This window comes from Hemicordylus capensis, chromosome 6 (assembly GCF_027244095.1).
Source record: "Hemicordylus capensis ecotype Gifberg chromosome 6, rHemCap1.1.pri, whole genome shotgun sequence".
Taxonomy (NCBI): domain Eukaryota; kingdom Metazoa; phylum Chordata; class Lepidosauria; order Squamata; family Cordylidae; genus Hemicordylus; species Hemicordylus capensis.
In genome coordinates this window covers 121,058,176-121,130,264 of record NC_069662.1, presented here as the reverse complement: position 1 = coordinate 121,130,264, position 72,089 = coordinate 121,058,176, and the positions used below count along the sequence as shown (strand labels likewise).

The following is a 72,089-nucleotide window of genomic DNA, read 5'->3' as shown; positions in this document are numbered from 1 at the left end:
TCAGGAAACAGGAGAGTTCATGGAACAGAAACTGTATGCCAAGTGTCATCTTCATCATCCCTTGATTTAATGTTCTCTGCGTCACCAAGCAACACAATACAAATAAAGGGTAAGCTGAAGAATGCCTCCACCCAAAATGGGAGAACTGTTGATTCAAGGTTATTATTATATCTTAACAATAACTGTTGGTGGAATTATTTCCACTAATTTGCTTGAAGACTGTTGCTTTGCAAATCAAGAACTAAAGTATGGAGTTCCACAAGGCTTCATTCATACTGTCTCCAATGTTCTTTAGCTTTTACATGAAACTGCTGAGGGAGATAACCAGAAGGTTTGGTGAAGAGGGGTGTTATCAATATTCTGATGACACCGAGATCTATTTCTCCATATCATCCTCATCAGGAAATGGCATAACTTCTCTAAATGCCTTCCTGGAGGTGGTAATGGGCTGGATGAGGGATAACAAACTGAAGTTGAATCCAAATAAGACAGATGTACTGACTGTGGTGGGTTGGAAGGCAAGAGATGGTTGAGATCTGCCTGTTCTGGATGGGGTTGTGTTTTATAGCTGCTTCCTTCATACACACAAGGAAATCTTATGCAGATTTAACTAAAGGTTTGTTCAGCAACAACTCAATTTTTCCTCTTCTCTGTTCCCTCCCCATTCCTTTCTGACTCCTGACCCGCACTCTCTACAGGATCCCCCTGGGACAAATATCCAAACAAACAAACTGAAAAAGATTACAGGATAGAATACAACACATTCCTCCCCTTTATAAAAACCACAAACTGAATGGATTTAAAATCTAGTGACAAAGTCATGAAGTCTTTTAGATGTTCTGTCATGCACACTTCTCCTAAGTCTTCAGTTCTCTGGCACAGGAGCTGTTTGTTCTTCTGGCACTGAGGATTGTCCATCACTTTCATCAGCCTCATCTGTGAGATCAAAACGGGTTAGATCCAATTCCTCTTCAGTTTCGCTCTTCAGTTCTGCTCTTGAGTTTCATTTATACTCAAAGTTTCTGATCTACATACAATTTATATTGTTGTTGCTTCTCCCTTAACAAAAAATGAATCAATGCATCCTCATGGTGAGATGGCATGGAAAGCCCTATAAGTTGTTGTCATTGAGTAAGTTTGGTGGTAGCTTTGTGGCATCCTCTTAGTAGTTCAAAAGGTTATTTTTCCATAGTAGAATGAGGAATAGTTCAAATAAATAAAGAAGATAGGGGTTTATCATCTGACCATATAGTGAATTTTCTTTCCCAAAAGCAAGTCCTGAAGTGCCTCACCGCCCATAAACATGCTAGAGCTTCTTTTTCCATGACAGAATACACCTTCTCTGATGCAGTAAGCACCTCGGAAGCAAACGCAACTGTGACCCCTTTTTGCCGGTCAAGACAACACCCAAACCATATTAAGCATCAGTAGTTACAATAGTGTGCCTGTTGGTGTCAAAAGAAGTGAGCATTGTTTAACAAAAGAAGTGAGAGTTGTTTTAAAAACAACTAAAGACCTTTTTATTTACTCAGGCCTTAACCTCCTAGAGGCTGCCAGGTTTCTCAGCTTTCTTGCTTTTGTTGCTTTTTAATTTTTTCTTGGTGTTTTTGTGGTTTTAATGTTTAATTGATTTTAAGGTTTTAAATGCAACTTTTATGGAATTTTATTGTATTTTAACTTTTGTAAGCCACCTTGAGATGCATTATGAAAGGTGGTATAAAAATGAATCATACATACATACATAAGAACTAGGCTTTCAGCAATGGGAGATTTGATAGTCTGAAACTAGCCTTGCAGGATGCATCCCAGTTAAATGCTACATTCTTTTTAAAAATAAGATGCAATGAAGCAACTTCTGGGGTAAATTGTCTAACAAGTTTAGAGTAATACTAGAAATGATTGAAGTGCATCATCGTGTGGCTCTGGTGCTTCCCAAACAGTTTTCAACAGGTCTATTTGGGGATGTACACCACTCTGAGATATTGTGTGTCCCAAGTATATCACTAAGTTTGTATAAAACTGACATTTCTCTGCAGAGATAGTAAGTCCATTTTGTTGTGTGTTCTTAAGACTTCTGTCAGTTTAGCATCATGCTCAATGGTTTTGCCATACACTAAAACATCATCTTGAAAGTATGTGATGCCATCCGTAGTTCCAAAAATTGCATACATCATTTGTTGAAATACTGAAGCTGCTAGAGATGTGCACAAAACCAGTTTTTCCGGTTCAGTTTCAATCCGAACCAGATTCGAAATGTCCCAGTCCGGTTCAGTTTTGGCACTGGTCAAGCCGGCTCAGTACTCTACTGGTAAAGGGGAATCGGATGAGGATTCCCCTTTACCAGTAAAAGGGCAGGAGGGCTTCCCTATGTCTAGAGGGGACAGGAGAGGAGTCAGTAACTATTTACAAGTACTGTTTATTGCAGCGGCTACAACTGCAGGAGGTCAATGAGTTTGGAGACAGCCCACCCCCACCCCCGCCGGCCTCCCCCGAGTAGCCAGAGCCAACGATGGCCCAGTCAAGGCCTTCTCCAGCACTTTTCTGGCCTCTGTGCATGTGTGGAGGAACTTTTAGTGGCCACCGTCCATGCGCAGAGGCCATTTGTGTGACCACCACCATCTCCATCACCACCACGGCCACCATCATCACAACAAATAGTACTTGCAAGTAGTTACTGACTTCCCTCCCACCCCCTCTAGACTTAGAGAACCCCCCCTGCCCCTTTACTGGTAAAGGGAAATCCTCAACAGATTCCCCTTTACCAGTAGAGCACCAAGTCAGTTTGGTTCGAATTAGGCCCGGTTCAGTTCGATCCTGAACCTGACCAATGGAACCAGTTCCATGTTGAGCCCGGTTTGGATCAAGCTGGCTCACACACCACTAGAAGCTGCAGAGGATAATCAAAACGGCAGTCTTTTGTATTTGTCCGGCCACATGTCAGAGTCTCCTTTACCCAGCCTGGCTAGGCTTATCGGTCCAGCAGGGACAGGGAGGGGGCTGAGTGTCACCCTGTGTCTCCTCCATCCCAGGCTGCTTGCTCCTTGCATCTGTCCCTCTCTAGGGGGCCCCTGACACTCTCCACCAGCCAGCCTTTCATCCCCGGCCAGCTCCTTATATGCCTCCTCACAGGCTATGCATCGCCTGCCCCCAGTTACGGGGCCAACGCCCCTCTTTATTACCTGTAATTGATCACCCCTTACAGTTGTTGCCAATGCCTCTCCCCCTTCTCCCTCCTCCTGCTCAGACCCCCTCCCTTCGGGAGGCATGCTGCTGATATTATCCTCGCATGCCTCCCCTTTGGCCTTATCAGGGTTCTGTTCCTTCTCCACTGGAGCTGAGTCCCCACCCATTGGCAGTCTTTCCTCCATCTCTCCCTCGCTGCCACCCGTCCCTGTCACCTTGGGCCCTCTCACCACTCTGTCCTCGGAGGTAAGGACAGCCGGCCTTGCTGGACAGTATTGAAAAATTAACTCTGGGTTAATGAAGGCTGTGTATTTGTGAGAACTCTGGAGCAGAGGAATTTGATGATCTACGAAGACAAGTCCAAAAATGTGAACACTGAGGCCTTTTTCAGAGCAAGCAGCATTTCATTGATATTGGGTAATGGATGACAATCCACGACCATGTTAGAGTTCACATCTCTTAAATCCATCCACATTCGAAGTGTACCATTTGATTTCTGCACAAGAAGAATGGGAGAGACCCATTCTGATGAATCAACAGGCCCTATGATGTCAGCATGCTGTAGTTTTAAGAGATCCTCTTTATGTGGTTGGCACAATGCTATGGGTACATTCCTCTGTGTTGTGCATTTGCCTTCATCTGAATTTTATTTATTTATTTAGTGCATTTTTACACTGCCCTAACCCAAGGTCTCAAATTTTATGTTTGAAATGTACTGCCACTTTCTGATACTAGGAGTATCAGCAAAAACATCTGAGAAATCAGCAACCATATCAGCATATGGATGCTTCATCATCTGTAATACAGGTTTCATGCTATTTGGGTCTAACACTATCCGTAGATTTTTCTGATGTTTCCAGCCCAATATTGAGACTCCTTTTTGTGATAAATACACTTTTCCTTCTGCAGTGAAGCAATATCCTGCTTTGCTGGATTAAAATCAGAGGTCTGTATGGTGAAGAGGCAATTGCAGAAATAGGGCCTCCATTGTTTCCGGGGAAGAGCAGGTTCCACTGGAGCGGACAAGAAAATAGATTGTGGTGGGATTTGAGCCATGCTGCAGTGGACATCCAGTGAACAATAGAGTCCAGGATGGGTAAAGAAAAAGTACCTTCAGGGATTATGTAGGTCAGGCAGATGGAGAAACAATCAGAAGCAGCGATAGTAAAAAGCAGTGCAGGTATGTAGGCCTAGTGATGCAATGGAATGAGGTTGTGGGTGTTGGAAATTCTCTGTGATGAGAGAATCCTTTTCTCATTATAGCAGAGTGCACAGAGGCACAACACAGCGGTACTTTAGTTAGGCATGCGTGTATGCTGAGAGTAAAGTAACTTGAACCAATTCATAGTTTCAAATCAATATATAAGGCATTTATTAAGGAACTCCATTCTAGATAGGAAAGTGAGGAGTTAGGATCTCTAATCTATCTATCTAGCTGGATGCAGATGGATTCTGCACCTTCTCTGCACACATGGTGCAGGGAGAAGAGCTTGCCATGTTGCAAGGTAGAAGGGCAGGTAGGGAAGAGAGAGAGGAAGGAAGTTAATCCCTGAGATTAGCAATCTACATATCCAAAGGGATAGTGTCAGAGCAGTGGAGAAGGGGTGACTAATGTCTTGGCCCTCTAGCCCTCTGACTTACTAGTCTGTCCTCCACTGTCTGAGACAAGAGACAGTGCAAAGTCCTTTAACTTCCAACAGTAGGAACATGCACAAGCTTTGCAGGCTCACACACTTAGCTGGTTCACAATATCATATCCAAAGGCTTTATAGTTGCTTTCCTCATACACACAAGGGAATCTTATGTAGATTTAACTTAAGGTTTATTCAGCAACCACTCCATTTTTCTCCTTCCCCTTCCCCTCCCCTTTCCTTTCTGACTCTCTCCCCACCCCTGCCGCCACCACACACACATACTCTACAGGATCCCTCCAGGACAAATGTACAAACAAACAAACAAACAAATTGCAAACAATTACTGGAATGAATGCAACAGGTTACACTCCCTCTGAAAGATCAAGTACGTAGCTTGAGAGTGCTGGATCCAAAACTCTGGTTTTTCAGATTGAGGCAGTGACTAGGAGCGCTTTTTATCAGCTTCAGCTAATAGGCTAATTTCTGGGGGTAAATGGCCTTAATACAGTGGTGCCTATACTGTAATGCACTCTATGTGGGGCTACCTTTGTACATAGTCCAGAAACTACAATTGGTACAGAATGTAGCAGCCAAACTGCTCTCTGGGATAACCCAAAGTATATACCAGTATACTGTATAACACCAATTTTAAAAGAACTGCACTGGCTGCCGATATATTTCTGAGCAAAATACAAAGTGCTGGTTATTACCTATAAAACCCTCAACAGCTTGGGTCCAGGGTACTTAAGAGAGAGCCTTTTTGTCATAAACTCTGTCACCTACTGAGATCATCCGGAGAGGTCCAGTTACGTTTGCCACCAGATCATTTCCCAACTCAGGTCCAGGTCTTCCCTGAGGCTGCCATGGAGCTTTGGAATATGCTCCCTATTAAAATGAGAGCATCTCCTTCTCTGCTAGCTTTTAGAAAGCCCCTCAAGATACACCGGTTCTCTCAAGCTTTTAAATGAAATTGATTTTATACTGTTTGTTTTTATCCCATGAAATTATTTTAACTTTTTATTTCGTGAAATCATTTTGTTTTTATTTGTTGTGTTTTAAATTGTGTACACCTCCTAGTGATTCACATATCAAGCAGTATATAAATATGATAAATAAAACAAATAATGTGCCAACTATGCTTCCAACATCCCACCACAGATTTATACAGGACTAAAGTTCTACAGTATCTTCTGCATTCTGGGGAGTCTATTTGATGTGAGTTACAATGATTTAGTACAGGGGTTCCCAACTTTTTGTACTCCAGATATTGCTGAACTATAACTCCCATCATTTCCAGCTGCAAAAAGTTCTCATCCAGAAGAGACAGCTAATAAAAGCACAAAAACCAAGCTGCTATCTGAGAAAAAGATTTCTTGATCTGTTTTAATAACAGTAATGCTGCTGTTATTAAAATAGACCAAGAAATCATTTTCTCCTATAGCAGCTTTGATAACCCACTCTCTCCCTCTGTGAAACGGCTGCTCCTGAGATAAAGCATCTGGATCCAAGGCAGTTGATTTCACATGGTCTTTCAACACTCATTCCAGACTATTATCTTAACACAGTTAAAAATAGTATAGAATACAATTTTCACTTAAAACGCCTTATTAGGATTCATTGCTTGAGAACGCTGCTAGTCTGAAATGGCAAGTCATTAAATAACCCTTCACAGTTCCTTGGGGGCTAAACAACTAGTCCATTTCAAACAGCATATTCAGAAATGTCACTCAACACAGTGTATTAATGTTGCACACAACTAGGAGGATACTGCCTAGAGGGAGGATATGTTTAATTCTGAAATCAGGCTTACTAATACAAATACAGTTTGTATTTGCATGTCTTATGAAAGTTTAAGCTCCCTTAGATTATTTATTATGCATATTTACTTGGGAAAGTTCTCATCCAGAAGAAACAACTCAGAAAAACATTAAAACAAGTGAGAATTCTTACCCATGATTGTGACGAACCAAACAGTAAAATGCATCCTGTTTTCCCAATACAGTCATGACTGAACAAATCTTCAGTACAAGAACCACCTGATATCACACAAATTCCAATCCACTGTCAACTCATCTTCCTTGAATCTATGTTCTGATGGACATTTTTATGACCTGAGAACAAATTCTCGGCAGGCAGAACTACAGGGATGCCATGCAAATCAGCACTAATAGACACCAGAGTCTGTGTTCCTGTTGTCCGTGGTCTCTTATTACAATATTGTTTCATAACATTTAGGCATACAAATTAAGTTGCTGCCTTTTGTGAAGGTAGCTTAGGATAAGAATCCAAATACATGCATCAGGAATGACATTTTTTATTTTGTGCATAGAAAAAAAATGACATCTTACTGGCAGTTATTGATTTGCTATCCTGTCAAGCTACAAGGAGTGTGCTCGGTTTTCAGACACAGCAGAAATACTATGAGGACAAACATTGTGCAGATAATCACAAGCCCCCTCTACTTAGTTACTCATGGGCAACATAGTGGGATCTCATCTCTTCTAGAAAAGTGTTGTGATTTTTTATACACTGTAACAGCGGAACAATACGTAATTAACATATTGCAGAATCATTAAATAAAGTACCCTCTAATGGTAGATGGTTCAGTTTCTCAGCTGGAAAATATGCTATAGAGCACATTTTATCTCGTACCACCACTGCTTGAAATTAATCACCACAGGGAATTTTGGGTCTAAAATTTTGGGTCTTGTGTTCTCAGTGGGGTTTGCTAAGACAAGACCTGGTTCCAACTTTTTTTTAAAAAAAAATTACAATTCATCTCTTTTCAGATTTGAAATTGGCTCCCCAAAGTATTAACTTTTACATTTGCCAATTAATAATGTTGTTTATCTAAAATAAAGGGCAGAAATAACCAACCGCCCCAAGCAACCTTCAAGTATTCAGTCAAAGAATCACACACACTATCAACCAATCATTTCAGATTTTATTACACTTATCTCCCACCTTTCCTCCTTGATGGAATTCAAGGTTGTGCTCATGAAATTCCTGGATGGTCTGCCATCTAGGCACTAACAACCTTAGCTTCAACAAGATTGCTGCACTGTATGTCTTCATGTCTGGGGCCAAAATAGGACTGCCAATTCTGACTAAGGCTATGCCAGAAGGGTTTTTCTTCAATATATTTTCCAATATTTTCCACAATACCAAGCCACTAAAATCTCCAAGATTGATTCAATAGTCACCAGGAGATTTTATGCCAATACCTGGAGACTCATCTTAACTCATAGTGGCAGCTTAAAAACATCCTGTCTGTAGCTGTGCTGACCACAATAATACCAGTTATCTGCTGAAAAGGGTACATTGCTGATGCTGCACCATGCAGTGACTTTGTCATGACCCTGGATTTCTGAGCAGTTGTTAACAATTCTTAGCTCAATATGTGGTTGCTGAAATATCACAGAACTTCACCTTATTTAGCCACCATGCAGTGGTGGAAACAGGGGTCTGTTCCCTCCTTCCCATATTATTAAAAGTATTTCTATGGGAACTCAGATTTATAGCCATAGAGAGATCTACTTTATGTTTTCTAACTGGTCTCCAAGGGCTCGATTTGCATGTGATGTGTTGAGATGTATAGTATGGGAGATTGCAAATTTGGGGATTGCTCATACCTAAACTGCCACAACCAATGTAACATCTGAAGTGCTGACATGTTGCTCTTACCTGGGAAAGCATTTATTTTAGGACATGGAACCAATCACATTCCCAAATGAGATCCTTTTATCAGCCTTATGGATGGAACATTCATAGTGGTGAGTCAGAAGCACAAGTCATTCTTGCATTCAATGTAACATGGGCCCTCATTGCATTAGATGAGCAACTGTGGTTGTTACATCTACCTTGCAACAGCTATGTTTGTGCTGAACTTGAAAATATAATTGTTAAGGATCCCCTAAAAAGTATGGTTGACTCTTTTCATTCCAACACCTCTGATTTGTGCTATAGGCAGGTACATTAAACTGTAACATACTCTGCAACAATTGTTTCTAAACCTGGGAAAGGGTTATGAATACCATTACGAATAAGATGATTATTTATATACCACTTTTCAACAGGTTATGGCTGACTATAATTTATCCAGTATTTTTGAAACATGATAAGTATGATATATGATCAAAAAATGAAGAGTTTAAACATTAAAAATGTTTAACCTACATTTCCAAGTTGATTTGCTACTTAATAGGATGTGCAAGTCAGATTTTAAATAGTTCATCAGTCATCATAACCAAAAGAATATGATTCTGTTGTGTGAAAGAGATACAATGTATGCACAGAACATGTGAAAGTCATTACTTACTGGGTGATCTCACTACACTTACCTGTGGTGGTGTTGTCTCTGATAAAATGTTAGAGCAATCAAATCCTATTTAAATCTGTGGGCTGGTTGAAAGTGATGTCAAAAAGTTGGGAGGAGCAGGAGGAGGACAGAGGAGCAGGAGGAGGCACATTGTTTACATACAGTTTCTTTTCTAGACCAGGTATGTCAATATGCTTGTCACACCTTTTCCTCTCTGAAATATGCCTTACAACAGTGCCAAAGACTTGTTGCAGTGCTAGCATTACAGTTTCCAAACCAGTTCCTCTTTAGCAGTCCCTTACTCGTTAGCTGACATTCTTCCGATATATACAGCTGTTAAATTATAGCTTGTGCACACAGTCCACTAGGAACTCTCTCTGCACCTGGCCCAATGAAACAAACAGGAGTTGCACACGAGCAAGGAGCTATGGCTCAGTGGTACAACGCAAGCTTTGCACAGAGAGGTGCAATCGTGGCATCAATCCTGGCATTTAGAATCTCAAAAGAATCTCAAGCAGCTATGAAAGACCTCTGCCCATGGCCAAGATTTTGGAGAGCCATTGCTAGTCAGTGGGAGTAGAAAGCAGATGAACGATTGGTCTGATTCTATATAAAGGAATTCCTTACATACTTATAACTCACGCTAATCTCAGTGGAATGATACACTAGAATTTCCTGGTAGATTAAATAAGTGGCACAGGGCATGCTTTTATTTATTTCATTTATGTTCCACTTTTCTTCTACTGAACTCAAGGAAGCATACTCCCAGGCAGCCCTCCATCTAGTTAACGACTAGATCCACACCTGTTTAGCTTCAGTAAGGTGCAAAACTAAGTCCTGGCTCTATATTCTTGTTCACCATGCAGTTGTTATTATGTAAGTAGTTAAGAAACGGCGACACTGACTTCCTCGCCATTTTATACTTTTAAAGCAACATTTCAAAGCATTATTAATTTCAGTAACACAAGATTCAAGCTAAAACAAACTAAATTGCTTTTTCCCCATGTACATCTATGGTTTTATTAGAATATTGTTTGGGGAAATACTCAGCAAAACTGCTTTATCTGGCCGTTCGGTGCTATGAAGCACAACCTCTTCTCAGCTTTATGGAGTTCAGTTAATTATGGCAGGCCTAGTAGGAAGCTTCGGGCATTTTGTGGGAAATGTCAGCAATCATTTTGAAAAGTTGAAATGTGCAGCAAACCTGCCAGTATATTATTTATATATAATGGTTCACTTTCATCAATATTAAATCAGTTCAATGAGGTATACAAATCCAATGATTATTGAAAGGTACTTGAAAGCTGAGAAACGATTCTGCTTTTATCTTTGCACAAAAGAGAAATACCAGAAACCTTGCACTCCTCCTTTGTGCAGACATGAAAAATATTTGGATTCTAGAAATACTGAACATTAGAATATCTGCATGGAGTACTGAATCAGATGATCACCCACCTGCATTCCACAATGGATGTACCCTGTGATTCTTCAGAAGGTATAAACCAGGGCTGCTCAACTTCAGCCCTCCTGCAGATGTTGGCCTACAACTCCCACAATCCCTGGTTATTGTTCACTGTGGCTGGGGATTATGGGAGTTGAAGTCCAAAAACAGCTGGGGGGGGCTAAGTTGAGCAGGCCTGGTATAAACTGACTGTTACCATACAGGCTCCCCTCCATTTTGGAATCCAGCTTTGAAGCTGAGCAGAGACAAGCATGGCGTATTCAGAGGGAAAGCAAACCTCCTTTTGGACCAAAACAGCAGAGTCATGCAACATGAACCCTATGGGCTGGGTAAAGGTAAAGTTGTGCCATCGAGTTGGTGTCAATTCCTAGCAACCACAGAGTCCTGTGGTTTTCTTTGGTAGAATACAGGAAGGTTTACCATTGCCATCTCCTGCACAGTATGAGATGATGTCTTTCAGCACCTTCCTATATCGCTGCTGCCCAATATAATGCCAGCGGGGATTCGAACCGGCAGCCTCTGGCTTGCTAGTCAAGTCATTTCCCCGCTGCACCATTAGGTTTAATCCCCTTTTAAAGGGAGTCACCATCATCACCATATTCTGTAGCAGCAAATTCCATATATTAATTATGCATTGCACTTTCTTTTGTACATCCTGATTCTACTGCCAAGCTGTGTATTTTGGATACCCCAAATTCTAGTAAGGGCTGTATCCAAAGAAAGTCATGACTAAGTATCACTGAAATTAATTGGACTTGAAATAGGCAGGGCTAACTTGTCTCATTGATTGCAATTGTTTTTAGTTAATAAAACCTTTCTGTGGTACAGCCTCTATATCTACTTTCTGTACACCATTCATAATCTTATAAAACTCTATCATACCCTCCCTTAGTAATCTTTTTTAGAAATGCCTCAAAGCCTTTGGCCTTTATTCATAGGAAAGATGCTCCAGCCCCCTAATCAAACAACTGGAGATGGCTCTTGCAACTGAGCCAAGGCACATGCTCTAGCACAGTGGTTCTTAATGTGCAGTCCGCCTGTTGTTGCTGAACTACAACTCCCAGATCCCCAACCACAACTGTGGCTGGGGATGCTGGGAGTTGTAGTTCAGCAACATCTGGTGGACCTCACATTAAGAACCACAGCTCTAGCAGAAAGAGCATGCAGAAAACGTGGGAAAATAGAACAAATCTGGGTGCCTATTTGTATTCTCTGCAGAAATCTTATTTTTAGGCCATTGGAAGACAGCTAGAGTTAAATAAATGAAAAAATAATAATTTCAACAAATGTGGAAAGTTTGCTGTTCAGAGGTGAACTGATGTTATAAATATGTGGAATGTAGTAAACTCACTCTCTGGTTATATTTTTTAAATTAGCAGTAGTAAAATATACATTCTTAAATTGGGCTTCAGGCAATATAAGGCAATTATCTGCAACAGCCCACACTATTTAAGAAAGATGGTTTCATGCTGCATATAGCTACATCCTTTCCAGAGAATCAAAGCAAAAATGTTTACAATGAAACCTTAGGTGCTATGGCATAGTTCTGTGGTGAAGCATGAAGCTCCTATACTGTATTTGGAGCTCTGACCACAGTCCCTTCTCCTGTGTCAGGAAGAGATTAGCAACTTTGTGGGTGATAATCCTTTAGTGGTGAATGCAGCCTTTTTCTGTGACACTGGAGACTCTTCCAAAGAAAACGTTCACCAGACTGACAGTCAACTGAAGCAGCACAAGGCATTATTCCAGAAACCACAACTCCACAGACTCAGGATCAGGTAGCTGTTACACTGTACAGGCGCCAACTAACAGGCCCTGTAGACATGACCAAATATCAGCGGGTTACTGAAGACAACTGCTGGTCTGCATTTGGTTATACTTTCAGTGTTCCAACAGATGTTAACTTCATGTTAACTATGCAAAGGCTTCTCAGGGGGCAGAGATATGAATTCCTCAGCTTTTGAAGAAACACCACCCCAAAAACTCAGACAAATGGTGCTCTTATAATGTGCTTGTTCAGTGTAGAGATTCTATGTATATTGCCATCCACATTTACAGATACTGTTCTTGTTGTTTACAGTGTAGTTAGTCTTGGGTGGGCAGAGGAAGAATTCAAACGTCTACCTACCCCAGGATGTGTTGCTATTAAAATCCATGCGTCAAAAAAGATTTTTGTGTAATACTTGCAGTATTCCAATAGTTATATCCCAGTTGTGTGTCTGTGAACTTTAAGGAAGCCTTATGCAGATTTTTGCCAAGCAACCTGTTTCTAAGGATCAGCTTTAGTTGCAGCTGCCAAATGGAGCACCAGAGCTGCCAATCATCCATTATTCTGATAGTTCAACCAATAAAATTGCATTCAGCTTCTCATCTCAGGATCACACACCTCACAGTCTGCTATGTACTTATCTTTGCATCATCCTTCAGTGGATGCTGCAGATGGGACCTCCAAGAATGCTTATTACTAAAATGCATTCTCAGACGCCTTAGCAGACATCAGTGTAATTAATCCCTTTACAGATGCAGAGTACCATACATAAGCAAACAAATGAGGATTTTGGTGCATAGAATGGATGCATGAATCCTTTCAATAAGTCTAACATTCTGAACCTAAACATGTTTATTGCCTGAAATGTTCTGGCCTTCTCTGTGACATGTGACCCTCCCCCTTCCTATATTAGCAGGTGACTGCTAGATAGACTAAAGGAATACCTGTATCACCCATCACACAAGACCCCTCTCCCTTCAAAGGAGAAAATATATCATTTTGGATATCTCCTAGCAACTTTCAATTCACATAAAAAATCTGTGATGGAGAAAGAACTATATTTAGGTCCATATTCCAGCAATGAAATTTTCATTGTCCAGAATTCTGCAAATTTAACCCCATTTCCCTTCCAGTCAAGCTCTCAGTTTAGAATAAATAGGTTCTTTATTGAATCTGGGTTGGAAATTCTTTTCTTTCATTCCCCCCACCCCCGCTTTTGCTCACTGTACAGCTTGCAAATAAGCACGTGGTTTAGAAGAAATGAAAACTTCTTCAGCATTTGAGATCATAGGCTCTCATCCAACTTGCCTCATTAACAAATCTTAATTTTGTTTCCAGATGACAGATGCTGTGAAATACCTCCATGTCAGCATACATTCTATTATACACAAGGTTGCCAGTTTGGATGTATCCAACAAACTGATGTCCTGAGCAGAAGGCAAAAGAGACACCCAGGCCAACCAGTTGTCATCAGCTCCTTCAGAGACCATCACTGGCCTGTGAGGACCCCTAGGTCATTTCTTTCCCCCTGCCCTATAACTCCCCAGGGTTACTAAAAGACCAGTGTGCTCTGAAGGACTGTCAAAAGAGGAAGCACAGAGGCCAAGGTGCTCTTGTCCTAAGCTCCTAAAAAGGCCATCAATGGTCTGAGAAAAACATTGCTTTTATAATAAACTGTGACATATCTATAAGACCCCTGCTAACTGAACAATAGAGGCACCTTTTGAAAGTGGTGATTCTCTTGATTGAGCAGAGGGAGAACACCTGGTCCCATCCATCCCCAGCACAACATCCTTCCAGTGGCTGTTGCTGGTTTCTTTTTAGATTGTGAGCCATTTGGGGACAGGGAGCCATTTCAATTAATTAATATGTAAACCACTTTGGGGACTTTTGTTGAAAAACGGTATATAAATATTCATTGTATTCATATATTGTAAACTGCCCTGGTTGTCTTAAATGCATTGAATACAGTAGCAGTGGAGAACTGACCTGATTATCAAGCCAGAGGTTGACAGTTCAAATCCCCGCTGGTGTGTTTCCCAGACTATGGGAAACCCCTATGTCAGGCAGCAGTGATATAGGAAGATGCTAAAAGGCATCATCTCATACTACATGGGAGGAGGCAATGGTTCTTATACTCTTTTGAGTAGTGAAATCCAAAATGGATTGTGAGGAGCTCCAAAAGGATCTCTCCAATCTAGGGATGTGCAAAAAATTTCGGGCACAGAACGATCTGTGCCCAAAATGAACAATTTTGGGTGATTCGGGGCTGAACCGAATCACCCCCGATGCCCCCCGAATTTTTTCGGGCACGAGCCGAATCACCCGAATTTCGGGCACAAAAAATTCGGGTGATTCGGTTCATGGTTGATTTTTGGCGATTTTTTAAAGTTTTAGTGACTTTGGGGCAGTTCGGGAGCATAGCATGGGATTTGGGCAAAAGGAGTGGGGTGGGGTGGTAGTGCCTAATGGGTGCAGGCTACCACCCCAATTTCAGGGGGATTGGGCAAAGGGCTGATTTTTGGTAAATTTCTGAAAATTTCATGTCTTTGGGGCAGATTGGGGCATATTGGGGCAGAAAGTGGGGGCTGGGGCAGAATAGTGGGGTGGGGTGGTAGGGCCTCATGGGTGCAGGCTACCACCACAATTTCAGGGGGTTTGGACAAAGGGGTGATTTTTTGAGAATTTTTGAAGTTTTGGTGACTTTGGGGCAGTTTGGGGGCAGAAAGTGGATCTGCCCCAAAATAGTGGGGTGGGGTGGTAGTGCCTAATGGGTGGAGGCTACCACACCAATTTCAGGGGGATTGGGCAGAGGGATGATTTTTTGAGAATTTTTGAAGTTTGGGTGTCTTTGGGGCAGATTGGGGGCAGAAAGTGGATCTGCCCCAAAGGAGTGGGGTGGGCTGGTAGATAGTGCCTGATGGCTGGAGGCTACCACCCATCCCCAATTTAAGAGTGATTGGGCAGAGGGGTGAATTATGGTGAATTTATTTGTATGAGGTTTGTCTTCATAAGGTGAAGTGTGCTAAATTGATTACTTCCTCATATTATTCATAGTAAAGGAAAGTGTGAAAAAGTGAAAGTGGGGTCATGAGAGTTGTTTAATTGAAAAAAATCTCATTTGCTATGATAGAATGAGAATTCACACCTCAGAAAAAACTTCTGAGGTGTGAATTCTCATTCTATCATAGCAAATGAGATTTTTTTCAATTAAACAACTCTCATGACCCCACTTTCACTTTTTCACACTTTCCTTTACTATGAATAATATGAGGAAGTAATCAATTTAGCACACTTCACCTTATGAAGACAAACCTCATACAAATAAATTCACCATAATTCACCCCTCTGCCCAATCACTCTTAAATTGGGGATGGGTGGTAGCCTCCAGCCATCAGGCACTATCTACCAGCCCACCCCACTCCTTTGGGGCAGATCCACTTTCTGCCCCCAATCTGCCCCAAAGACACCCAAACTTCAAAAATTCTCAAAAAATCAGCCCTCTGCCCAATCCCCATGAAATTGGTGTGGTAGCCTCCACCCATTAGGCACTACCACCCCACCCCACTATTTTGGGGCAGATCCACTTTCTGCCCCCAAACTGCCCCAAAGGCACCAAAACTTCAAAAATTCTCAAAAAATCACCCCTTTGTCCAAACCCCCTGAAATTGGGGTGGTAGCCTGCACCCATTAGACACTACCACCCCACCCCACTATTCTGCCCCAGACCCCACTTTCTGCCCCAATCTGCCCCAATCTGCCCCAAAGACATGAAATTTTCAGAAATTTACCAAAAATCAGCCCTTTGCCCAATCCCCCTGAAATTGGGGTGGTAGCCTGCACCCATTAGGCACTACTACCCCACCCCACTCCTTTTGCCCAAATCCCATGCTATGCCCCCGAACTGCCCCAAAGTCACTAAAACTTTAAAAATTCACAAAAAATCAGGACTTTGCCCAATCCCCCTGAAATTGGGGTGGTAGACTCTAGCCATTGGGCACTACCACCCCACCCCAAAATTTTGCCCCTGGGCCCCTTTTTACCCCCCGAATCGATTCGGATTCGGATTCGGATTAAATCCGAATCCGAACCGAATCAAGGGTGATTCGGGTGACCCAGATTCGGGCACAAAACAGAACGGGGGTGATTCGGCTCGGGTCCGAGCTGAATCACCCGAAAATCTGAATTGCACACCCCTACTCCAATCTAGGGGAGTGGGCAACAAAATGGCAAATGTGGTTCAATGTTGGCAAGTGTAAAGTGATGCACACACATTGGGATGAAGAACCCCAACTTCAGGTATACGCTTGTGGGATCTGAGCTGTTGGTGACTGACCAAAAGAGAGATCTTGGGGTCGTGGTGAACAGCTTGTTGAAAGTGTCAACTCAATGTGCGGCAGCTGTGAAAAAGGCCAATTCCATGCTAGGGATCATTAGGAAGGGGATTGAAAACAAAACTGCTAATATTATAATGCCCTTATACAAAACTATGGTGCGGCCACACCTGGAGTACTGTGTACAATTCTAGTCACCACATCTAAAAAGGACATTGTAGAACTGGAAAAGGTGCAGAAGAGGGCAACCAAGATGATCAGGGGCCTAGAGCACCTTTCTTATGAGGCAAGGCTACAACACCTGGGGCTATTTAGTTTTTTAAAAAGAAGACTGTGGGGAGGCATGATAGAGATCTATAAAATCATGCATGGTGTGGAGAAAGTGGGTAGAGAGAGATTCTTCTCCCTCTCACATAACACTAGAACCGGGGGTCATCCCATGAAATTGATTGCCAGGAAATTTAAGACTAGCAAACGGAAGTATTTTTTCACACAATGCATAATCAACTTGTGGAATTCTCTGCCACAAGATGTGGTGACAGCCAACAACTTGGATGGCTTTAAGAGGGGTTTGGATAACTTCATGGAGGAGAGGTCTATCAACGACTACTAGTCGGAGGGCTATAGGCCACCTCCAGCCTCAGAGGCAGGATACCTCTGAGTACCAGTTACAGGGGAGTAACTGCAGGAGGAAGAGCATGCCCTCAACTCCTGCCTGTAGGCTTCCAGTGATATCTGGTGGGCCACTGTGTGAAACAGGCTGCTGGACTAGATGGGCCTTGGGCCTGATCCAGCAGATCCGGCAAATCTGCTGGATCAGATCCGGCAAATCCCTCCTGTATTTTACCAAAGACAACCACAAGGCTCTGCGGTCACCAGGAATCAAAACCAACTCGACAGTACACTTTACTTTACTTTACCTTTACAGTATTTAGATAAATAATAAATAAGACTGCCAATCCTTGAAAAAATAGCACCGGGGGAGGAGGGGTCTGAAATTAATTTTTGCCATCCATCCACTTGAGGGGGGAAAGCAAAATGCTGGAGAAACTGGCATTTTTGACAAACTGGTAAATCTCAATCAATTTTTTATTACAGCCGTTGGCCAGCCAAGAGATAAAAATCAGAATAACAAATATTATAATATAATATAACTAATATACACAAATAGTAACTGGTAATAACACACAATAAAACAGTATACAAGCATCCAGAATAGATTACTTTAAAAACAGTAAAACAGCTCCTAAAATTGAGACCTTAATCTCATAGCAATATAAAAAAATTTGGCCACCACTTTTGTGGTCTCACAGCTTGTGTCCACAAGGCAATATTGTGTGTAAAAAAGCTCACACCTTCCAGGAAATCTAACTAACAGGGGGAAAATAAGTTCTTCTCTGACACCTCGATACAAAGAACAATATAACAGAACATGGGTAACAGTTTCCAGGAGGCCAGAGCCACAAGAGCAGAAAACCGTAGCTGAAGAATCCTTGGCGAACCTCCTTTCCAAAAGAGAGGAGGGCAGCACATTTAAGCGAGCCCAAGCAAAAGCAACAACTGGCAAATCTAAAATCAACATGAGCAGCAGGTAAGTACAAAAGGAAGTCCAGTGAAGGATGAGTTGCAACTTTGACAGATGTAAACATCACAGTTGAACAGGTAGTCAAAACACTCAAATGGTACTTTTTAAAGAACAGTATTAATCAAGAGGTTTTTTAAAAAACCAAAAACACCTATTATAATATCTTTTCCAAAAGTTGCATTTTGAAAATCAATGCAGTGTGGGATACAAGTTAATCAAAGCTGCATGGATTCTTATTCTTCACCATCTTGCAGGATTGCTCAACCTTTCTTTCACTGCTCAAGGTGCCCTTCAGCGTGCAAAACCCAACAAGGATCTAAAATGCTTTGGTTGGAATCTCTTACAAACAGAAGCAAGTTATATTCAGGATCTCAACAAGTTTCACCTGTAGGTTAAAAGGTTGCGCTTGAATAAGACTGGCCAGAATAAAAATTATTCATCAATAATTTAATTTAATATAACTTAATTCATGATATAGAATGACATCCAATGGATGTATGTGTGTATATTTGTCTCTCTGCTCAGTGGAAAAGTTGGATCACTTTAAATATAGTGGGTAGCATCCAAAGTAGCACTTCTGTGACCAGATGTTCCCCTCCCGTGCTGCTTCTGCATCCCCCAAAATCTGCTCCCCTCAACCATCAGGGACATATTTTCAGGTGGCTACAGAGGGATCTACCTGAAGAGGGCATCAAACTGAGCTTGGTGTTTCTCTGTCGTGTATACTGTCTGCCATGAGCTATGGAAAAAACACCCAGCAATCCCAACAGTGTGCTTGCAGAAGGAAGTTGTCACACTAGCTACTTGTGCTAAGTCTGGAGCTTGTGTTCCAGACTAGTGTTTCACGAACGCAAACATATTTGATCTTGTGCAATAAGTTATGCAAACTGTGGCATGCACACCTCATGTGTTTTAAAGAAGTTTCTGCACAATAACACAATTTTTAAAAAGCGAAGTAGTGCGGCTGCACAATCCTTTTGTACTAGTGTAACTTTGTCCATTGCACAAGGGCAGAGTTAGTCAGGATGTTGGCCAGTGTCTTTCACTTTCTATTCAAACCCTATGGGTTGGGTAACGGTAAAGTTGTGCCATCGAGACGGTGTCAATTCCTGGCAACCACAGAGCCATGTGGTTTTCTTTGGTAGAATACAGGAAGGGTTTACCATTGTCATCTCCTGCACAGTATGAGATTATGCCTTTCAGCATCTTCCTATATCGCTGATACCCGACATAGGTGTTTCCCATAGTCTGGGAAACAAACCCGTGGGGATTTGAACCAGCAACCTCTTGCTCCCTAGGCAAGTTACTTATCTGCTGTGCCATTAGGTGGCTTTATGGGTTGGGTACAAAATGAACTTCCATCTATTATGATGGGGTGGGCAGCCAAAGACACTCTTTGCCCAGGGCACTATTGATCCTAGGACTGGCCCCGAGTGTTGGCTTAAGATACAAGACAGTGTTACTTAGGACTAGGTCACACATTTCTATATGGTCTCTTTTGTAAGGAATATGAATTCCTACATATTGATGTAGGCTTCCATAAATTAATGTGTGAAGGAGTCCATATATACACAACCCTACCCAGAGATGCTCTTAACCCTGGACTTCCGGGACCTCCACACCCCCTGGGGGCCCCCAAATCCTCTTTAGTCTGTCCTGGGTGGTGTGTGAGAGCTCTGCTTTAGAGACAGAGTGGGGAAAGAAATATGTGGGATGAGAATATGTTATGTAGCGTGTTGAAATGTTTCTGCTAGTGCATATTTGCATAAATATATTTTTTAAAATTCTTTTTTATATTTTTACATTCTTGTGAGTTCAGTTGCTGTTTGTTCCCTCAAGAACCCATGTGTTAAAAATACTGTGTGTTTCACTGGGTGTGTGTATGGGGAGGGGGATGATGCTTAACTTGCAGTGTATAAGAGATGGGGGGTGCTCCAAAGGCCGTTAGGTCCCGGCTACAAAATTACCTAGGTGCACCTGCGCCCCAACCTATTTCACTGTTTACACACACTTACACTTACACTTACACTTACACTTACACTTACACACACACACACACACACACACACACACCAACTCGGAGAGCCTGATTCTGGGGCTAGTGTGGGCAAGAATGGCTTACATGTTGTGTAGCAGCATTACAGAGCCATAAGACTGTGCCCCGGGGTCTGCTGTGGATTTCTAATGCAACTCCGATGCTGTTCAGAAGCAGTGCTTATGGAAGCAGCTGTTCCATAGTTGGGGAAACGGCAGAACTGCTGTTTCCGCAACCACTGCTTCAGAACCGAAGATGAGACTGAGAAGTCCATAGCAGCCCCAGGATGCATCATTATGGCTCTGTAATGTTGTGTTTCATGTAAACTACTGGGTTTAACTCCGTATATTACTTTGGTTGCATTAGCAGATAGGGCAAAATCAGTCACTTCTATGCAGAACATTTCCCCAACACCAAGCAACTTAACATTTCAAGTAAAGAATTACCAGTGTCTCTTTTTGCAGTTTTGAGATGGGCATCTTAGAACTGTGTGAACATTATTTTCCACCACTAAGATTGCTGCTGAACACACAGTAGATTGCAAAGTAGCAATTTTTGTATCTTGAGTCTCTTTCTTCTTTTATAGAAGTTTGTAAATAGACGAGAGGCAAGTAATGATGGACTATTCGTAAGTTAACCTAAAGATAAGTCATGCTCTCAAGAATTTGCTTTTTGATTATTAGAACATTTTAACAAAAAAGTTACACAGGTCTAAACAAGACTGTAGATAATGGGAGATAAAAATCTGAATCTAACATGTGTGTGCTGTATCACATTTGAGCTAGAAAAGGAGATAGTGGCCTTAATAGCAGTCATTGATCCGGTAGTTGCAATTGACCCTTTTAATCTGGCTTTGCCTAATTTAAAACCCATACAAATAAAACACAGCAAGTAAAAAACATGTGCATCAATAGTAACTGTACATAAACTTCTACAGATGAAATAATACAAAAATAAAATCTCTTTTGGAAATAGGTGGATACAGACAACCATTTTACCAATGAACAATATCTCTCGTAATCATCACGTAAGGAGAATCAAGTGGAACAAGACAGAATGAAGTGGATTCTTCAGCCACTATCACCTCTGAGCAGAAGCACCTTTTTAAAGTGGTGATTCTCTTTGTTTCGCAGGGGGAGAGCAACTGGCCCTATCCACCACCACCACCACCACCACCACAGTATTGCTCCAGGGGCTGTTGCTGGTATCCATCTTGTGTTTATTTTTTAGATTGTATGCCCTTTGGGGACAGGGACCCACTTTATTTCTGTATTTATTTATATCTATGAAACCGTTTTGGGAACTTTTGTTGAAAAGCGTTATATAAATATTCGCTGTATTCGCATTGGAACTGTGATAGCAGTGCAGCCAGTCCTATCTTGGCCCCTGGGTCTGAATGGCAGCTTCCACTGAATCTCCAGAAGGTAGACTCTTGTACCCTCCATGTTCTATTGACTGTTATCAAGAATTAAAGTGACTCAAAGAATGTGTCACCATTGTCACAGAAGCTCAGTCCCAGATATCACTACTGAATGGCAGATGAAGCATTAGCTGGGAGGTGGGTGAAAGGCTTTGACTAGCTGGGAATGAGAAATGGAGATGCTTTCTTGTGAAATACATTAGTCTAGTGCTGGAAGAATGAGAGCCACAACAGGACCATGAAGGGGAGAGGCAGAGGGAACAACAGCTGATAGAGATGCCGAGATAAAGCCTTCCAGGGACCATGGTAGGGACCTTGGTAGAAAACAGCTCCATCTTCGCTCTACCTAAGGTACAGCTTCTTTCCATTGCCAGCAACATCATCATATCCAGGGTAACTGGAGGATTGTGGGCCAATAATAAAGACAGCTGACACAGAACTTTTCACACAACATATTTTCACTGGAATCTCTATACTCAGTGGCACCTAAAGTCCTCTACCCAATGAATACATGCAATGAAGCAGCATCCCTGAATTTCTTAGAATAACCGTGTGTGTGTGTGTGTGTGTGTGTGTGTGTGTGTACACATGCACATACACACACACACACGGTTTTCCCAACTGACCTTTTCAGCAACTACACTAGCAGATGTAAGGAACAATTTCTAAGGAAAAACTACCTAATAAGTAGTGTGTGCAACTTTGCTTCCCAATTTGTAATCCTCCACTGCTGTAGTTCCAAAGTATTATCCTGCAGCCGGTTGCAAAAGTGTTCCAAGTCGCGACTGCTGGATGCAAACAGCTTTCAAGACATGCTGTGTTATGTACATAGGTATCAGTTTAAAAAAAAAAAAAAAGGTACTGCTTGAAAAATAAATGACAATTTTAAAAAGTTGTAGCCAATAAAAATCACCCACAATAGGGTGACGTTTCTCAGATAAAGACATTAAATGGTCCTTAAGGCCAGTCCCCCAGTTCAAAAGCTTTGAGTTTCAGTCAGATAATTTATAGAGCACCTTTCCTAATCAGAATTTTATTCTTCATATATCCTGGAGAAAGCAGATACACGCAGGACCTCCATGCTGTTCACCAGAATTAGAGCCCCAGTTAATTCTCGCCACTGTTTGGTCACGGGGTTTTTCATTTTGTCCAACGAAGACTGTAGGTCTTGCAACATGTCTCGGTAGCTGTCACCATAGTGAGCTCCCCAAGTGTACAGAAAATCATATGCCGGTTTCCACATCATCTGCCATTGAATAAAGACTGGTGATTACATGTTTAGATACACAGCATACTCCGATAATCTACCCAGGCATAGATTCAGTTCTAACAGACTCATTAAATTGCTAATGAAATCAGTTACTATAGTATCTATAATTTTCTTTAAGAGAACTCAACAGTGTGAGTCTGAAAGATATTTTCAGCCTGAAAAGTACCAGAAAATTGACAATAAACTTCTGAGACTACTTTCACATCTCATTGGGATTTCTTCTCTAAAAAGGGTTCTCTGGGAGGTTCTAAAGCACAACTCAGCCACCTTGGCAACCTGCTGGTTGTCCCCTTACAAAATTGATCACAAAATTGATCCAGTACTCCTGTACTGGAATATTTGCTGCTAATTTCATGAGATAACCATATGTCTTTGGAAAATGCCACTCCAATTCAGAATGAACAATTCAGGAAGGATGGATTTTGGTTTTTGCATCCATTTGGCTATTGTTTCATAAACAAGGTAAAGCAGGTAGAGAATACCTGCTCTACCTCTTTTGCTTTGGCATGGTTATTGCTTGCCTGCTCTGTTGCCGCTCTGAGCCCCTGATATGCACTCCCTGTTGAGATAAGAGACTGCTCATCTCTGACAACTTTTTAAAAGTCTTTAAAGACACATTTATTGACCCAAGCTTTTTAACTAGACTTGTGGTTTTTAATTGTTTTAAGGTTTTAATTTCTGTTTTGATTTGTTTTATTTTGCTGTAAACTGCCCAGAGACTGAAGTTTGGGGTGGTCCACCTAATGGTGCAGTGGGAAAATGATTTGACTAGCAAGCCAGAGGTTGCCAGTTCAAATCCCCAATGGTATGTTTCCCAGTCTATGGGAGGAGGGGCACCTATATTGGGCAGCAGTGATATAGGAAGATGCTGAAAGGCATCATCTCATACTGCACAGGAGATGGCAATGATAAACCCCTCCTGTATTCTGCCAAAGAAAAACCACTGGGTTCTGTACAAATATGATAAATAAATAAATAAATAAAAAGAACTTTGGCTTTGCCATTCCCGTGGGTAGGGTTGGATATGGCTTGTCTGGTTCCCATACTGGGTTTATGGGCAGTGAGTTAGGACACTGGCCTAACTATAGCATAGAACTGCCATACCCAAAACCTTTCATCATGAGTAGTCAATAAGCATGTATTTCCCGGACTGGATCTAGAAGAGTAACAAATAACAGCAAACCAGAACTCTAAAGGAGTTCCCTTAAAAATAAAAAAGGGGGGGGGGGGTAGGGAAGCCATTAGCAAGGTACTCTTAGAACGTCTATTTTTAAAAGAAAGGTATCCTGAGAGCTTCTATTTATAAAAGAAACAGGAAACTCCTCTTTTGAGGAACACCTAAAAACCACAAGTGGAGAGCAGGATTAGCATTGACAACAGTGGAGTCAGAATGTCATCCCCATTGCTGCGGGGTGACTCTTAAAAGCACAGACAGCTGCTGTAAAAATAACCTTGAATCCGCAGCTCTTGGACTTCCTGGATCAAATGTGCTCAATTAAGCTTGATTTGCAAATAAAAAGAAAGGTTTCCTAGATGTCAGTTCTGCAAACTCAGCCTGGCCTGTGAAAATCAAGCTGTGTTTTTGCTGTCTTGTTCCTCATCAATTTTACAATTAGAACTTGAAGCAGGATGGGATGCAACTCGCTCTTATCGCTGTTATCCTTAACAGCAATTAGAAGCTGCAGAGTGGCAAAGTAATGTAATAGGATTCTTTGAACATACAGATTGGTTGAATAAGCAAGGACTATTTTAAAGGTCTCATTGTATTTCTGTGAAACATCCACTGAAGACGTTTCCACTACAACTAGTAATGACTAATCTTAATGAAGATTCTGGATGTATATCTCATTGCTAAAGGAGCTTAGTAGTGGAAGTCAACGGATTAAATTTGTGAAATCAAAGTTAGTAAAATGAAGGCATTTGCATATTTAACAATCTATAAAGTTGTATGGTTGGTAGACCCCATTCAGTTCAAAAAAAGACAATCACTCTAAGCAGGTTGCATGCATACTACAACATAGTTATATCTACATGTATATTTGCAGATATAGAAAAATCAAATGGGCTAAAGACCAGGTTTGTTTGAAAGACCCCTCCAGAAGAGACAAGTGAGAAACTACAATAGAATCTTATTGTTATTTTATGTCTTGGCTCAGGCTTTTCCCATTTTGTTGTAATTTAGTAATTATTAATTTGTGCTACTTACATTAATGGAAAATAAACAACACCAAAATTGCCCCAGTGGGGAAAAAGGGGGTCATGGTTATTGAGTTTTGGCAATGTAGAAGAAGTATTAAAGTAAAGTGTGCTGTCGAGTCGATTTCAACTCCTGGTGCCTACAAAGCCCTGTGGTTTTCTTTGGTAGAATACAGGAGGGGTTTACCATTGCCATCAGGAGGGGTTTACCATTGCCTTCTTCCACGCAGTATGAGTTGATGCCTTTAAGCATCTTCCTATACCGCTGCTGCTCGATATAGGTATGAGCGGGGATTCGAACCAGCAACCTTCTGCTTGAGTCAAGCATTTCCCCGCTGTGCCACATAAGGTGGCTCTAGAAAAAGTATTAGGGAAACAGAAAATACAAGAAGAGATGCAGGCACGGATGGAGAAGAATAAAGGGTTAGTCAGTTGATGTTGATATGCAAGAAAATTAGCTGTACTATCAAAATGCAGAATCAAGTAGAGGGTGACATGGCCATAACACATCTGGGAGTTTATCAGAGGCATTCTGCAGTTGACTAGAGTAGAGAAAGGACAGAAGGGAAGGCCATCAAGGAAAAGACTAGAGTGTAGGGTTGTACAAAGAATGGATGAAGTTTTAGTAGCAATTATAGTGAGGATCTTTGTGAAATGTGCTGGAAGTAGGCACCAAAGTTTTTGTAGAATTAAGATAAATATTTAAACAAGATAGACTCCTACCTATAAATACTATAGATTGACACAGGGGTGTCTCTATAATTGAGTGGATGGGTTCAAAGAACCCCCCCAACTCCTGGGGGCCGCCAGCTCCACCCCTCCCTATTTTTTTCATTATCAAGGGGCCACCAGGGAGTTCAGTTCAGAGGTTCAATGGTTCTAGGTCAAACCGAACCCCGCCCCCAGTTCCGTCTGGACCGGGAACAAACCCCCCGACCAGTTCACGGAATGAATAGTTGTTAGAGTGCTGGACTAGGACTGGGGAGACCCGGGTTCAAATCCCCATTCAGCCATGATGCTTGCTGGGTGAGATTGGGCCAGTAACCTCTCTCTCAGCCTAACCTACTTCACAGGGTTGTTGTGAGGAGAAACTTATGTATGTAGTACACTGTTCCGGGCTCCTTGGAGGAAGAGCGGGATATAACATGTAAAATGTAAATGTTATATATATATACACACACACACACACACACCTTTCTCCCCTCTGGGGGAGTTCACTGGGGCGGTGGGGGGTCCATGGAGGTTCCCCCTCTTGCCAACAGCCTTCAAAATGCCTCCCTCCGGCCCATTCGGGCTGGTTTGGGGGCCATTTGCACATGTGCGGTGGCCATTTAAAAAAAATAAATTAAAAATGGCCACTGTGCATGCGCAAATGACCTCTGTGAGGCCCTGGCCCATGACAGGCCTCGCAGAGGCCATTTGCACATGCCCGGGAGCTTCCAAAATGGCCACTGCACAAATATACAGAGGCACAAACAGGCCCCAAAACTGGCCCGAACAGGCCAGAGGGAGGCATTTTGAAGGCCAGTGGGGGGGATGGGGAACCTCTGCAGACCCCCCCCCGCTGCCACCCCAATAAACACCCACAGAGAGGAGAAAGGTTAAAAATTTTTTTAAAAAAAACACGCAAACCCTGCCCCCCGAACCGAACCGGGGGTGGGGAGGTCCTAGTGGGTGCAAAACTGAACTGGGCCAGTCAGGTTCGAGTCCAGTTTGGGCTCGAACCAAACCGGGCCAGCCGGTTCCATGCACACCCCTACCAGGGAGAGGGGCAAATATGAGTCCCCTCTCCCCTCGCAATGCCCCTGGATTGACATGTCATACTAGAAGCAGCTATATCTCTCATCGTGGGCACATTACAAGGTTTAAACAAGTACAATTTGGAAAAAAGAGCATAATGTGGTACAGGTCGAGTATCCCTTACCCGGACATCCGAAATCCGGAATGCTCCAAAATCTGGACACCATGCCGTAACAAAGAAACCCCAAACAAAACGCCTCGGCTCAAATGCAGTGAAGCCACCTTCCTCAGGGCCAGGGCCCTCCCGCTGCCGCCTCCCTCAGGGCCAGGCCAGACCGTCCCGCCACTCTTGCAAGAGTTCCACCTCACATTCCAGCCCCTTGTCTACCAGAATTATATGCCTGTACATAGAAGATTCCCAAATCTAGAAAAGTCCGAAATCCTGAACACTGCTGGTCTCAAGCAGTCTGGATAAGGGGTACTCGACCTGTAATTAGGGCACTACACTTTAGCAAGGAAGAGCTGGAGAAACGGCCCAGGTCTATGAAAGTCTCACACAGTGGCATTGAACAAGTCATTATTTCTTAGCCCAACAGCCAGTCCTCCCCTGGGTTTTAGCTATTAAAATAGCATACTCAGTTCTCTGAGAAGCATACAACATTCTCTGAGAAGCATAATGATGTGCTGGTGCCCTTTGGTGGGGTCTTAGGATGCAATACAGAGCATCTTTCCCTCCATCTCCTTCCCTTTACTAACTGTCTGTCAGATGACACTACTGTACGGAGTGGAGACAAATTCCCAGTTTAAGTCCAGTTGTGCTGCTTCCCTTCACAAGGAGTCAGGCCAGCTTCCAGAATTCCAGGAAAAAGGAAAAGGATCCAAGGGAACTGTTGGTCTTGTATTTAGTCCATGTTCTGCTACTCCTGTGTAACAGGGCAGAGTAGATTCATCTGCAAAATGGGATTAGCAGTGCTCTGCCACAAAAGGCTGCTATGCTAACGAAGAATGAAAGCATATGTTTTTAGAGACCCTGACCCTTTGCTGAGAAAAGTTCAATTATAAATCAAAACCACAAAATTTATATGGATATAGTGTTAGAGTGCACGAGAAAAAGAAAGTGGAAATAGATATGAAGGATTAAAATAATCGGCAAAGGAACTGGAGAAATCTTAGAAATGGTCGAGATTCAGAGAGAAAATCACAGTCCTGAATATAGTTAAAAGCTATACTGTATAAAGGAATTTGATATATTGGCCCTAGGAAGTTGAAGATGTCCCTATGTTCAAAGGCCTATAGCTGACCAACATTTATGAGCCAGATGGGTTTAGGTGGACTTTAGGCAATGGATTCAAACAAGATTAAAACAATGTTCTTCTAGGTATTGCATAAAACAACAGAAGAAGGATCTACCCTTGATCAAGAACTGTCACTGATTTCAAAAAAGTAACAAGTTTAAAGTTTGAAAACCTAATAGGGAAAGCACATTGTATATTTTTAGGGGTTGTTTAAGGCTGAGAAAAAGCACAGCTCATAATGCAGAGGTGTAACTATAATTGTATCAGGGGCGTAACAAGGCTGGAGTGGGCCTAGAGACAAAATTTTAAAATGGGCCCCTTGCTGATAAACACACACACACTTCACAATATATAGTCATGTGACTTGCCTCTGGGGGGGCTCTCGAGGCGTGGGGGCCCCCAGGCAGCCGCCTCCCCTTGCCTAATGGTAGTTACGCCCCTGAATTGTATAATTATAATTCAAAGAACCCAGGCCCCCAGCAATCCCTGTCTCAAATCACTCTTAACCATTGTCTGTCTGCAGCCTAAAATTTTGCAAAATTTATAGCAAAAGAACAGACAGGGAAAGATCACCAGATCTCACCTCTGGAGGCACCTCTCCACTTTTATTCCGGTGGGGGATTTCATAAGCTTCAATTTGTTGTTTGGTGAGTCGGGCTAATTTTTCTGCCAGCTCTCTCCAGCCTTTCCCAAGCTTTACAGCTGAAGTAAAAATGACCGTGTCCTGGGTAATGCGTGCTAGTAATCCTTGGCAATCCAGCTTCAGAAGTGCCTGCAGTCACAAGTTTAATTGTTATGTTTTCAAGCAATCTTTAGCAACAAATAGTTATAGTCTCCTCTTATAACAACTCTGAAAATAATATGAACTTTTCTGTTTCTTTACATATCACACACGTTGCTTATACTTTTTGTGTAAGCATCATTTTTCACACAAGAGTTGTCTAGGAGTTAAAAAAATAATTAACCTGACATAGTTTCTCTATTTCAGATCTCATTTTGGTTACCATTTTCTCATCTAGTTGGAAATAAGTGTTTTTCAATACCTGGGACTTGAAACTTTGCTTCTCAAAAGATACCACGATTAAGAAAAACATGAATAGAGTTATATTTTTATTGCTAAGGTCCGGACAAGCAAGGAAGAATGTTCACAACAAAGACAACAAAGAGAATGTATTCTGCTGTAGTAAAAGAGCTGACAACTTTGTAAAAACTGGTAAAATTTTCAAACACTGGAAAATTGCTACTTCAATATTCATCTGTATTATTAAAGAATTGGAAATAAAAGAATCCAAGACCTTTTCAGAAAGAGCCAAACGAGAAATATCAGCCCTAATTCACCTAGACCTGCAGGTCCTACAGTGCTGTAGACTTGGCTGCCCCAGATCATGTCCTTCATACAGATGAACACATTTATCAAGCGGAAAGCTACCACAGGGTGCCTGTAACAGCTTGGCAAACTAAGCATGTGTATTGTTCTACCAGGTGGTAAGAAAAGTCTTTCAGACTTCTGCACTCAATCAGAAATCTGTGGGAGCAGAGGAATGGTAAATTTAACTTTATTAACTTTATTTATTGTTCTATTTCACAGAACAATACATACCAGCTTATCAAATGGTGACATGCACACTGTGATAAGTTATCACATAGGTGACAATACAGGTGACCATATCACATTGGTCACCTGTATTCACCCAGGGTGAAGGGAGGGGAAATGACTACTAAACTGAATACATGGTCTCCATTTATGTTATTCTGAAATCAAAGATATGTTGAAAATATTAATTCTGGATCTCATATTTCCTTTGTTTGACTTGTGGGTGCTGGAAATGTATACTGCCATATGCTAAGTGTGTGTGATACTACTAATGAGAAGATATTAACATCAAAATATTATGAAGGTGTCAAGTGAAGTCTATTTTATTTGCCTAGACTTCTGCTTAAATAGCATTCTTGTTTATTCTGCTGCTGCAGTTTTTGGTGCTGTTCTCAGTGTTGTTCCATCTGTTTTTACTTATTTAATTTTGTTATCAATTTACATTAGTTTTAATCTCTTCTAATGTTGCCTTGCTGCAGAGCAGCCTTTATTGCATATAGTGGAAAGATAGGTACAGATATTTAAAAATAAATGATATAAGCTTTCAACATTTTACATAAATTCATCCAGCCAGTGAGTAACTTCTCTCAACAGACAAAATTGGGCATCAGCCAGCAGTTAAAGTTATCCTTTTAAAACAGAATTCTGAGAATATAATAGGGAGACTATTATGTAAAACCCATTGAGGAGATTCTCACAATCAGCAAACAGCGGGCTAAGGGAGCCTAGCCCGCTTTTTGCTGATCGTCTCCTGCCACGGGAGCTGCATCGCTCCCGGCAGCAAACTCTCCTAATTCCCCTTCCCCTTAGCCGAGGTTAGCGGAGCGAGCGCTCCGCTAACCCTGTCTTTTTGATCGTGTATTGCCGTGGCGTGGCTCTGCGGCAACACACGAGGAGACCCCCGGCGGGATGCTGAAACAAGCCTACCAACCCTGGGGGTCTCTCCAGGATGCCCCGCGAAGTCACGCAGGGCATCCTGGAACTTCCGGGGGCCACGTGGCCCCTGATCCCCGCAGCCCCCACTGGCTCCATGGTGGAGCCGGCAGTTGTGTGGGCAGCCGATCCGGCTGCCCTGGGCTGTCTGAGGATTGTCTGTGGGGAGAGCAGGCTAAGCCCGCTCTCCCTGCAAACCCTTTGAAGGTGGGTCTTGCCGATCATGAGACTCGCCTCACTTTCTTAGGGAAAGCCACATTTGAAGAGTTAATCTAGAAAAGAGATTAAAAGAGGAATCTAATTCATGAGTTTTTCTAGCTCACCCTCAAACTGCCAAAAAATGAGTATTCGAATTTTAAAAAGTGTTATGCAAATCTTGATTTTAATTTGAAACTGCATAGTCACATTAATCAATAATAGTATTTACTCATTATTAATAATAGTATTTACTCATTATTCTGATTAAGGATATCAGGACAGTACTCCCTATAGTAATTAGCCAAGGAAAATTCCAGCTAAAATCACAGAGAGCTTTGCTCTGAGGAATGACCAGAACTCGGTTGTTGCTGACTTAGAAAAAGTAGCTATTGAAAGTCTGGCTTTAAAGAACAGTATAGAAGAAAAATCTCCAGGACATGACTTTCCCCTCTTTGTCCTCCGTATGAATCTCCTTCGGAATCCCAACGTAATCATGTTTAAATATATACAAAATTTTTGCTTTGCTAAAGACACAGCTGAAAGAGGAATATAGCTTTACATAAGAACAGCCCTGCTAGATCAGGCCCAAGGCCTATCAAGTCCAGCATCCTGTTTCACACAGTGGACCAGTAATTTGCCTCTGAGAAGCCCACAGGCAGGGGGTGAGGGCTTGCCCTCTCTCCTGCTGTTGCTCCCCTGCAACTGGTATTTAGCAGCATCTTGCCTCTGAGGTTGGAGGTGGCCTATAGCCACCGGACTAGTAAGCATCAGGGATGACCCTTGTATTAACTGACTATACTAAACTTTGTGGCCAATATGGTGTGCCACTTTACAAGGGTACAACAAAAGCTCCATCCTCTCAAGGAGATAATTTAACTGTGAATTAACTAACAGGCTTGCAGTGGAGGAGAAGGGAGAGGTACCTTTTGCTTCTCTCTGCTCCCTGCAAAAACCCTTTTTGTGTTCAGCAATATGTATGTGAGGGTTGCACAACCCACAGCATGTTGGGACACCCTTGATAAGAAATCTTCCTTTATAGCCTCAATTCAGATAGTCCTGATTTAGGAGAAATCTCTTTTACATTTAGATTTGTCCCTGTGCTATCTCTGATTGTTGCCTACACGGACAGCAGCACAATATAATTCATTTTGGTTTGCCTTCCTTTCCCTTAGGACCGTATGAAGTGGTGTGCTTCTGCTGAGGCAGAATTCTGTTGCATGTTGTCATGACTCAAAGCAGTATGAAAGTATTTGTAGCCCCACAACAAGATATTGTGGGAAATGTAGTACCTATAAATATGGTACTTTCCAAGGAAGAAAAACAGATGAGTAACATTCATGAAAAGGCAGGACAGGAAGAAGTGTATACTGTTCCAGGGCCAATCTATTTATTATTAAATTTGTCTTATATACCACCTCCTCCAAAGACTTTAAACATTACTGCTCTCCTATGGAGGCCATCAAAAAGTGTTTCTGTGTAGGATGTGAAGCAATCATTTGATAACATTCTTTGAAAAGTCTCCATGGAAAGAACCCTGAAATGAGGAAGGAATTTCACTTTCTCCTTAGAGGACCCCTAAAATCTGCAGAGAATTTCCACTTTTTGCTGGCTGTAACATTTAAAAGCTTAATAAGTATGGCTCTGTCTCATGCAATGTCTCCACCAGGGCTGGATTAAAGCTTTTGTAAGCCCTATGTATTCTCATAATAGGACCCCAAGATGGACCTATAGATAAATATTTACATTGTGTACAGTGTATAGGTCCCCTAATATGTCCCATTATATGTCTAATGTGTCACAATTGGCATCTGCAGGGTTGGATGGATTATTCATTATTTCCTCACAAAAAGTTGTATGGTGAGGTGAGGTGCGAAGGGGAGGGGTGAATTTTTTTACAAGTTTATATTCTTACATTTTTAGCTTATGCTTGTTGAAATCTTGTACTGAAAAATCATTTTTAAGAAGTTAAAAATCTCTCACTCCATTTTCTCCTCCTTCCCTCCCATCCCTTCTCCTTTCTGACTCCAAATCCCACACTCTTTACAGGATCCCCACTGGGACATACTTCTCAACAACAAAACATAAGAGATTACTAGATAGAATATAACCCCCTATCTGCTTTATTTACTACTCGAAGTTGAGTGACCCCCAAAATAGCCAAATGGATCACCAGACTTGTGGACTTTAATTTCCAGGTGGAATATCTGCCAGGTATTTGGAATACAACTACAAATTGTTTATCTCGATTTCTAGGCTAACAGCAGATCACAGGATGAAGTAGTAACTGCACAAATTGCTTCATCCTGTCATGTCTTCTGAGTGATCATGTCTTCTGAGTGGAAAGCGGCCCTCAGTGCTGATTAAGTGCTTAAACCTTATATAAGATAGCTTTGTATTAATGAGGGAAGCAGCTATAAAACAGAGCCCTTACAGTTTGGACTATTCCTTACACACTTGAGGGGCTTAGAAACACATTGTTGACCTTCAGCAACAAGTTTCTGATCTTGCAAAATCCTCCCAGAGTGCTCCCCATGCTCCAGACTCTAAGGGCTCTGACGTAGCAGCATGTGCACAGTGGGAAAGGGGGGGGGGTTGTGTGAGAGCTCCCATCATGCCCCCACCATCCTTCAAAGCACATATACTTCATTAGTTGAGAAGATATCAGCCATTTCTAACATACAGTCATGTTTAATTATTCTGTCATATTTTTTAAGTTCTGCAAAGTTTTAATTGCCATTCTTAGGGAGGAAGCAGAGAGATAGAGAGCGAGAGAGACTGTTAGCTTTACCAAGAAACACAGCTGTATAATGAGCCTGAAAATATCACCTTAAGGGAAGCGGAAAATGAGAGAGGGAGAGAGAACCTTTACCTGTAAGCTGGTGTTTTAAATTACAACTGCAGAGAAGTAATAAGTCCCTAAGTGGTATGTGTATCACTTGACAATGACAAAACCCATGACTCCTGTTGTTTGCCATTTTTAAACAAAATGACTTTTGTTATTTTTGGCAATGTGCTAATGAGTGGTGTGACATCACAGAAACAGGAACAAGATTTCTGTGATAAATATTGGGGTTAATTGCTGTGGGAAACTAGTTCTAAACCAAGAAACTTTCGAATAATATGAAGATAGGAGATATCTAGTTTTTGTGTTTTAGGGTACCACAGAACTCCCATTTTCCAAAATATGCGATATGCAAATTCATTGTCTGATTCTATATCAATCTGTGGAAACTGCATTTTACCAGTTAGAGCTTATTACACATACACATGACTTGTTTTTCGTTTTCTGCTAAATATAAAGGGTGCCTGTGGAATCCTTGTAAAGTTTCTCTTAAAACCCCTGTTATTTCTAATTCTTCTATAAAGGTGCATGCTTAATTTAATGGTAGGGCTCTCCTCTCAGAATTTTTCCATTCGATATTTTATTATAGAATTTAAAAGCATATGCTCTCTAATCCATGAAGATTAAAGTTAGGTAACATGATACTTTTTATTAAACTGATTTCTATGAGCGTCAGAATATATTTGATTTTGGGCTACACAGACCTGGTTGTTCAGTTTTCATATATATGATTCCTCATCAACCTCCATATAGTCTAAACCCTTACTAGATCTAGGGTGACTCCAGTGGGGCAAGGAGGGCAAGTGCCCCCTCAGAGAAGTAGTTTGCCCCACACCTGCCCCCCATTTCTGTTTCAGAAGTGTAACATGTGGGACACAGCTTGCCCCCCCCCAAACATGCACTTTGCCCCATCTGTCTCCTCAATTTTCCCCCCAGCACTGCCACTGTACTGGATGCCTTTTTAGTAAGCCAACAACATTTACTAGTAAACAAGCTTTTTAAAAAAAAAAACTAGCTTGTCAGTCACATATTCATAATAATAATATTGCTCAATGTGGCCTAAAAAAAGAATATATATCTATAACATGTTCAGCACATGGTCATGAGGAGACAATTCACTAAAGGCAACCAGGTGAATGGCTACTTGCAAACCTGTTTACTGGGGCCTCATGGACTTGGTCCAGAACTTAAATGAGACTCCATATACTGTAGATGTTCAGAAAATTGCAAATTGGAGCAAAATGCTCTCAGGTTCATAAGAAGCCCCAACATATAACCAGCATACCCCTGGTATCAGATGATTAAACTGAACCTACATGAGTTCAAAGCATATACATTTGAAATAAACTTGTTCCAAGATGGTGGGTGAGGCAATATAATGTAGTAGGATAGCAATGACTATGAATATCAGTTGAGTGAGAGTGAAGGAGACGAGTTGAAGGTTGCTTGCAGCCAATCAACAAATAGCCCAAGTAAGCCAGAATGAGAATACGCCCTCAAAGCAACTGTCAGATGAAACACATTTTCCCTTCTCTACATGATGTGGGGAGGGGAAAGATAAGAAGAGAGCCTGCCTTGAAAATCTAGGAAGTTGTCAGACACTGTTTTCCAGGAAGTTTTTTAGATCTCTATAGGAGATAATATCAACACACACACACACACACACACACACACCAAGCTTTAATAAAGAACTGGGCATTTTTGGTAAAGTGAACTGCAACCATGAAACCTCACTGATCAATCAGTAGGGACCCCTTCCTTCAGCTGCAGATAAAACTCTGGGCTGCTTTTCTTATTTGCTTCATAATTTCAAAAACATGAACTTTCCAGATCCAACACAGATTGAAAATCTTGTTCATGGTCCAACAAACCTCCAGGAGACCCCCGCACAAAGCACAAGGCTTCTCTAAAGTTTCCACTGTGGCTGCTATTTACATGACTTAAAAGGCAAGCTTTTCATTTTAAAAATAGTTTTGTTGGATCACAGGTCTGTCACCTGCCCAGCAGCCTTGAGGCAGGGTAGAACAACTATAAATCATGACAAATTAGCCACAAATTAGCTGTGGCTAATTTGTCATGATTTATAATTATTGATACTTTGTGTCTCATCATATACACAAGCGAGTCCACCTGAGGAGTACTTACAACAGAAAGCTCATACAGGAAACGCCTCGTGCTTCTATTAGTGTGACAAACTTCTTTCAGCTTCTTCACAACATAGGCTACTTTTTCAGGTTCTTTCTCGGCTTGCAGCTCAGTGAAATCATCCAGTGACATATGGGAAAATCCAAGGGCATCAGCCAAAGCTTTCCAGTCATACATTTTCTCTGACACAGTGGATAAGATGGCTGAATAGATGTAAGTCAGTTTTCTAAATGGCAATGTGATTTGTTCAAGGAGGTTTTGGGTTGTGATTGTACTATCCTCAATATCTATAGCTTGGTCTTTGGCAATTACTTTGATATTTTTGCAATGTACAAGGCCAACCTTTCTTCTAAGAATTCCCACATACCAGTCTTTTATTTTAGCCTGTCCTATGGCTTTTACCTTATCTTCACCAAGAAGTGCTATTGTATCCCCTTTAAAGTACTCCAGCAAATAGTCAATTTTACTTTGACGTAACACTGTTTTCAAAGCTACACCATAGCTGGTAACATGTACTGGCTTTTCTTGAAAGAGGGGGTATTTAATTGTTGGCACAGACAGCAAAGGTGCAGACTTGATCTCTTTGCGTTTTTCTAATCGGTTTGGCTTGTTAGAGACATCAGTTAATGGCTTTGGAGCTGGTTCGGGAGTTGTAATGTAGAACTGGCATACCAGGTTGTTGTTTGGGACTTTAACTTGAACACGGAAGACAAACAGATGTATCTTCCTTGCATTGACTATAGAAAATGGGAAGTGTTGGTGAATCACCTTACCACCTCCTTTCAGCATTCCTTCTTTAATTTCTTTCCTATGCTCTTCTTCCTTCACTTCAAAATCAGGGTCACATGAGGCCATAAAAATGTTCAAATCTTGTGGCTTCTCAAGCACAAATGTATGCTTTCCCCACATCTGGAAAACCACTGGGGGCATACTCTTTCCACCCTTTTTAATATCAGACACTGTGAGCTTTTCTGGAACATAGTTGTGGCTAAACAGGGCAAATACAGCAGTGAAGGATGGGTGGATATGTTTGGGTCCATAAATGCCAACTGAAAGTTTTCTGTGAATATATTCCCAAACACTTGCAGAAGGAGAATTGACAGTATTTGTCTGGGCTACAGTCACAATATACATCAGGTGACTTAGGTCGGTCAGCTTCACTTGTATCATATCTTTATAAATGTAACAATTGTCAATTTTTTCAAATGGTCCTTCTTTAGTGAAACCACAGAGACATACAATTTCAGCCATAACCTGACTAAAGGGGTCCTTCTTCACTTCAGCTGCAATTTTCATTTCTAATAAAATGGCTTCTGTTGTATTGAGGTTACTTAATGTAAGTTCAATCAATGGGCTCACAGTGGTCGAAAACTCATGGTTAAGTGATGGTGGAGAGTCAAGGATAGTCTGTAAGCCAACCTCTTGGAATTCTCCGAATGCAACGTGACCTTCAGGGAAATGAACAGCAATATCTGAATCAGGAAGCTGAACTGAGCTACCTTCGTGGTTCACTTTACACATTATATGGGTTTCTATAGATTGGGTTTGTGCCCATCCTGGACTCTGATTTATCACATTCAGATCCAGACAAGAACGGGCCAGCTGCCGTTGATTCAGCCATGCTGTCTTATAGGCTTCACGATCAGTCTGAAGAGAGTCATTTTCTGGAGGTAGTATATGGCTAGATGTATGAGGAAGTTCAAATGTCTTGACACCTACAATATCCAAAAGATCTGAAGCACTCCTATATTTTGCAGATCTCTTTGACATTTTGCGAAGAAAAAGATAGTCAATATTTAATTCATCTCCAGATGAAGCAGCAGAATTCCTGTTATTTGAATCTCTGAAAAATAAGTCAGGGTCTTCTTTTAAGATAGAGATGCGCTTGTTATTTTTTTCTCTGTTGCTTGACTGAGCTACATCATCTAGAAAAGGGTTGGATGCAGACAGTTCATTCCAAAAAGGATTTGTTTTAAATGCACTAGGAGCATCTTGCTTATATTCTCCAGGCCAATGGAACTTCAGATCCAATTCATTTTCTTTACCATCTATTGAAAAAGAGAGAGAGAGAGGGAGAGGGAGAGGAAGAGAAATATCTATTTTTTAATGTTACTTTCTAAGTGTTATTCTATATATGCCAAAATATTTCTGGGCCCATTATAATACTTGTTTAAACATGCCAAGTATGTTTGGATAAAGAAATATCATTTACACTTTTACCCCACTTTGTTGATAGCTTCATATTATATTCTGGAAAGTTACCATGGCAAAGATCATGATATTGTTCTAAATTCGATTTAAAATTGCAAACACAATACACAAGCATTATATTGTTATTATTTATTATTTCACTCATTTATTTAATTTATATACCACCTGACTCCCAAAGGCCCTAGGTGGTTCAGAAAAACAAACACAAGGAAAGCAAAATAAAACAAACTATTAAAAACATAAAATTAAAGATTTAAAACATTCAAAGATTACTAAAAGCCTAGCTGAAAAAAATGTGTCTTAAGGGCTCTTTTGATGGCTGGCAAAGATATTAAACCATGAATATCTATAGGGAGTGTGTTCTATAGGCCAGGAGCAACTAAGGAGAAGGCCCATCCCTGAGTCACCACCAGACAAGACAGCGGCATATGGAGACAGACCTCTCTTGATGATCTCAATGTGTGGTGGGGATCATGCAGAAGAAGGTGCTCTCCTAGGTAACCCGGTTCCAAGCCATTTCGGGCTTTAAAAGGTAACTACTAGCACTTTGTATTTTCCCCAGGAGCTTATTGGTAGCCAATGCAATTGTTGTAAAAGAGCCATAATATGGTCTCTCCGAGGCACCCCAGAGACCAATCTAGCCGCTGCATTTTGAATCAACTGAAGTTTCTGAACCACATACAAAGGCAGCCCCACACAGAGTGCATTGCAGTGGTCAAGCCTAGAGAGTGTACCACAGTTCTGAGATCACTATCTTCAAGGAATGGACGCAGCTGTCATATCAACCGTAGTTAATAGAAAGCACTCCTGGTCACAGCCTCAACCTGAGAAACCAGAGTGAGGCCAGGATCCAGAAGCACTCCCGAGCTACGTACCTGTTCCTTCAGTGGGAGTGCAACCCATCCAGAACAGGAAGATCTATCACGCCCCTCAAAGTATGACCTCTTACCATGAGTACCTCCACCTTGCTTGGATTCAGCTTCAGTTTATTATCTCTCATCCAGCATCCTTCATTACTGCCTGCAGGCAGGCATTTAGGGGAGTTATACCATTTCCTGATGATGTCACAGAGAAATAAATTTGGGTGTCATCAGCATATTGATAGCACCCTGCACAAAATCTCCTGATGATCTCACCCAGTGGTTTCAAGTAGATGTTGAAAAGCATCGTAGATACTATGGAGCCCTGAGGGACACCATACAATAGCTCTCCTGCACAAGATGTATTGAAAAGAATGGAACTTGCTTATAACTCTACAAGTCCTTGGTCCACAATGCTATAAATGGAGCCATTTTAAATCATAATTACAGTTCTTCAGAAGGCAGGATGCTAGCAACATACCTGTCCAATCACTCCTTCTTGGAGGGTTCCCATCATCCAAGTCAAGCAAAGATCCCTCTGATTTGCTCCATGAAACCTCTTTTATATTACAGGAAGTCGACATTTTCCTTCCTAACAGAAGTAAGATATATTAGCTTACAAACAGAGAAAATTTTAAAACTACAGCGCATCGCTTTCATTCTGTGACATACAAAAAACATCTAAGGCACTCTTAACAACTACACCCACAAGCATAACAATTTTGAATCACCAACCTAAGACTCTTCCAACAAACCACCCTCAATTATTATACCGTGCTGTGTGCATGTTGTTCATCCTATTTTAATCTTTGTCTCATTTCTTGAATGAATGAATGAATGAATATACTGCTTTTTAACAAAAGTTCCCAAAGCGGTTTACCTAGATATAAATAAATAAATAGTGGCTCCCTGTCTCCAAAGGGCTCACAATCAAAAAATAAACATAAGATAGACACCAGCAAAAGCCACTGGAGGGATGCTGTGCTAGCAATGGATAGAGGCAGTTGTTCTCCCCCTGCTCAGTAAAGAGAATCACCACTTTAAAAAGGTGCCTCTGCTCAGTTAGCAGGGAACATTCTTCTCTATGCACGGAGGGAAAGTTCATGATCACAGCAGCAGGAGCAGGAGTCAAGCTGGGGGATTATGACACCAATAGCTCTTAAATCCTCCTGGGTTAATGCAGTTCTAGCAGATGCTGGTGTGTGCATCTTATCACTGATAGAAGGGGAATATTAGGCCGAGTTGAGGACATGTTAGGGAAGGTGCAGAGCTTTATCAGAACACCATGTCTCCTCAGGGTATGGCCCTCCACACAAGCAGTAGCATAATAATGGCATTTTCCAGGTGGTGATTGACTCCTGCTTCACTACGATTAGAGCTGGGGGAGTTTAGATGAGGGAGGGATTTACAGCAATTTCAATATGGTAATAGCAAGGTGCTGCAGGGGTGGAGCCACCATTTGGTGAACCTGGGCCGCTACCCCAAGGGGCCCCGCCTTGTGGCCCCAGACACATACCCCATGTCTGACATCAGACATGGGGAGCATTATTACACTCCCAAACAGGGCCACGTGACCCCGTTTGGGACTGAAATCGGCCTGCACTGCATTGGCAGCACAGCTGGAGTGACTCTCCCTGCCCAAAAGTAGGGAGAGCTGCTCCTGGCCTCGCTGCCAACGCAGCGGGGCCCCTGCCAAATGGGGCCCTGATTGGGAGGGAGATTGGCCTGCACTGCATTGGCAGCGCAGCTGGAATGGCTCTCCCTGCCTTTAAAGGCAGGGAGAGTCGCTCCGGCCCACACTGCCCAACGCAGCATGGGACAAACCTTGTGGCCCTGTTTGGGAGGGAGACCACACCCCCATGCCTGATGTCAGATGTGAGGGGCATGGCTAGCCAGCCCCCTGCATCTGATGTCAGACACAGGGGGCGGAGCCAGAGGGTCACTGCGGCTGAACCCAGGCTGCCGCCTGCCACTGAGGTGCTGTTTATATAGACAACAGTATTATTAGGCTTTTTCCCCATGATGATTGACTCTTAATGTGTAATATAAGTATCTTTTAAAAGTTGTACTTTGGAAGAGTGTCGCTGCTGTAACCTGAGATTTTTCAGCGGCAGCGTTATGTCCGAATACTGACAGTGCCATAACCATGGTTTTGTGCTGTTTTTTGAACCATAATCGTAGAGATTGCAGTGCAGACCCACTCAGGATTATGTCCACTCAATGCATGTGGCACTTCTCACTGGCTGCTTCTCCAAGCACTTGCCCGCCCGCCCCCATCTCTGATCCAACAACACAGTTGCCTGGCAAAAGGAACACCACCACATTCCATCCCAAGCTTGTCAGCCTGTCAAACAGCAAATAAACACAGGGGCATGCCCTCTTCCCACTCTGTCTCTTGCTGCCCCCTTCTGGCAATCAAGAGAGAAAGGGGACGGGATGCCAAGATGGGCACTACGTCCTTTCTTCTATGAAAATGAAGTGGAAAAGATGTATGTTCACAAGAACATGCACTCAAGGTGGCAACATAAGCCAGGCAACCACATTAGAGCACTGGAATGGCAACATATGGCAGGGTGGCGATAACCAAGGTCGGGTTTAAAAGGCAGCCGCAACCAAGACTTCTTGAATGGCTAAGATCTATTTGTGTACAGTGATTTTGGAAGGGGGGGCATCCCTTTCGCCTTGGGGGAATGTGTGTAGGATTACTCATGAGAAGGGGCAACCAGTGGGATCAGCATTGCCAACACTGAGAGGTGAGATTCCTCCTCTGTGATAATGGATGCTGTTCCTGAGTGGATGAGCGTGTAGTCCAATGGAAGGTCAAAGTTTTTTCTGAGCCTAAGGTCCTCCCCAGTAGACTGGTCCTCTCATAAGAGTTCTAGTCCCCTGGCAGCAAGCCACCATGGGAGCAGAAGTGTGGTTTGGTCCCCATGGACTTCTTTACTGGGGTGAGCCCTCGCAAGAGCATCCTTGGTCACAGTGGTCCAGACCCCAAGATCCTTTGCCCTTCCTCATATACACATTTCCTCTAAGAAGTTATCAAGTTCCCTTCCCTTTCCTGAGCAACAGGAAAATAGTTCTTCCCAGATGTCTCCCCCATCAGAAATTGTGCTTGTGCAAGACACAAATGTTGTGGGGCTCTTATGAGGGCAATGATGCAATCACTGTCAGAAGGAGGACTTGAATGGCATGGCATTTTTTAAAATGCCCTTTCCCTGCCAAGTGCGGGTGGGCCATTCCTTTTTGGAATGGTCCAAAAAGGAATGGTCCACAATCACGCTCATCACACCCCTTGAAGATCATGGCCAATGGCTGTTGCCATGGAGACATGCTGATGCTTTGCCCACAGTCTGGCGACACAAACACTACAGTGCTTGCTGGGATATGGCCACAGTGGACCAGGAAGAGGGAGGAGCTCCCCTGCCCTGAAAACAGAGGTTGCCAGACTGTGGTTGGCCAAAAGTCTGCAATGCAATTCACAGTTTGAAAAATTAACCTGGTCTTGAGTCTAGTGAGTCTGGTCTTGTGGTAGCAATCATGACTTGTCCCCCTAGCTACGCAGGGTCTGTCCTGGTTGCATTTGAATGGGAGACCATATGTGAGCATCGTAAGATATTCCCCTCAGGGGATGGAACTGCTTTGGGAAAAGCAGAAGGTTTCAAGTTCCCTCCCTGGCTTCTCCAAGATATGGCTGAGAGAGATTCCTGCCTGCAACACTGGAGAAGCCGCTGCCAGTCTGTGTAGACAATACTGAGCTAGACAGACCAATGGTCTTACTCAGTATATGGCAGTTATGTTCCTATGAACCTGGCGTTTCACGTTATTTGTGAATGCGGCCAAAGTCTGTCTTTGAATACCAGTTGCAAAGAAGCAATCTCTGGAGAAGAGGCATCCCTTTATTTCCTCTTTGTGGGCTTCCCAGAAGCATCTGGTTGGACACTCTAGGAAAAAAGATGCTGGACTAGCCATGTCTTTGGTCTGCTCCATCAGGATTCTTCTTATGTAATCCTTTCCCCTGGGTAATTTCCTTAACATAACTCACCCAAAGTTACTATAAACTTCTCAGCAGAAAAATACAGGAACCTCTAATTTTCTTCTCACTATAGACTTCAATCCAAAAAAATAGTTCAGACAACCTCCCATAATACCAATTCTGTGATGAAAATGTTCCCCATGACTGCTTCAAACCTTTTTTTTAAAAAAGATTTAATTGTATATTCCCCACATCACATGCAGTTTAATATTATCAGTGTTTATGCTGGCCATCTTCTGTTACATATAATGTGGTTGAATTTTTAAAAAAAATACTTTCAGGACAAGCACATTGAGGATGCCTATATTAAATATTTTATGTATGTATGTTTTTGATTTATATACTGCCCTTCCAAAAATGGCTCATACAAACATGTTTGTATGAATCTACTGCTTCAGCTACTTTATTTGCCATGAGCAGAATCCAATTTTATAATGAGCTGCATAGAAAACATCAGCTCAGCACCAGGTGCAGTAATAAGAATATAATAGTGCAATGATTTTTTCTGAGTCAGTGATACACGGCTGGTTTTACAGATTGCCTATCAACCAAACACCCTCCTGATATTGCTATAGAATGGAGCCTTCTAGCTGCCTTAACTCATTTCATTAAAACCTAGCTAAAATGCTGTATAGTTGGCTCCATATTTACTGTCCATACTGCTGCTGCTTCTTTTTCTTTTTGCTCACCGCCCCGCCCCCCCCCCCCATTAATTTCCATTAAAATATTTCAGATTAAAACTGACAGGGGAAGCAGGCAATTCTCCCGAATTCGATCCAATTGCTGGAGGTGGGAGGATATGGGATAGAATAACGTAAGTGTCCACTCCTAACTGTTTCATATGACTCAGTATGATAAACAATCCATGGAAAGTAAGAAAGAATGGGAAGACCCAAATGCCAGTGCTTTATTGCTAGGCTAAGGATATATTGAGGATAGAGGACTTTGCAATCTATTCCAGAATAAAAAAACATAAAACCAACCTCCTCTCTGAAAAAAAGAGCAAACTACTCATGATAAGTAATCCATGCAATAAATTAAATGCTGGCCAATCTGGGCTTTTCATTACATACGCAAACATTAATACAAAACAATGTCTGCAGGGGTGTAGCCATAATTGAGCAGATGGGTTCAAAGAACCTGGGACCCCCAACTCCTGAAGGCCCCCCAGGTCCACCCCTCCCTATTTTATTCATTATCTGAAGGGCCACCGGGGAGAGCAGTGAGCATGGGCCCCCTCTTCCCTAGCTACGCCCCTGACAGTCTGGTTTTCTATAAAGGAAAAATAGGGGTTCTGCTCGGCAGTATTCTGTCAGGCTGCTGTGTTTTAAATTTATATACATTAAGGAAATTGCAAATACAAATTAAATGGGATAGCACATCAGAAAACAGACAAACAGCTGCTAAGTGATACACATTCCATGCACATTAAAATAAAATGCTTAAACAGGGTAAGAGAAAGAGTATATTTGTAGAGTGGGAGTAGAACAACAGCCCCAGCTATTATGATTCTTTTGCATACAGGCTGTTTAGCTTAGAGAAACAAACAGTACAAATCATTCCCCAAAATTCTCTTTGGGATTTTTCAATACACCTCTGCTGTCATATTCAACCATTAGATGAGACAAATAAATGAAGACTCTCAAGAGGAGGAACACTCTTGTAAAAGGTCTCATTGAGATTCCAAAGCACTGAGATAGCCTTATCCTTGGAGTCTGCCATTAGTTAAAGAGTGGAGCAGCGAGTGAATGAATGAGATCCACTTCATACAGCATTCCCCCTCAACACAGAGATATAATCCTCATGTCAGAAAAGGCTGCATTTTGTAACACAGATAAGAGTGGCACAAGTGTGCTTTCTTTCATTGCTTTGCAAAACAGGAAACAAAAAGGAGACCTCTTTGCATGTTAGGAACACAGAAAGCTGCCTTATGCCAAATCAGACCATTGGTCCATCTAGCTCAATACTGTCTACATTGACTGGTAGGTTTCAAGCAGGAGTCTCTTCCAGCCCTGCATGCCAGGAAGTGAATCTGGGATTATCTGCATGGAAGCTGCATGGAGCCACAGATCTACAGCCCCATCCCATAAGGGGAATATTTTACAGCAGATAGTGCTCACATGCAGATATCCATCCAATGGTGGCTCTTACCTAAAGGCAGAGTGGGTGGTGCCCACCTGATACTAACTGAAAATTTCAGCCATTTTACCTCCTCTTTATGTCTTCTATAGCCATTTCTCTGACTGCCTCCTGATCTATGCCTCTTCCCTGCCTGCAGCCAGGTCCCAGGGTTTACACAGGGTGAGCTACGATACCAGAATTTTGTAAACACCTATAGGAACACACAGATTTGTTCAAATTTGAATATTAATGAGACAGGGGCCGATAATAAGGCTTGACTTTATTTTCAGAAGGTGGGAGGAGCTTAAAAGTGCTCTAAGCTCTAATCTTAAGGCATCATGTTGATTGTTTCCTCAGGCAGCCAATCAGAGTGCCCAGAGGGTGGGGAGGTCCTTTTCTTTTACCTACTTGTTGTATTCTATTCAGTAATCATTTGCAATTTGTTTGGTAATTTGTCCTAAGATGGATCCTATAGAGAGTGTGGGGGAGGAGTCAAGAGGGAAAGGGAGGGAAAGGGAAGGAGAAAATAGAGTTGTGGCTGAATAAACCTTTAGTTAAATCTACTTAAGATTTCCTTGTGTGTATGAGGGAAGCAACTATAAAACACAGCAGCTATAAAACAAATCCAATCACCATTTTGGTTAGAGAGGAGGTAGGCTGGCTAGCCAGCTGTTGGTAGGTCTGATCTTCTGCTGACTTCTTTGGGTTTGTTTGGAGGGGAGGAATGTAACCTATGCTTTATCTTCCTTGCTCTCTGATCTTTTTGCAAAGCATTATGGCCCATTCCCAGAATGACATGCCACAGAACATTGGAAGGAACAACAAACTGGACTAATTAGATTAGACTGGCATTAAAAGATGAGAAGTTATTTTAGGGCATATGCATGGATTTATAGGTCCAGACTTATTTTCAAATAATTGCATTAATGGCTTTCCATGTGTATGTGGTGTATATAGAGAAGGAATGTATTTTATTGGAAGGAAAAGAATTTTAAAAATCTATTTGCTATGCAAAGAGCTAACCAGGTTTGTTTTTTTCCAGATTGTGGCCAGAATCTGTAACATTAATATGTCCAGTGGGGGTTATGAGTCATTGGGCTAGGATCAAGGAAGTGATCTCTATGCATACAAATGCATACATACCTTAAAGAAAAATATATTGTTGCTTGATAGGATGGACATCCAGGATAAGTAATGGGTATCCAAGGTGGAGAAAGTGGCACCCAGCTGTTCAACAAGCATGGAGTAGGGAGAGGGTGTCCTCATTCATCTTTGCTTCCCATGGTGTCCTATGGTTCGTGGTGATGGTTCATAGCTGCAGCAAGCATCATGGAAGAACTTGTGATTTTTCTACTATTTATGTATGCATTTTTGAAATAGGCAGTGCTGCCCTTGTAACTTCAGAATGCATTTGTTTTCTGCTTTTTGTAGCTGGTCTCTGCTTTATCTGTGGCTTATATGGATTTATTTACCTTTATTTATTATTTATTTATTTATTAGAAACATTTAATACACCACCCACTCCGAAGACTCCGGGCGGTGCACACAAAAATGCAAAACAAGGCAACATTAAAAATTACATTCTAAATTAAAAACTAAAGTAATTAACCAAAAAAAAAAGGGTAAACTACAGGGCAAAAGCCTGGCAAAAAAGAAAAGTCTTCAGTAGAGATTTGAAGATCAGTAAGGAAGGGGCTAGATGAATCTGAAGGGGAAGAGAGTTCCAAAGAAGTGGGGCAGCAACTGAAAAGGCCCTTTCACAAGTCGAGCCCTGAACCTCTCGGAAATCAGGGACCAACAAAATGGCCATCTGAGAGCATTACAATAATCTAAGCGGGAGATAACAAGGGCATGGGTCACTGTCATTAATGGCTGCCGATCAAGGTAAGGGCGTAATTGGCGAACCAGATGAAGCTGGGCAAAAGCACTTCTGGCCACAGCCTCCACTTGCTGTTCAAGCAGGAGGTGCGAGTCCCAAAGGACCCTCAAATCACGAAAAGCTCTTTTGGGGGAGCGCCACCCCATCTAAAACATGGTTCACATCCAGCTGTTGGCCAGTACGAGGGCTGAATAAAAGTAGTTCAATCTTAGTGGGATTCAGTCTGAGCTTGTTTTGATTTATCCAGACCTTAGCTTCCAGGCATTGAGTAAGCACAGAAACAGCATCCCCAGAATGGTCTGGGATGGCAATATACAGCTGAGTATCACCAGCATATTGATGAAATCTCACCCCAGACTGGGAAATGACCTGACCCATATATTTGTTAAAAAGGACAGGGGCAAGAACTGGACCCTGGGGAAATCCATAAAGGAGTGGCCATGGGTCAGAGCATCTGTCCTCAATGCATACCAACTGGACACGCCCACTAAGGTAAGAACTCAACCATGTTTAGACAGTGCCCCCGATACGCAACCCACTCAGGCGGTCGAGAAGGATAGCATGATCGATAGTGTCAAAAGCCACTGAGAGATCTAAAAGGACCAAGAGAGGGATACTACCCTCGTCAAGATCCCGAAGAAGGTCATAACTGGCCCTATCCACCCCCAGCACAGTACTTCCAGTGACTGTTGCTGGTGTGTGTCTTATGTTTCTTTTTAGAATGTGAGCCCTTTGGGGACAGGGAGCCATCTTATTTGTTATTTCTCTTTGTAAACCGCCCTGAGCCATTTTTGGAAGGGCGGTATAGAAATCGAATTATTATTATTATTATTATCTACCAGAGCGACCAGTGCTGTCTCTGTGCTATGCCAAGGCCTGCAACCCGACTTATAAGAATTAAGATAGGTAGTTTCTTCCAAGACCCTCTCAAGCTGGGCACATACAGCCCTCTCTAACACCTTCACTAAAAAAGGGAGGTTGGAGATTGGTCTACAGTTGTCAAAGACCTCAAGGTCCAGGGAGGGTTTCTTCAAGTGAGGACGAACTATCACCTCTTTAAGGGCTGCTGGCACGAAACCCTCACATAACGAGGAGTTAACCAACTCCCATAGCCAAGAATTAGCATTCCCACTGGCTGTTCTAACCAGCCAGGAGGGACAAGGGTCCAAGCAACATGTTGCTGCACCCATACCTGAAAGAACTGTGTCCATATCCTCAACCAACTCAAAGGTGTCCCATGTAACATCACAAGTTGGAATCTCCTCTATCTCATTGGATCCTATAGCAGTAGAGTCCAATTCTAGCCGAAGGTAGGTGACTTCATCAGCAAAGAATCGAGCAAATTGATCACAGTAGCCAGATTGAACATCTACCGGATCCACTCCTCTAAGAAGGGAGTGGGTAATCCGGAATAAGGCCACTGGACGGGAGTCAGCTGATGCAATAAGAGCAGAGAAATAGTGAGATAGCCTGTGTGTATAGCCTGTGCTTCCTCCAAGAAATCCAGAATGGTACACATGGTTGCATTTATCCTCCCCCAACAGCCCTATGGGGGAGGTTATGCTGAGAGATTAGTGACTCTCCCAGAGTCACCCAGTGAGTTTCATGGCTGAATAAGGATTTGAACTTGGATTTTCCTAGTCTTGTCCAGCACACTAACCACTGTACCATTCTAGCTCAGAGTTCTTTGTTCTTATTATTAGTTGTATTCATTTTTGAAATAATCAGGCAGACAGCTGCCCTGGTGACTTCAGAATAGCAATAGCAATAGCACTTACATTTATATACCGCTCTATAGCTGAAGCTCTCTAAGCGGTTTACAATGATTAGCATATTGCCCCCAACTTTCTGGGTACACATTTTACCGACCTCGGAAGGATGGAAGGCTGAGTCAACCTTGAGCCCCTGGTCAGGATCAAACTTGTAACCTTCTGGTTACAGGGCGGCATTTTTACCACTGCGCCACCAGGGGCTTTTACTCTCCACAGAAGTAGCCTTTTGTAGCTGGTCTGTGCTTTAGTTGTGGCTTGTACAGTCCCTTTGCTCTGTGTGCGTGTGTGCTTGTGTTTAATCCTGCCATGTTAGATAAAAATCTACACACTACTGTAGTCCTGTTAAGCACTGTAAAGCAACTGATGTTTTCCATATTTCTCTGTATCTCTGCTGCTGATCAATTGAGATTTGTGTGTGTGTATATTTTGATCCCACCTGCTAGCTACAAATCTGCATTTTGCCAGTTAATGCTAAAGCACCCGCCCACTCTTGGCTCCATCTCTGCAGCTGCCAACAATTGGCTCCACCTCTCTCTACCTGTGGCTCAACCATCAGCTGCACTGCTCTCGCTCGCTCTCTCACACACACTCAGTTCCTGGAACCACCGACCACCATTGCATCCATCCAAATGCAAACAGGGCAGACCCTGCTTATCAAAGGAGACAATTTATGCTTGCTATAGCAAGACCTGTTCTACTTCCCAATACTATTTTTTGTAAGATAAAGTAATAAATGTAGTTGAAGCAATCCTTTGTAAAGCAGAATATATATATTCTGCTTGAATATAATATGAATGTCCTACCCATAAATGTCATACCCATTGTTTTCAGCAAGGGCCAGTCCCACTCCCACCTTATAGAGGCCTAACAGTATGAATAGTTTTCATCTCTTGCAAAAAGTAATCATTTTTTCCCAACTTAAAATTAAGTGAAGGGTCCTTTCAGATGCAGAAAAGGCATGATTGTCAAGAGTCTGGAACTAATTAATTATATTTGTACACTACTCCAAACTTCCATATTTGGTGGTTTACAACAACATAAAACAAATTAAAACAGAAAATAAAAGCAGGGGGCACCTTCCAGAGTTTCGGGGAGGCAACAGAGAAAGCCTGTCTCTGTATTGCCAACAGAGAAGCTAGTGGCAACTGCAGACGAAGCTCTCCAGATGATCTCAATGGGCAATGGGGCTCATCGTGAAGAAGACATTGAGGCTATTCACACTATTTCCTACAATCATGTGAACCACTGGGCTCGGCTGTGAGCCCAGTGGTTCTTGAGCGGGTAACCTGCTCAAGTAGCCTGCCCCTTAAACCAGGTTTGCAGCGCGCGCGCATTGGTGGCGGGTACATGCGCAGAAGTTACTTCCACTTTTAGCAGGCAACAAGAGGGCATGGGTGGCAGGGAGGAATGCTGCCGCTCTGAAGATTTCCCTAAAAACTGGAGTGCCGGAGGGGTAGAAGTGGTGGGAGGGGTAAGTACAACCCCCCCACCCTTAAAGCAACACACACACCCCAGCATCGGACTGCCAGACCGGGCCACCTATGAACCGGTTTGCAGGCCTCTAACATGGCTTGCGAACCGGTTCGTGCACATTTCTACTGGAGACCAACCTGTCTGCCACATTCTGTACCAACTGCAGTTTCCGGACTACGTACAAAGTCAGCCACACATAGAGCACATTGCAGTAGTCAAGTCTGGAAGTTACCAGCATATGTATCACTGTTCTGAGGTAGTCTATCTCAAGAAACAGATGCAGGTGGCGTATCAGCCAAAGCTGATAGAAAGCACCTCTGGCCCCTGCCTCTACCTGAAACATCAGGTAGGGGTCTGGATCCAGAAGCACTCCCAGATTCAGTATTCCCTGTAACAGGGATTTCCAGATGTTGTTGACTACAATTTCCAGAATCCTTAGCCAAAGGCCATTGCTGCTGGGGATTCTGGGAGCTGTCATCAACAACATCTGTTGTTGATTACAGTTGTTGAAATCCTGTCACAGAGAACACTGCCCATACTGTGTACCTGTTACTTCTGGGGGAAGTGTGACCCCATGCAGAATCGGTAGATCAAAGTGGTCTCCTGAGTTTCAACCCCGCACAATAATACAAAAAACTGAACACTTCTCATTTAATTCCTTGGATTATAAACTGTGATAACAAGAAAAGCAAGGTATGGGAAGGACAACAGAACTCTAATAATGTTGCAAGACTAGATAAGGACCATTTTACACATGACCTTTTATATAATGAGAAAACCATATATGTTGCCAGATGTGAAGACTGCAAACAAGCCTATTTGGCAACACCAACATGGAAGTTTGTTGTGGTGAAATATGACTTCCCAAAACATGTATGCAAATCAAAAGAATTATGTGTCTAATGAGTATTCGTGTAGATGGATTTTCCCACATATATACTCTAATAAAAGATGGGTCTTCGTGTACATGGATTTTCCCAACCCACCTATATATTCTAATAAAAGATCATGTGAGAAAAGAATTAATCAAAAACCTTAGCTGAAGTGTGTTTATGCTCCATGTTTCTCTGTGGTAAGACACTTCTCCTCAGATCCATTAATGTAATAGAATGGGCAGTTGATTGGCTAGTTCCTGTATAGCTACTTGTTGTTCTATAAAAGAAATAAATGCTTGTTCTAACTGCTTGTAGCTGACAAAGACAGCCTTTTATTCCATCCAAGTGGCACCCTTCCTAAGGGCATTTCTAGGAAAGTAGCTAGCATGACATTTAAAATCACATAAAATTCACCTCAGAAACAAGGGTACTGCTAAACTTGTTTTCTGGTCACTTGGGGAGCTCTAAAAATAGATATTCCTTCTTAAAATGCTATATTGAACAATACAGGTTTTTTACCCTTTGAATCACTGATAGATTCTGTGTATATTTTTTCTAATATCACAATGCTGTGTGTGGCATAAGTGTAACAGGAAAGTACTCCTTGTGCTGACCTGAAGAGACGATTGCTTAAACTTCCAAACTGATGGGTACCACTGGGCTGCCAAGATTGTTATCAAGGCCAATGAAGTGAAAAAACATTTTCTCATTGTGAGGAACCTACTTCAGATCTAAGCAGGGCAGCTAGTGGCAGCCAGAGACCCTCTGCCTGCCTGTCCCTCTGTGACATGATTAGAACAGCTCTGGCAGCTACTGCCAGAGGCTTTGCTACCACCACTGCAATATCCCTCCGGGCATTACAGTATAGATCAGTGCAAAACATTGAGAAAAGCTGACACAACCAGAAGATGCTACCTGCAGAAATTAGAACAATCTTCTCAAGGTTCCAGAGGTGAATGGCTAAGAAGAGAAGAGAAAAGTTTTGAGTGCTAAAAAGAGTTTGGGGTGCTAAAAAGAGGTTAATGCATGTTCCTATGGCCCAAACAATTACTTTGAAAGAAATATCTGCAACAGCAGGGATTTTGCCCACAACAGAAATGGACAGATACTGGAGAGGGGGAAAGTCTGACCATAAGGAGCATAAACATTGGAGGATGTGCCAAAAAATAGAAGGCCCAACACATGCAGCCTAATAATTCCTGATAAAAGGGAAATTATAGCATCACTTTAAAAACTAGATATGAAGAGAGCAGAAATGTGTAATATAGTATACAGATCACAACAGTGGTTTCATAGGGGGAAGTGCTATCTCTCTTGATGTACTCCAAATAAAGGTAATTGTTATTCATATATTTAATGAATATATAAAGAGTGAATAATGAACAATGAATGGAGAGCCAGTGTGGTGTAGTGGTTAGAGTGCTGGACTAGGACCAGGGAGACCCGAGTTCAAATCTCCATTCAGCCATGATACTAGCTGGGTGACTCTGGGCCAGTCATTTCTCTCTCAGCCTAACCTACTTCACAGGGTTGTTGTGAGGAGAAACTCAAGTATGTAGTACACCGCTCTGGGCTCCTTGGAGGAAGAGCAGGATATAAATGTAAAAATAAATAAATAAATAAAATAATAGGACTTCAACAAGTAGAAATCTTAAAGCTGCTACTTTTTCTTGGCTTTAATTTATTAAAGTTGTGGGGGCCTGAGGATCAACAGGAAGAAAATTGTATCTTATCCATCAGTAAAAGACAAGCATTCCCCACACAGTCTTGAACTAGTTATGTCTCAGACGTTGTATAATTTGGTTAATCTATTGGAGAGAGAGAAAAGTGATTTTCAGCATGTTCACCTTCATTAACATTTTGCCATAATAATGAAATATAGAGAGTAAAGTTCATTTGGTAAAAACCATGTGTAATTATAGATGGCAATTAATAAAATAGGGAGCATGTTCAATACATGCCTGTACAATCAACTATACAGAGTAAAACAGAAAAGCAGTTTGCCTAGAAGCTAACTTTAAGTTTATTGAATCATTTTGAAACTTGGGAAAATATGGTTTTGTGATAAAAACAAAGAAAGCACTGAAAAAGCTTAAAGTATACTTTTGAACACTTTAAAAAGTGTTCATCATCTAAATAGCTTTTTTTTTAAAAGATAAGCAACAACCAAACCAGTTACTCATGTCTAAGCACCACTGAAATCAATTAGATTAGTCCATCATTACAAAGTCCTATTAATTTCAATGGGTCTTAAATCATGAGTAACCAACTTTGGATGTTACCCAATATCCATGCTTGAAAGAAGGCTTATATCACAATATTTACCACATCCAATATATTGATATACCACAGTATATATCACATTCAGGATTCTTTTACTGCTCAAGATTTGTCATCTTGCATTAAATTTACCACATAAAAAGCAAGGTATGAATGGGCCCTTATTCTCCTAGAAAAAGCTTGTAGCCCTAGAACTCAATGGAAATATTCCAGATCTTCCTCAATCAGGCAAGAGTAGCTTCATAAATTAATCAGAACATTTATAGACTTCCAAAACAAAACAAAAATTAAAAAATAATTTCTCGATTAAATTCTGAATTTCAAAATAATTACATCAGTGTATCACAATTACTATCTTTTGAAAGAGCAGTGTCACATGACCACCACCATAGCACATGACTGCCACCAGAAAATATTCAATTTGTGCTGAGGGAAGATAAGCAATTGTTGCACACACATGCTAAGCTCAACATAAACTGTAACTATAAGTAATCAATCTACCCTAATGAGCTCAGCATTGACTGTGACACTTTGGGCACATTCAGATGCACCGTGTAACCGTGGTTGTACTGAGCATTCCTGGTTTGTTTTTTCATCTGAACACATCTCTCAAATTCAACTGAGGTTCAGTTTGGCCCAACAAACTAACCTTTGTAATCAAAATTTGAACTTGGCTTGTTTGTTTTAAATGGGCTTTGGTTTGTCATTGCATTGTGTCTGAACCCACTCTAGTGGTTTATTCTCGGCTTGTTGCAAGAGCTCCACGTCTGCCCACAGAGATGCTGGCTCAGAGTGGCCAAAAAGCAGCTGAGTAGGACAACTGCTCTAGGAAGCCAATGCCTCTCCATTGTTTCTCCTTCTGAACACTTGGATGAAGCCTGCCTAGCAACTACTGATGTCACCACTACCATTATCCCAATTCCATCTATGGAGATGAAAACACAATATCACCCAGCAGTTGGTGACTTCCTTCTTGTTTCTATTCCTTCACCATAAAAGATTAAGTCTCATTGAAATTAATAGGACTTAATTATGACTGACTAATCTCATTGATTTTAGTAGTGCTTAGACATAACTAACTGCTTTAGATGCGGCTTATCTTTTTTAAAAAGTTATTAAGATGATGAACATGATCAAGAGTGAAACATGAAGGACTGAAGTGCTTCTGTGATCAAGAGTCTACCCCTGCAGAGATCCATATTCATGAATAGTTATCTCCAACTATGTAGGGGAATTGGTAAAAAGCTAACTAGTTCCTCCAAAATTTCACTAACCCTCTCCCTCACAGTGGACAGTGGCCATGACCAACATGGGAGAGTTGTGCTTTTGCATTTGTCTCATCTCTAGCCTAACATCTCTCTTCACCATTTCTGCCTGAAGTTCAATCAGTGCCAGTTCTGTACACCTGACTCTGAAGATCGCAGCAGTGCCGCATTTTGCCTATCTCCTCCTTTTCTTGCTAATGTGCTCCTTGATTTCATTTTTCCTGTCTACTAAACCAATTCCCTACAATCGCTTGTCTCAGAACCATTCTGTAAAACACTAGCAACTAGTTTGGCAAAAAGTGCTAAAGCGCCTCGTGCAGTTTTTCCACGTCCACACCAAGCTGGTGACCAATTGTAAGGGAGGGGGTGATGGAATAAAGCATTGCCAGGAGTCACACAGACTTGGTATTCTGGGATTGTGTTCAGGAGGACTGGGTAAAGGGAGGGGCCAAACAAACCACTGGCAGGCAAAACAAACCATGTTGTTACCAATTGTCTGTTGGGTGAATCTCTGTTTGTATTAGAAGCTTGGTTAAAATCAAACTTGGTTCCATGTTGCATCTGACACAGTGCTATTTCCCCCCCACCTGCCAAACATGCACTGTTAAACTTGAATTTAGAGTGCAGAAGGGCCATTGTTCTGTATTAGGGTACATGTTTTGCATGCAGAAGATCCCAGGTTAAATCCCTGGCACAGGGTTTTATCCCAGGTTAAATCCCTGGCACAGGGATCTTGTGGGACTAACTTGGGCCCCCAGATCTTGTTGGACTAAAACTCCCATAATCCTCAAGCAAAAGCCATTGCAGCTGAGGATTCTGGGAGTTGTAGTCCAACAACATCTGGGGGCCCAAGGTTAAGAAACCCTGCCCTGGCATCTTCAAGTAAAGCTGTGAAAGATCCCCATCTAAAACTTTGGAAAGCCACTGTCAATCATTAATGACCTAGATGGATTAATTGTTTGACTCCGTGGCTGAAATCCTCATTAAATTTACTAGAGGAAGTCTTATTGAAATTTAATAGTCCTTATTCACTCAGTAGATCTACTGAGAAATTCAGTCAAGATGTCAGCCAATATAAGAGACCTTCTATGTTCAACCGAACTGTTGTATGTATTCTATTCAGTTGTATTCTATTATGTACTTTTTATATTCTTTTTAGTAATCTTTTGCAGTTTGTTTGTTTGGGCATTTGTCTCGAGGGAGATCCTGCAGAGAGTATAGGAGATGAGTCAAGAGGCAAAGGGAGAGAAAGGAGCAGGAGAAAATTGTGTAAGAACATAGGAACAGCCCTGATGGATCAAGGCCCATCTAGTCCAGCATCCTGTTTCACACAGTGGCCCACCAGATGCCTCCAAGAAGCCCACAGGCAGTTGGATTTGTTGTTGCTAAATGAATCTACTTAAGATGTTCTTGTGTGTATGAGGGAAGCAGCTATAAAACACTAACGGTGCAAACTGAATATTTTTCAGAGCAAATCATGTGCTGGGTGGGTTATGTGACTTAGCCCCAAGGAGATTTTAAAATCAAGATTGAAAAATTGACTATGAATAAGTCAAAGTTTGATAGAATTAGGCTTTCTAGGTTTTTTTCAATATGGTGATAGCAAAGCCAATTAAACTTACATTAAACTTACCATAATGAAGTACATTTCTTCACTTTGGGAAGAAATGTCAAATACTGAACAGCTGAAAAATCACTGATATCTCTCTGAAAATGCAAGTTTATTGGGCAGTTTAATGAGGATATCTCTTGAGTACAAAGCTTAGTAAGAAGTGATTAAAGTAGAGAGCGGATTTTGAACATTTAAGTTTGGGAGCTATTACTGTTTATAAATTGTTAATATAATTCCATTTGGAATCTTTAATTTAGCTTATTAAGAATGATTATTATACAATAACTTTGCAGAAGTAAGATAAATATAGAGAATTACAAGGAAAAATAGACAGTAGTAAGTTTTTCAATTCTAAGCCAGAAAAACTAAAGAAAGAAAGAAAAAGCACCTACAGGAAAGTGTGGGGCAATTTATGTCAAAAACAAACCAGGGCTCCATATAAACTATGCTTCATTGCCTTTTTAAAAAAAACTCTTTCTCTCGACAGCTTTTCTACAGAGGATTTTCCACATCTGTCTCTCAACCACAACAACAAAAATCAGAAGTATATACTTAAAATGGTAACAGACTGGTAACAAGACTAGCAAAGAATATCATTTGCCTTTTGAACAAATTGCCGCAGGATATTGTTGGGTTAACTTAGCTAATATAACTGGAGGTACAGATTCAATCTGAAATCATAAAATAAACTTGAAGACTTAGCTGTCATTTAGACTTGGGACAAACTATGGTGGTGAATAATTTCATGCATCACTTCTCTCAGGCAGCTTGCCTGAAGGAGCATACTTCTGCAAATAAAGGCTGCTTAGAAGGTGCATGAACAACCGACTGCATCTTTATCAGAGGCCTTGCTGCTCAGTTACATAATCCCAATGTCTCCTGCTGAAGGAGATTGCGTGCTAGACCAGCAATGGGAATTAAGGCCACCATGATGACTAAAACCATTCTCCATAAAGTCATGGGAACAGATGAGAACATAGGGTTGATTCAGATGAACCAGTGCAGTGTTGCATATATAGCTCTGCATCTTTTGTACTTCCTTCCTAGAGTCTTGCCTTAGACAAGACTTTAACCATGACCCTAAGGGCTTGCTTTTTTAAAATTTATTTTTGGTTAAATTTTTATACCACCTTCCATCAAAACAATCCCATGGCGGTTTACAAAACATTTAACACAATATAAGACTATAAAGATTACCCAGTGAAAATATCAAATTGGAATATAAAAATACAAATCTAATTAAAAGCTATACAGAGCAGCAGCAACAAAAACAACACTCATATAAAAGCCTGGGTAAAAAGCCAAGATTTCACTTGCTTTCTAAAAACTGTGATGGAGACTGAGGACCAGATGCCCATCAGGGGAGCATTCAAAAGTCTGGGTGCAATCGCTGAGAAGGCCCCGCCCCGCACCTCCCTCATTCCTCGGCATGAGAAGCAGGCTTCCCCTCTGATGACCTTATCAAGTGGGCAGAAACCCTTGGGAGCAGGCAGTCCCTCAGGTATCCAGGGCCCAAACCATTAAGGGCTTTAAAGGTCAAAACCAGCGCCTTGAATTGGATCTGGAAACAAATTGGCAGCAAATGTAGCTCTTTCAAAATGGGTGCAATATGATCGCAGTGGGCAGCTCTAGAAAAAATTCTTATGTAAATGCTGTAACGTGCAGGGAACTGATAGGATCAGACTCATGATGGGGTGTGGGGTGCTTTAAGACGACCCCCGCTAACTGAGCAAAGAGGCACCTTTTAAATTGGTGATTCTCTTATATTTAGCAAAGGGAGAGCAATTGGCCCTGTTCAAGCCCAGTAGAGCTTCTCTCTAGTTAGTAATAATATTTTTTTACACCTTGATCATATCTCCGCATAGTTGTATCTTTTCCAAACTAAAGAGCCCCAGACGTTGTAGCCTTGCCTCATAAGGAAGGTGCTCCAGGCCCTGATCATCTTGATTGTACTCTTCTGCACCTTTTCCAGTTTTACAATGTCCTTAAGATACGGTGACCAGAACTGTACACAATACTCCAAATGTGACCGCACCATAGATTTGTATGAGGACATTATAATATGAGAATTCTTATTTTTCAATCCCCTTTCCTAATGATCCCTAGCATGGAATTTGCCTTTTTCACAGCTGCCATGCACTGAATCAACATTTTCAATGAGCTGAACCCACAACCCCAAGATCTCTCTCCTGGTCATTCACTGGCAGCTCAGATCCCATCAGCATATATGTGAAGTTGGAGTTTTTTGCCCCAATATGCATCACTTTACACTTGCTTACATTGAACCACATTTGCCATTTTGTTGCCCACTCACCCAGTTTGGAGAGATCCTTTTGGAGCTGCTCACAATCTGTTGTGGATTTCACTACCGTAAATCGTTTAGTGTCATCTGCAAATTTGACCACTTTACTGGTTAACCCAACTAATGTCCTATCTAGCTTTGCTGTAATCCCAACATGGGTACCTAATAACAATTCAAGGTTATATCCTCATTAGATATTCTTTTATTTACATGAAATTCTCCAAGTATAGTACAGTGTGGCATACCTATCCCAAAATCACGAATTAGCAAGGTTGAAGAACTGATGAAGGCAAACTTTACTGTAATTGGCGGCTGAGAAGTAAAGACACACTTTTTAAAGGTTATGGTGAGTTAAAAGGAATAAAAATGAAGTATTAAAACTGCCTTTTCTTTGGGCAATTAGCTACATCTTCTTTGCACACTCCTGAGAATATTTACACAGAAGTAAGTCCTTCCCAGTTAATGAAACTTACTTAATTGTGTTTACAATTGCAGTCTTTGTTCATTAAATTACAAGTTCAAAAAGACGCCTGAATTTCAGTAATATACAGACTTGTTAACTTTTAGATTAGTCACTTTCAATCAATGAATTATATCAACTAAAAATTATCTAACTCTAATCAGTTGAGAGCCCGAGCTTAAATCAGTTGTAATTGTCAGCATTCAAAATAGTTTCACTGTCTCTACTAAAAGGGCACAGGCCATATGGAATGCACTACTATGACATTTCATTTCAATCCAGGGAAAGTCATGGATATGATTGAGATCATATCCTTGCTTCCTGATGCAAGGCACTGAATGGTTCCTTGCTTCCTGATTCAAGACACAGGAAAAGAGACTTTAGACCTGTTATTTGTCCCCAAGCTGAATACTAGTCTCAGTATAATCAGTAATCAGGATAGTAAATATTTTGCTTCAAGAACTCAGCATTTCATAGAAATGTAAATCAAGGGTAAAGAAATACAACCACAAGTAGTGATCACTCCTAACTCGACCCACAAAGAAAAATTTCTCTCTTGCATATGGGTAATTCCCTTCAAACTCTCCCCTTACTAGAAAGAGCAGGTATTGGAGAGCCATTTCCAGGTATCATTAGCATAATGGGCTGATTCTGACAATAGAGCCCTCCAGCACACACAATTAGGAAAGAGATTCAATATGTCCTCTGTGGACATCCCAATGCTCTCTCAGCATGTGCCCAGGGGCGGAGCCACCATTGAGCAGATGGGTTCAAAGAACCCGGGCTGCCGCCAATCAGGGGCTGTGCCTGGCACCCCTGCCACGTGGTAGCATCTGACGTCAGATGCAGGGGGCGTTGCAGGGGGGCTGCCATCGGGTGTGCATGTGCCTGCAATGCATGTGCCTTAATTGCTTGGGAGCTGTTCATCTAAATGCCCCCTATATATGTTCTCCAACATGTGTGCAAGGGCCATTCAGATGCACATCCTGCTCCAGGTGATAAAGGGACATGCTGGGGAGGGTGATTGGACGTCTGCAGAGGCTGTCCTGCCCATCATATTCTCGGCACATCCCTATCCTAATCACGTATTGTGGGGGCTTATCATCAGAACATTATGTGTATTATTCAGATTTTTTCTATACTGTTTTCCAATAAAAAGTGCATGGATACATTTGTATTACAAAAGGGATGAGAAAAAGAATGTGAAAATGGATCCCAAAGGGGCTCATGACATAAAAAGAAACTCATGGGAGACACCAGCAAAAGCCATTGAAGGGATGCTATGCTGGGTTGAATAGGGACAGTTACTCTTTCCCCTGCTAAATATGAAAGCCACCACTTTAACCGGTGACTCTTTGTCTAGTTAGCAGGGGTTAGAACCCTTGAGATAGCAACCTTTAAGCCTTGAAACATGATCACTAGCATTTCTGTGATCAACAGGCTGGTGTGCCGCAACCTGCTGATCAAAGAAACACCAGCGATCACACTTAGGGCATTTGCCTCTTCAGACATATGCTTAAGCATGAAGAGAGCTGGCAACAGTAAAAGTTACATGCTGGAGGCGACCCACTTTGACCCGCTGTGTCCGCTGTACACACTTACAGTGTGCATCTCTTATAAGCATTGAATAGAGCTTGAGTATATACAGAGAAACCTCAAGGTTCTGGACCCCAATGTTCTGGATAGCATTCGCAGTACTGCAGATGTTGGGTTTCCACATTCTGCTCTCAACCACTGTCTTGTGCATGTCTTGTGCAACCTTGTGCATTCTCGTACTTTCCATATCCCAAGGAGTGTTTTGTGTGGTAGCATATGAACATTTTTTGTTGTCCATCACCTTCCAGTATTGTGAAAACTTATTTTGGCAAATTTTGTGACCTTGTGCTTTTTGCTCGTATGTCCAGACAATTGCCTAATCTGGACTAACATTCCCCCCGAATTAGTCTGGAAAATCCAAGTTTCTTTGTAGTAGGACTCCTTTAGTTAGCTCATTAAAGCTTAGGTGCATTTCACATTCTAACCCATCCTTCGAAGACTAAGCTCATATCTACATGGTACACAATGAACTGTGGTACCACTATCATGCTGGAAACTGAGCACTGCCCCAGGTTCATGAAAAAGCAAGTCTGTGGTATAAACCGCTCTGGGATGCATTGTTGAGGATAGTTTTACCTTTAATACAACCATCCTCTAAGGATCTATATCTATATATATATAAGGCTTAGGTGGTACGTGGCAGGCAATACATGGCAAGCTCTGTCCTTGCAATGCTAAACCAAACTATGACCAATGAAAATGTGCCCTGCCACGAATACTGGGACTGGAGGAGAGCAGCAGAGCACAAAAATGCCACCGCATCAGCCACTCTCTCTCTCTCTCTCTCTCTCTCTCTCTCACACACACACACACACACACACACACACACACACACACACACACATATTAGGGGTGTGCATTTTGGAATTTTCTTGTTTCAATTTGTATCTGAATCGAAACACCCCTGTTTTGTTTTGTACCCAAATTTTCTGAATCCGAATCAGCCCTGTTTTGTTTTGTAGCCAAATTTTCCAAATCTGAATCCAAATCGATTTGGATTTTTTAAAAGGGTCCCAGGGCAAAAAGAGTGGGTGGTGGTAGTGTCCAATGGGTGGAAGCTACCACCCAAATTTCAAAGGAATTAGGCAAAGGGCTGATTTTTTGTGAATTTTTTAAGTTTACACATCTTTAAGAATTTTCCCATAGGGAATAATGGGGATTCCAGCAAATATATCGCTTCAAATCAAGGGGAAAGGGATGACCCAGAGTGGACTGTGGTGGGTGGTAGTGCCCAATGGGGGTGAGGAAACTTCCAGAATTATCTCAAAAGAATTAGGAACATAGGAAACTGCCATATACTGAGTCAGACCATTGGTCTATCTAGCTCAGTATTGACTTCACAGACTGGCAGCGGCTTCTCCAAGGTTGCAGGCAGGAATCTCTCTCAGCCCTATCTTGGAGAAGCCAGGGAGGGAACTTGAAACCTTCTGCTCTTCCCAGAGTGGCTTCATCCCCTGAGGGGAATATCTTGCAGTGCTCACACATCAAGTCTCCCATTCATATGCAACCAGGGCAGATCCTGCTTAGCTAGGGAGACAAGTCATGCTCAGCCACAAGACCAGTTCTCCTCTCCTTTGGGCAAAGGGCTGATCTTTTGTGAATTGTTGAAGTTTACATGCCTTTTAAGATTTCTCCCATAGGGAATAATGGAGGTTTCAGCAGCCCCATAATTCCATTTGGGGGGCACTGGGGTTGCCCAGAGTGAGGGGTTGTGTAGTGCACATAGGGTGCCAACCACCTCCATACCCACAAGCCCTTGGGGTACTGGGTTTTGTGTTTCTGGCGTGTTCATTGTAGATTCTCTGGTAGCATATGAGATTTTCAGTGAAAAACAAGAATCCACTCTCATATGCTACCAGAGAATCTAAACTCAGAACACCACAGAAACAACAGAACCCAGCACCCCATGGGTTAGCAACCCTCCCCCTGGCCAATGTGGGGTCAGTAAAGAGTGGCAAGAAGCAAAAGAGCCAATGGGGAACAAGGAGGGAATTGTCAGCAGGTCAGCCCATGCTTTAGGTCACCGATCAGAAGGCTGGAAGGGTGGGAAATTCAAAGAGATGTCAAACACAAAATGGAGACTGACTCAGAGAACACTACAAAATGGAGGTCCGAAACAACAAAATGTTTTGTAGCCGAAACAGGGATGTTTTGTTTTGTATACAAAACTTTTGGATCTGGAAAATGGGTGTTTTGTTTTGTCTACAAAACACCCGAAACAGGCTGTTTTGGGTACAAAACGTTTTGTATCCGAAACGTTTCACACATCCCTAACACACATACATATATGCTGGCTCTGAGGGGAAGGGGTGGCTACCCTGACCTTACCCCTCCCACTTGGCAACTTCAGATGGATAACAGCCTGTGTTGGATCCCAGGAAATACACCGGATTGTGGAGGGTGTTCCATGGCTCTTTCTGTGCCTTGTGAGCTTGAGAGTCGGGTGGGTTGTGGAAACAGGTGGCAGTGAAGCCCACCAAGGTGACACCCAGGCGCTGTGCACAGAGGCTTGTGAGGTGGGAACACAAGTGTACATGACTGCCAAGGGCAACAGAGGCAAGAGTTGTCCCATTGGAAACACCAAGATCTCACATGAGAGAGAAGGTGGGATGAAGGAGGGGGAGAGAGAAAAGAAGGGAGAAGAAGAAAGAAAGACGGGAAGAGAGAGGAGTGGAGAGAGAAAGAAAGGGAGGGGAAGAGAGAAAGAAGAGAGGAGAAGAAAAGGAGGGAGGGGAGAGAAAGAGAAAGGAGGGAAAAGGAGAAGAGAGAGGGAGGGAGAGAAAGAGAGAAAAAGAAAGAATGAAGGCACGGGGGAGAGAGAAATAAAGCAAGCCTGAAAGTTTGAGGACAGGGAGCGATGTTGGTTCATTTCAGGTGTCAATTGAACGGACAAGCTTCATCACCCCACGGGTTGTAGATTGAGAGATTCCCTTGATGGGCCAGAGTCTTTCCTCCAGCAGACCCCTGCGATTCCTCGCCCCCTTTGGTCTGTTCTTTTGCTGCTGCAAAACTGAGTTCTGGGTGCCCCACAAATGCTTCCAGCAAACCTGCCTCCTTCCTGCAGTCTCCTTCATGGGGAGTGAGGAGAATAGAAGTGCTTTGGGTGCCCCTGCCTGAGCCCAACTCATGGCCAGGCAGTTGATGGTATTCACCTTGAGTCCCCACACAACTTGAGATCTTAGGGGCCATCCAGGTGAGGGTTTACTCTGGAGTTGCCATGCTGAATCCCCTCACTTTTTAGAGGACATCTACATGATGCTCCCCACATGCCATGATGACCCTCTGTAAGCCCTTCAATGCTTTTGTCACTTTTGAGACCACAGAAAGCTTAACTTTACAAAAGAGACCAGAGCAGCAGCAAAAGGAAGTAGAGGAGGAGGCCGGGCAGTCTCTACAGGTGGGGATAAGCAATAAAAAAGGGGCTGCGGTGGGTGGGGGAGCAAGGAGAGCAATAAAGTACCAGCACGCAGATGCTTTGTGCAGGCAAAGCTAGTTAGTTCTATTATACAAGGGGGAACTTCACAGGGCCCCATACCTTGGCTGAAATTCCAAACTTGTGAGCACTCAGTGCTTCCTACCTAAACATTTTTACAAGCTATTGGAGAATACAACAAAAATGACACTCTTCAGAATAAAAACAAAAGGCAGGTAGGGTGTTACAGGACATTATAGTTCTAAATACAGCTTGCTCATTCCAAAAAAAGAACCCTGTGGCAAAGTGTGAGCTGGAAGCTAGATATTTTTTCTCCCAAGAATCAGACCTTCTATCCCAAATTACCACCCTCCATCATCTTCATTAAGTGCAGACACATATACTGTATATTCTTTCACCCTCCCTCACCAGCCCCCATATCACGCATTACTCAATCACCCAAAGTATGAAACAAATAATTGTTAAAACATACAATACCTTGTTTTCCTAAATCTGAAACAGCTACTTATCTTAAGGTCCAACCTGAGCCATTATATTGCAGATTTACGAGTGTAAAGTGTTCTTGAGGATTCCATGCTGGCTTTATTTCGCCCAAAAAAAAAAAGAAAAAAGGTAACTACCTGATGAAAAGCACACACCTTCTACTTGTGGCTTTGTGTAGGGGGAAGCAATTCTTTCTGGGAGTCTGAGTCTTGCTGCTGCTTCTTAACTCTGCCCAATTAGCTGTTTCAAAAAGATTGAACTACATTACCCATAACTCCATCAGCTCCTCTACACTTATACCTGAAACCAGGAGAACTGGTTTGGTTACTAAAGTTTCACCTTAGGGCGGGATAGAGAGAGGAGGAGGAGGAAGCACTAGAAGAAAGTACATTCAGTTTTGGTATTTTGTTTTCTGTGGCAGTTTGTTTGGCTCAGCCACCTAGTAGGTGCATGTCTACCAAAGTATGTAGAGACTAGCAGGGTACAGGAATGCTGGGTCTAATGCTCTGGATTTCAACGCTGTGGATGCAAAAGACTGAAAATAATATCCAAACCTGAATGACTGGATTTTTTTTTTTTTTTAATATGAGAAACTCTGAGATGGCAGTAGGTGGATAAGTTGGGCTGGCACCAATATTTTAGCGGTTAGCCATGGAGAAAATAGACATGTAAGGACAAATAAAAGATAGCTACTCAACCTCTCTGTTGACTTGCGGCAGTGGGGGCGGGGGAGCAGGACTTGGTGGGGGAGAATTGGGCTGCTGCTTGCAGAATTCTATTTGCGCCTCTCACTTTTAAGGTGCCCCCCACCTCCAGAAAGTTTTGCTTTTAACTGGTTTGCAGCAAATGTAAATGCCATATAATCTTCCAAATAGCTTTATTCTTTGGGGGTTATGAAGAACAGGGAGCTATTAAACATGGATAAGAATATTCTCTAACCACAGTTCTCAAATATTCTTCACCTGGAGAGGAAGATAATGCTTAAGAGAATTATTCTCCAATTCATAAATTCTCATCTCACAAATTTCTTCATACAGGAATAATTTGTATATCCCTAGATGGCTCCTTAGGGGCTTGGCTAACAGAGCAAGCAGACCTATGAAATACCTTAAGGAGCATACTCAGCAGGGGGCGGGGACCTCCAATGAATTGAGATGTCTGGGGGGGGGTTGGTTAAGGGTATATAAGCAGTCGATAGAATCTATTTAAGTTTACAACCAAATTTATGGGGGGAAACAAAAATCAGAGAAACAAAGTTTGCCATAGTCTTGACGAATCTTTCTTTCTTTCTGTAGGCTAGAGTCAGAAAATGTTAATCTGCCATTTTAAAGGCAGCTGAAAGTTATTTTGCAAACCAAAGGGAAGTCACTAACAGGTATTCGGTACACTATCAACCCCTTTCATGTCTTTTCCTTCTTTCAGAGAGGGCTTTTACTATTATGCAAACTCTGAGCATGTGCTGAGTGAAAGACCCCAAACTGCTTTGTACAAATCTAATATTTCCACAGTTTCTGAGTATATGCAGAGTCAAACTTGTTCATAAACTTGGTTATAAAATTAAATAGATTCTATCAGCCACTTGTGGAATGCGTCGCTTGCCTTTTATAGAAAGCAAACCATTCAAGGAGTCTCAGCTGTTTCTGTCCCCCTCGATGGTGGCTGGCTGCTATTTTCTTCCTCTTTATTCTCCTGAATGAAGATTGGGCTGTGGGGGTGGTGGGAGTCATTTCTGGAAAATCAGCTGCTGTGAGAAAATTACCCTCATGATAATTTTTGAGTATATTCAAAAATTCAGTAGAAATTCATCAGAAATCTGCCACCACCCACCTTACTCTCCCCCAGAGAAATTTTGGGTAATATTTGGAGGCATGTCCTCCCAAAGACTAGGAACTACCCTCATCTTGACTATGCCTGGTAGACAGCCAATGTTCAAATTCTATGAAGGAAATTATAGGGGTCTTAATGAAATCCCTGAGCTCCACCTCCTGACTCCCCCCAGTTTTAGTCAAATCATGCCTCTCCCGAACCTTCCAAAAAAGTTGCTAGGAGACCAGCCCTCTCCTCCTGAAAGTCAAGCACAACAGAGAACTCTTAGTTCTTGAAGTGGTCTGTCTGAGTCTTAGACTTGTTTGTTTTTGCTTGCACTGCAACTGTCTCTTTTGAGTGCACGCATTGGCATGCACTGTAATTTGTTTTGGCACACAGTCTAGCCCGATTCAGACAGTATGGTGTACGAGTGTTCAGATGTCTGTACACTAGTACATGTGTTTGTGTGAATGAGTGTACCTCTGTTTGTTTTAAAAGTGAGCCTGGATACAGGCCCTTCAAATGTATTGCACAGATAGGAAGTGTACTTATGTTAGGTTCAACATAACATGTGAATGACTGTATCCGTGTACAGATCTGCACCTGTGCGCATTGTACACTCATTGAACATAACATGTGAATGGGCCTTTTGTCTGTCTTCTACCTGGTGACAGTGATTGGCTGACATCCAGACTAATGCTGTACTGGCATTATGGCAGAGGGGCAACTTTCATCTATCTCCCCCTCCCTCTCATGACCCTTATTTTTGGGAGGCACAATGGGCTTCAGAAGGAAAGGGCGATTAGGGGGAAATTATCCTTCTCTGTAGCATTTGTCTGGAAGACAGCCACTATACTGAGCTGCATGGACCAGTGATCTGCCTCTGTATAAGATGGCTTCATACATTCATGTTCATGTGGTAGTCCTTGACTCAGTCATGGCTTGTTTTGACTGTGGATATCCATGCTAGGCTTGACACTGCATGGACTTATTTTCCAAATGCTGCTCATGCATTCCTGGGTTTGCAGTATGTACGGCTGTCCTAAGTGCCAAACTTACTAAAGGCAGCCCTAAGTGTTGAATAAAGGGCTAATGATAATTGTGTTGCATTAATCTCTGCCATTACTTTGCTGTGCTGGTGTTTCCTCCTGATGGTTTTCAGACCTCTAATATGTCAAAATGAGCTCCACCCCACGGGCAATGTTGAAAAGACTTCCCAGGATCACTTTTTCTTTTGAATTCCAGCTGATGAGACACTTCCACAAGGACTACGTCACTGCCTAACCATATTCCCCACCCCAGATACCCGCATTTAGATCGACATTGTTGGCTCTTTGGAATGCTCATTGTTGTGCTGATGGCTAATAAGTAATTCTGTGTGTTTTAATTGATTAATCAGGGTATGTGTGTGCAGAGGAAACCACATGCTATATAGGCGGACAAAAGCAGCAGCAGCTGTTCTCTGATTCACTTGGCAACATTCTTTCCACATTTTTATTAGTCAGACAATGGAGCCAGTTGTGGCTATCATACCACTGTTATTTTTAGGCGGCATGAGGTCCAAAAGCAATACGTAGAAGGGAGCAGTCACCTTAACTAGCAAAGACAGACCTGGCCTGCAAAAAAACACCCAGCCCTCAAAGCTTTGTCTGGCATGCACAACAGCAACAGGTGGCTGAAAAATGAATGTAGTACATACTTGAACATATGAAGCTGACTTCGACTGAGTTGAACTGTCAGTATAGTATTGCCTACTCTCACGGGCATAGTGAGGCCTCAACCAGGGATCTTTCCAGTGCTGCTTCCTGAGATTCTTTTTGGTTGGATGTGCTATGAATTGGATGTGGGACCTTATTATAGGCAAAGTATGTGCTCTGCCAGCGAGGTCTCAAAACTACTGTGGCTGGGCTGCATTTGGGAGAGCCAAATGCAGGGAAAAGGGGGGGAAAGAAAGGGGTGAGAAATGATGCAGCACCAAAAAAAAAAAAGGAGGGGAAAAATTGCTGAATAAGTTGATATTGCCTTTATTCTGTGTGGCCTGATGCATTTCGAACAGCCCCACCACAGTTACTTTGATGGAATCTAATTGTATATATGCTTGGGAGTACTCCTGGACCCAGGCCTCACCCTGGTATCTCAGGAGGAGGCTATGGCCAGGAGTGCTTTCTAAAATCTTCGGCTGACTTGACAGCTGTGTCCATTCCTTGAAGAGGACGACCTCAAAACAGTGGTGCATCAGCTGATAACCTCCAGGCTGGACTACTGCAATGCGCTCTACGTGGGGCTGCCTTTGTACGTAGTTCGGAAATTTCAGTTAGTTCAAAATGCTGCAGCCAGGTAGGTCTCTGGGGCAACCCAGAGAGATTATTATTATATTATGCCTGTTTTGAAGCAGTTGCACTGGCTACATATATATGTTTCTAGGCAAAATACAAAGTGCTGGTTATTACCTTTAAAGCCCTGAATGGCTTAGGTGCAGGTTACCTTAGAGAGCGCCTCCTTCTGCATGATCCTCACCGCACGTTAAGGTCATCTGAGGAGGTCCGTCTCCAGCTGCCACCGGTGAGTCTGTTGGCGACTCAGAGGTGGGCCTTCTCTGTAGCTGCTCCTGGACTGTGGAATGCACTCCCTGCAAAAATTCGTAATTTGAATTCATTATTGGCCTTCAGGAGAGCCTGGCCTTCCAGGGTTTTTAAATTGTTGTAAATGTTTTTAATCTGTTGTAACCTGGTTTTCCAGGGTTTTAAAATTGTTTTGAATGTTTAAACTGTTATTTGTTTTATGGTGTTTTATCATCTTTGTTTTTAATTGTTAATTGATTTTAATTGTGTTGGTTTAATGTAAACCACCCTAAGCCATTTTTGGAAGGGCAGTATAGAAACTGAATGAATGAATGAATGAATGAATATGTACTTACAAGATTGTGATTTTACAACTGTTAAGATAAGAAATGGAATTCCCTTGTACTTTTGACTCATCTGCAGCGTTAGATAAAATGCTTGTTTTATGTGCCTTTCAATATGCCTGGAATTCTTATGTTTTCTAATAAGTATTTTTTGTTTAGCTGTCTTTGCCTTTGTTCTGAGCTCTTGCCATCCACAAAGCTTTGAGAACATGCTATGGTTGTATCTAATACAGAGAACAGAATAAACTGTGAGTTTGAAACATACCTGCAGGTAGCAAGAATGTTGTGCATAAACCTATATTGCCTAACTGCCATCTGTGGATACCCAGGAATACTTATCTAATGTGCAGAGCAATCCTATGCATGTTTACTCAGAATTAAGTCCCATGGTTTCAGTTGGATTTACTTCCATTTAAAAGTGCACAGGATTGCAGCTTAGTTGGAGAGAAAAAGAGATATAACGGTAATGGCTACTGGAAGCAGGCTGTAGAACAGGGCTGCACAAATTTGAACAGTAGTCCAACAACTCCCATTATCCCCAGCCACAGTGTCCAATACAGGGTGATGAGATTTGTAGTCCAATATCTGTAAGAGGACCAAAGCTGTGCAGCCCTGCTCTAGAATCCAGAATGAAATCTGATTGGTCTTATTGTTTGTGACAGTTAAAAAGGCCCTTAAAGTGGATTCTAAGAGTGACAAGGGGATCCTGTCAGTTATCAAAGATTGTGCAAAACTGGTTCTGTTCCCTTCATATGAAAAGGTATACCCAGTGGGTTGCCTATGTTGGTTAAACATGTTAGGTGCTGCAGTTTTAGGGTAAGACCACAAGTTGGTGCTGTTGTAGCAAAGAAACTATTCCTTGATCGTTCATTTATTTCTCATAAAGATCCTAATCCTGAGTGTGTTTACTTGGATGGGAGTCATTCCTGTTGATGTCAATATCACGTTATTCTTAATAAGAATGCTTAGGATGGCAACCTTCAAAGGAGTGATAGCTTTGTATGATGCTGTCACAGAGGTTAGTTTGGGTGACCATAACTTGAACTGAGCTTGACAGAGTGACATGTATAGAGTGGCATGTAAAAGATACTTCATGAACTATGCTGTTGTGCATTTGAAATGTATTTAATACATCATAAACTCTGGACATTTGATTTAAGATATGGGAGTTTACTTTTTAAACATGTATTCTCATTTAAGTTTTAAACAAAAACTTAAATATGGGTGAAAGTATATGCTTAAATGCAGAATAGATTTCAAACTGTAGAACAAAGCTCATATTATTAAGTGCTTTTGGCATTGCACAGGTTTCTAAAGTAAATATATTTGAACTACACTTCTCATTCCCTTACTTTAAATTGAATTAATATTCAAGTAATAGCAACTGAAAAAAGTTATAGTGTGTTTTAGCAAAGGTTTTTAATTAAGAATTTTGAATATTTTCTTGGATTGTGCTGTTTCTGAACAGGGTTACTAATTACATAAGCCAAAGCACTTTATTCAGTTTGAATTAGGACATTTTGAGATGCATGCTAAATTTACAGAGACAGTGGAAAAGCAAAAAAAAAAAAAAAAAGCTGGGTTCATAAGAGTACTGACATAAAATATATAAACAGGCACTCTATCAAGTGGAAAGATCCTAAGCAAATCAATGGCATGGTTCAAATGTTCTAGCCAAAAATGTTGGGATCATCCAGGAACTCCTCACCAAAGACTTGAGGAGGGGTGAATTGAAGAGCTAGAATATTTTAGAATGGAAAAGCAGTTCTACTGGGAGCTACAAAAGACAAGTTCTAAAGGTATATGTTACCCAGGAGCTATGATAGGAGAAATGTTGGGTCAGTAAATGCAGCTACTTGAGTCAGGAACTCACTGTTCTAGACACGAAGAGCTGGTTTGAAAGATATATCTGCCAGATTCTGTGCATCATGAGATGTTTCTGGGTGAAATACAAAGTGCGGTTATTACCTATAAAGCCCTTAACAGCTTGGGCCCAGGGTATTTAAGAAAGCACCTTCTTTGTCATGAACCCTATTGCCTATTAAGATTATCTGGAGAGGTCCAGTTACGGTTGCCACCAGCACGTCTGGTGGCAACTCAGAACTGGGCTTTCTCTGTGGCTGCCCCAGGGCTTTGGAATATGTTCCCTGCTGAAATAAAAGCATCCCTGCTGAAATAAAAGCATCCTTCTCTGTTTGTTTTCAGGAAGAACCTCAAGGCTCTCCTCGCAAGTTTTTAATTAGAATTAATTTTAATAATTTGTCTTATATTGTTTTTATTGTGTTATCTATTTTAATTTGTGGTTTTTAATATAAAAATGTGTATACCACCTAAAGATGTATATATCAGGTGGTATAAAAATATGATAAATAAATAACTCACATGGGAGGAGTACGTATCCACTCTCCCACCATCTGGTCTGCTCATCATTACCTAATTGCATGAGGGCACAATTAATCAAAAATTCCTGTCAACACACACACACACAAACACACGATACTAAAGCAGTGTTTAATTTGTGCATTGAAGGGCAGTTTGGACAAATCCCCTCCCATGCAATTATGTGGTTGCAGGATGGCAAACCAGATGGGGGGTGGGGGAGAGGTCTGCCCACACTCCTCTCTTCCATGATATGAAGTTATCATCTGAACCAGCTTACTTCTACCAGCAGGAGCGAAGCCAGGCTGGCGGCAGCCTGTGTGGGGTGCCACCGTGGCCCCCTGGCCCTGTTCTCCACATCTGATGGCAGACAAGCCCGGCTAGCCATGCCC

General features: G+C 42.0%; 1 protein-coding gene across 2 annotated transcripts; it reads right to left on the bottom strand.

Annotated features, from left to right (window-relative positions):
* Positions 1 to 22,386: 22,386 nt before the first annotated feature.
* Positions 22,387 to 68,981, bottom strand: MACC1 (MET transcriptional regulator MACC1). Of its 2 annotated transcripts, none has more exons than XM_053264009.1 (5): positions 68,898 to 68,981; positions 39,505 to 39,615; positions 35,953 to 38,000; positions 28,824 to 29,012; positions 22,387 to 22,985 (listed from the first exon to the last, which is right to left on the bottom strand). In XM_053264009.1, exons 2-5 carry the CDS (start codon positions 39,605 to 39,607, stop codon positions 22,773 to 22,775), a joined length of 2,553 nt encoding a protein of 850 aa, XP_053119984.1. In that variant the 5' UTR covers positions 39,608 to 39,615; positions 68,898 to 68,981; the 3' UTR covers positions 22,387 to 22,772. The 2 variants fall into 2 exon arrangements, with proteins under 2 accessions (XP_053119984.1, XP_053119983.1); XM_053264008.1 differs by lacking the exon at positions 68,898 to 68,981 and adding an exon at positions 64,602 to 64,774.
* Between the last annotated feature and the right edge of the window lie 3,108 nt (positions 68,982 to 72,089).

What these genes read in the sequence shown, in the direction of transcription:
- MACC1 (XM_053264009.1), bottom strand. Translation starts at nt 39,607, where the DNA reads ATGTCGACTTCCTGTAATATAAAAGAGGTTTCATGGAGCAAATCAGAG. An exon ending in AAGAAGGAGTGATTGGACAG is followed by an intron (nt 38,001 to 39,504) that starts GTATGTTGCTAG and finishes CTTTTTCAATAG; the next exon opens with ATGGTAAAGAAAATGAATTG. An exon ending in GTGGAGAGGTGCCTCCAGAG is followed by an intron (nt 22,986 to 28,823) that starts GTGAGATCTGGT and finishes ATTCAATGGCAG; the next exon opens with ATGATGTGGAAACCGGCATA.